The sequence below is a fragment of the Chelonus insularis genome, unplaced genomic scaffold, assembly GCF_013357705.1.
Source record: "Chelonus insularis isolate UGA/USDA-ARS -01 unplaced genomic scaffold, ASM1335770v1 contig_235_pilon, whole genome shotgun sequence".
NCBI lineage: Eukaryota > Metazoa > Arthropoda > Insecta > Hymenoptera > Braconidae > Chelonus > Chelonus insularis.
The window spans coordinates 17,551-89,639 of NW_023276440.1; the positions used below are offsets into that span (position 1 = coordinate 17,551).

The window sequence follows — 72,089 nt, forward strand, 5'->3', positions numbered from 1 at the left end:
AAAAATTACTATGTATCAATAAAGTTTTTCCTAATTATTTAGAAAAATTTCATTACTTGTCACTTGCACATATCGTATAAGTGTGCAAGTTGGAATTTAAATTTTTTGGTCAAATTTAACTGGATTCAAAAATATTTATTAAAACGATCAATACATGTACAGGGAATAAAATGATTAAAAGAAATTGGCATGCAATTTATCGGCCAAGTATTTCTATATCAGTGAAGGAAAATTATTAGACTTTTGTAAAAAGTTTTTCCTAATTTTACATTTAATCTAAGCTCATTTCCGATTCTAATTTTGTTGTTTCGCCCGCTTCAACAAAGTTGAGGGTAAAAATGAATTTTATAAAATTTATTTCGAACTTTAAAAATATATCAATGTCATCCAAACAATGTTATAAAAATTTATGATGACATTGATAACCCAAATAAGGTTCTTTAGATCAGCATCAGGCATCATCAATGAAGTTGATGATTCCCAAAATGGAATTAAATTATAGACGACAATTGGAACATCAGCGAAATTAAAGTTGAAACTGCACTTTAAATTCAGTCTCGAGAGTATTTATTTCTCTACCAGGGTAGAAGTAAACTGGATGTTTTCTAAAATGAATTTAAACTTCAAAGAGATTTAAAACGAGTTAATTTCGAATTTTCTTTTCAACTAAATATTTATGGGATAAATAGAGTAAAATTATCGATCAAACGATGATTAAAGTACTGCATAAAAAACATGATGGGATTATAATTATTTTAAAAGTAGGATTGCTATTTGAAACAAACTCAGGTGCTACTCTCCTTTTAAAAAATATTCAGCTGCCAAGATCCCTTCAAGACTCTTAAAATAACGGAATGAACGATCGACGAAAACACGAATGAAGAAGCTACGAACTACCGGGTGTCGGTAGAAGACAACTTACTGCAAGTCGTCCCTTCATGTCTATATTCTCTTATCTCTGTCTTTCTAACGTATGCCAAGAGAGATCCTTTACACCTGCTTTACAAGTCTAACCACCTTACACGCGTGTGCTCTCCCGCGTTCTTCTTTTACTAAACGCTCAAGGTTCGTAACGTTGCCGATTGCAAACCTTCTCCGGACCTCGTTGAATATGCATCGTATTTTGTTATGCCATCAAAGGAAGTTTGTTCAGGAAATTATATTTCGGTTTTAAATTTACAATTTTTTTTTTTAAAATATCCCATTTCCATTAAAAATTGTTGTCTCTTTAAATTTTCATAATGAATTTGATTAAACTATAAAAAAAGCTGCATCATATATCATATTAATTTATTATATTACAGTATTTTATGACTTACTGTCTTGACTTGTGATCATATTTTATTATTATTTCTATATTAAACATTAATTCATGCTGAGTAAATTAGAGATAATTTGATGCATTATTATGTATTTATTTTCTATTTACTTTTTTATGCTTTTTTTTTTTCTATAATAAAAAATTTAACTATAAACTTTTTAAGGAGAAATTAATTTATGAGAATAAATTTTAATAATATAATGTTTTGTTTTAATAAAGAGAAAAAAAAATTAATTAAATTAATACACAAACAGAAGAGTTTTTTTGTAGTACAATTTTTTTTTATTAAAAAAGCAAAAAGTTATTTTATAGTTGTGTAAGTTGATAATAAAATTTTATTACAACTTGTGAAAACAAACTAAAATTTGTTTTGAATTTTAAATGAGGTCTGAAAATAAAAATTGGTTGTTACTTTTCATTTTTTAAGATCTTCTTTTATTTATAGTAATTTTACGTTCTAAAAACACTTTAAGATTTTAATATTCATTGATAAAAATATATATTATTATTATTAATATTATTATATTTATGTATTCTGAATGTCAAGAATATAAAGTTAAGTAGCGATAATCAATGCTAATAATAATGACGTTAACTTGTCCAAAAATAAACGTATTCTCATTTATAGGATTTCTGTAATTGAATATTTACTTTGAAGAATCGTCAATTTTATCTGAGACTAAAAAAATTAGGATAAAGATCACCCGGCACGTTCACAGCATCGAGTAAATTACACCTGCACAGCTGCCTCAACGTTGGCAGGTGAATTCTATAATCACCTGATCCCCTTGCATCCATCTCTTTTATATTTCTGACAAAACGAGAAAAGTGTCTTTTAGAGGCAGGTGATATGAATCTTGCATGTGACCAATGAGATTCTAAAAAGAAAATTTGTCTACTAAATTCACTTTAGTACATTAAATCATCTATGGAACATTTCTCTTTGATAAAAACCTCACTTCACCATTTAACAGTTCATTATTACCAAAAAAAATATTCCGATGAAAAGACATGTCTCAGCACAAAAAAAATTTTACATACTGATTCTTCGAATTTGCGTGCTAATGATAATAGTTTCTTTGTGTTTTTAATTAAAAAAAAAATCCCCCATCGTTTTTAAAATCAACTTTGCAATGAATCCAAATTATAGGTCGGTTTATAACGTGTACTTACATTATTTTATTTATTTATTTTTTCATTTAATTAATTTATTTTATTTTTAGAATCAAATAAATTATTACAAACTTTTGGCTTTTTTAAATATTTAATCCATGAGGTGATAAATATTTTTAGAAATAGTTTTTTTTTATAATTAAACACTAAAAAAATAATTAATTGAGTTCCATTGTTGGATTTACAATTCTGTATTAATTTCTTATTTTAAAAAAAATAATCCTTTTCGAACTATTAATAGTAAATGTAACTAAATATGTCTCGCAGTATACTACTCTCTAAAAATAAAACAGTGATAAAATAAAATGGACTGCAAAATTAACAAATATTCACTAATTTTGTAGTCCTTTTTATTATTCTCACTGTTTTGTTTCTAGAGAGTGGCTATTGAATGCTTGAAAAAGCACCATTTTTTTGTCATAATGAAGTCAAAAAATTTGTTATGCTCTTTAACCAATCATTCATTGAAAAATGGTTTTTTTTCCTCATCAATTTATGACATAACAAAAAATAAACGTCTTTATCAGCTAGCTTCTTACATTTTATATACTTCATAATAAAAAAATTCATTATTGTCTCTTTATTGTAAAATAGCAACTTTGATAAATTATTATCAATAACACTGTAAATTTCAGTGTTTTATTTTAAAACATTAAAAGTGTTCTAATATGACGTCACCCATTTTATTAACATTGTCTCGATTTTAAAACGCTTAAAAACGTTTTAAAAACTACACTATGTTAATCAAATGGGTGATGTCATATTAAAACACTTTTAATGTTTTAAAATAAAAAACACTAAAATTTACAGTGAAAAGCTTCTATTTTTTAAAAGTTATTTAAACCAATTGTTTTTAGTCTTTCTTTGATAATAAATTATAATAATAAAACATTTTTTGTAAATAAAATAAATAAAAATATGAGCTTTGTTAAACGATTGGAAAATTTACACCTAAAACAACTACTTTCTATGCTAGACTAAACTATAGACCACGATTACCATAGCACTTACAGTAATTGTAACTCTAAATATCTTTTCAAACACTATAAACACCATAGCTGGTAAATTCTGTCTTTTTCAAATACGACACAATAAAATTTCCTGCAGAACTTTCATAAAAACCCGATTCGATAAACATTGTCTGTTATACAGCTGCACTTTCGTATCTGAATTTAATATTCTCATTACCAATTATTGCTTGGATTATTCACACGACATTCTAACATTATCATAGATTCAATAATTTTTTGCATAATACTTCGTCTATTGAACAAAAAAAATTTTTTTTTTCGTTTATGGACGTCTGACTCTAATTCATTAGTGACTTAATATTGTTAATTTTAGACTTAACGCAATAAAAGAGTCATTATTTTTATCTTCCACATTTTAAATGTAAATATTTTAATCTAAATACATTGTATGTACATATTTAAATATTTAAAAAAATAATATGTATTCAATTAATGCATCAATATTTTTTTTTATCAAAATTTTCTCTTTTTAAATTTATTTATAATTATTATAAACAATAAAATCAATTAATGTTTCTATTCCCCCCCCCCTGATAATTAATGGTTAACACTGTCTCGTTTTTAAAACACTTTCAAGTATTAGCACTAAAATTGTGTAAAAATGGAGGAAATTATCAAAAATTATAATAAATTTTAAAAACAATAAAATTATAATCATGATAATGTTAATTTAAAAAAGGGAATCGAATTATTATAAGATAAATGTTCGTTTATTAATGATTTTGATGTTTCGTTGAGCACAAAAGAGAAATGTGTATACTTGTATTATCCAGTTCGTGATGAAGGAGAAATAAAAAAATCAATACTTCAATAGTAATCTATCAGTTTCTAAGTATTTTTTTTTTATCTAAATGAACAAAAGTATTCACGATGGCACATAAATTATCTTCTATTCTAAAACATCTGAAATACACCATAGAAATCTTATTAGCATCCATGATTTCTAGAGTGTGATAATCGATTGGGAGTTTAGAGATCGTTAATAAGTTGTGCAATATGAATAATAACTTTGCTAAAACACTACGAATTTTAATTTTTAGAAGTAAGTCATTTTAATAATTAAAAATGTGTGATTATTGCATTGCACATTGGATTAAAATTATAGTCACTTTTAAACGAATAAAAAATTATTATAATATCGATGAAATATAGTAAGCGAAATTGGTTCACTTTTAATTCAATGATGAACAAGAATTATTTAAATTTAAATTTAAATAAAAGGTGCATCCAAAGGAAATTACTTTGGTTTTTTTTATATTACATAAATAACACATGAAAAATAAAAAAAGAAAACACCTTTGCCTCCAATCAAAAAATTAAGGGAAAGAATAGTTTTGGAATACATAGGAAAAATTTCTAATTTATAAATAGTTAATTTAAATTCTGACGGAAATGCACTGCACAAAAGTCTACATCTGCCTCTAAAAATCTGAGGAGTCATGACCAATTTGAAAATTATAAATTATTAAAATACTTTGGAGGGTTCAGAAGATCTTTTATTTTGTCTATTTAAAAACTACATGGACTTGCGTGCAGCCTTCATTTTTCAACAGGTGCAAGTATGAACTGGTGTAGAATATTGACACCAAACTTTCAAGATGTGGCAACTTTTACGTAATGTTAAAAATTCTTTTGTTTTTTTTTGTCATTAATGATGACTTCTATTTATTTTCTTATAAATATTTTATATCTTTCTCTTCAGACAAGTGAGAAGAATAAATATAAATGATATTTTATTCCAAGATTCTTCATGTGGTTGTCAAATAGATAATCCATTTTTTATCTTCAAAAACATGAAGAAAGGAAATGAGTAAGAATTACCTAGCAGTTCCAAGCTAACCTGAGTGCATTACATGAACACTCTTAAACTGAATTAGTGAAACCTCTTTTTGTCATTATTTGTTGAATTTAAAGCATACTATTTTAAATGCTTTAGATAAAAATGTTGATTAAATGAATTATCTCGAGACAAATAGAATTATTTCAATTTTAATTAAATAAGTAATTAAATTAAAAACAACTAGATAATGTAACTAATTTCATGTAAATACTAGAATATTATTTACTACAAAGACTAAAAATTTTGACATAGATATTGAAGGTTTGGATGAAATTAAAATGTTGACAACAAGAAGCATTGATATTTACAAACACCAAATGTAAATGCTAAGTGTCCTACATCAACACCTGTCATGTGGTTTCTTTAAACGTGTTACATATTGTACAAACTTTAAAAACACATTTATGCTTTTTTCAAAATATTACCCTGAAGAGATTCGAACCCACGACCATCAGTTTATGAACATTCAAATGGTGCCTCAGCCATTTTTGATATCCGTGTAATTAGAAAATTATTAAGATGATATTTTTATAATAATCTATGCATGTTTTAATACAGATAAAAAATTTTTGCATGACAGAAACTTTAAGAATAAAGTGAGGATTATAAATTTTCAGTATCATCTTTAATAAAACATTTTAAAAATATTTGCAAATGCACTTCATGAAGTTCTGTCAGTAAAAAATGAAAAAAGGAATTAAATACCTGCTTACTTAATTTTAACATCAACAGTTTTCATTTTAAATATATTTCGTTTACAGAATATTCTGTCTAGGGATATTTTCTCATGGGAATATTTCTTTAGAGGATTAAAATGCAGGTAATACCCATGCTTGTATTTTTCAGTACATATTTAAATTAATTAATAAAATAAATAATTAAAAATTTTTTCCACTTCATAATTACAGTAATAATTGTTTAACAACTATTGTAATTGTTTTAGTGCAATTAATTAATTTAAATGCATTATTGATCTTCTTAAGAGTAAATAGATTCCCCTAAGAAGCGTATTCAGCAAAATAGCCAATACCTTATTTCCAAGATACATTTCATCAGTAATTTCGTATTATTTACAGTATTTAAAGGCAATCCTAATAACGTGAACTGCAACAATTATTTTTCAAGGCGTGAAGGGAATTTGTAGAAAGCAGGAAGCATGACTCGTAATAGATTGAATCTCGTAATCGGTGATCACTCTACACGGAGTAGGGAATCACGAAATCCCTGTAACTCAAAGATGTGTATCCAGTTAGGTACTAAATCCTTACGGCGAAGGGTAAGTGGAAAGAGATTGAAAGCAATATATATGTCGACTACCCTTACATGACTGTCCAAAGCAAGTTCCTCGTATTGCCGTGCGGGACAAATGTGCGGATACTGGAAGTGGAAGTAATGTGTCTTACCCTACCCTATGTGCTGTAATTTTTTATTTATTGCGGATACTTGAAATATATATACATATGAAACTGTGATACAATAAAATGATATTTCAAAATTAAATTAAAAGGCGTATCATCTTCTTTATGAATATATTACAATATTTTTTAGGTTTTTTAAATAAGAAACTACATTGCGAATTCTAAATTGATGGCAGTAAATACTTATAGAAAGTATCTTTGTTTGATATTATTTTTAACGTTGAATACATCAAAAAAATTATAAAAAATTCGCACATCTTGAGAGATGGTAAAAATAAGTACATATAAGGTGTTCATTATATAATTCTTACTCTTTTCTTGAAAATTTACATGACTTCGATGCTAATGATGCCAGGGGGTTGATCAAGGGCTCAAATGAAAGATCTGGACGAGAGGAAAGGAGCCGATATAGTGAAAATCATAATTGGAGCATCATTTATGCTAAAATTAAAGCAAGTTCCCGTTTTACCCCATTTTAAGGGTGAAATAATGGATTTTTCATATTTTGGACTGGATTCCGCATTTCTTAAAAATTATCGTTTGATAATTTTTTCACGAGTTATGGAGATGCAAAGTCGAAAGTAGATGATTTTTTTACCCTTACTTTGACTTTGAACCTCTCTAACTCTTATACAAAACATCTAATGATGATTTTTAAGAGGTATTTAGAAACTTTAGAATCTAAGCTAAAGATATATATCCATGAAAAACGTTTAAAAAATTTATTTCACCCTTAAAATGGCCAAAATAGTCAGCAAACTCCCAAAAAAATGTGATTTTTTTTAATATTTTAGCGATTTTAAGGGTGAAAGAAATTTTTAATACATTTTTTATGGATATGCATGTTTAGCTTAGATTCTGAGGTTTCTAAAACGTCCAGAAAAACAGTTATTGGACCGTCTGTTCATGAGTTATTGGGGTTCAAAGTCAAGGGGATGATGATTTTTCATGTGTATCCAGTTTTATCCCGTTTTAAGAGTGTTAAAGTCAATTTTTCTGGGCCGTGCCCCGATTCCGCATTTTTACGCATCAAGACGAAGAGAATGAGCCCTCAATCATTAAAATCGGAGTACTTTTATTTTTTGGCCGAAAAAAATGGAAAGGGGTACCACTTGCCATTTTTTGGGGTCGAAAAATCAAAGTTGTCCGATTTTCAATTTCGACCACTCATTCTCCTCCTCTCAATGCCTAGAAATGCGGAATCCAGTCCAAAATATGAAAAATTCATTATTTTACTCTTTGGATATGAAACAGTAAAATAGTAAATATTCAGTGATTCTACAATGATAATAACGCTACTTTTGCAACAGTTATATCCTTTTTAACTGCAAGACAGTCATTACTTACTTATTCTTCAGTAATTTTTACTATTCTATGCTTTCCAGTTTAATGGTAACGTTTTCCTTCAAGTAGCCACTTACAGGATCATTTTTACTCAATCTTTTTTTGTGTACACAATGATTAAACTCCTAATGAGTCGATTGTCATTAATTTATCATTAATAATTATTCTAAAAAAAAATTCCATTTCCATATTCATTATCATTTAAACCATTATTGTATTTATAATTATAAATAGTAAATATTTACTAATTCATTGTTAGAAAATCCAAAGCTTCTTACACAGCAAAAATTGAATTTCATTTGACTGATGTTTCTTTTTCCAGAAACCTAAGGCTCATAATGTTTGAAAAAAAAATATTTTGAAGAACATAAATGATATTAGAAAATAAAAGATATTTTTCCAGTCCCATAATGGAATCACTGATCAATTATTCATGTGTAGAGTACTTGAATTCCATGTTTTACTGAATATTAAGTTATTATCATATCTGTGGTAATCATTCACCCTAAGTTGAGCAAATTTATTGTGAAAACAAATGAAAGTGCAATTAAGGCAACTACTTATTAAAAACATGTGATTGGATACTTAAAGAAAAGAAAAGATTAAAGAAATAGACGCCATGGGTGGCACGGTTAGCAGCCCATCCATTTTTCTGACTGCTCGTTGTTTCTCGCCAGGGGTCCATGCTTCTTCAAGAACTCAAACTGTCTAAAGGTTTCTTTCTCTCTTCCTCTTAATCACGCTATTCTTATTTGAGTACTCATCATTACGTTCTTTATTCGAAAAGTAGCAACTAATTTTGTTTGATATATTGAAGCATAAATTGAAGTCATTTAGATACGTTTACTTTAAAAAGTTCATTTAATGATAAAAAAAAAAAAACTATCTCCATACGAACAATCCATTTCTAATCGACTAGAAATTAACTTTTTAAATGTAATTGAAAATTACACGATTCACCAATTATTCTAAATACATTTCAATTTTATTTAAATTGCTTTTCAATCAATTGGATGATTACATTCAGCAAACATTGCATGTTGAAGCATAAAATTTTTTAACAATAGCTTTTTAATAAACAATTGGTCCTTTTTTTTGGTATTCTTAATATACAATAGTAAAATCAGAATATATATATATATATATATATATATATATATATGAATACACATACATATATACACTTAAAGTTGGTACACAGCGTCTATTCATTTCTCATTATGAGCTGAGACTTTTCGTCTTCTGCATATTTGTTCCATTTAGATGGAATTTCTCTTGCCGTCGAAAATAATCGAATAAGATTGATGAGGACTGCGTGACTGGCATATTTGCGATCTAGGATTGGAAAAAATTATAAGACGAAATGTATGCCAGAATTGAAACGAAGAAGTCCTTTTTTAGAGCTTCATTTTCAACACAGAAAAAAAAATTAACAAGGAAAAATTACCACGCCTGTTACTGTTAAATAACTGCAAGTGAGACAATTACGAAATATTGTAAATAAACTGATTGAGGAATTTTTATAGTAAATCAGTCATTTTAAACTAAAACCTTCTAACGGATGTAAGATTGTCTAACAAATATTTCATCATCAAAAGAAAAAAAATATTTATAATTACCATCACTGTATTTGAGGTCAAGTGAAAATTAATTGTCCAAGCTTATAGTAAAACAGGCAAGCTCATGGACTTTATGATTTAGCATGAGAATTTTTTAATGCACTACAACAAAGCTGGATAAGTGACACGCATCTCTGTCATTTTTCAAAGTTTACTGGGACAATTTTATGTACAGTGTAGTTCACTTAGTGTACAAAGCATTCTACAGTGGAAAGTAGCCAGTTTAATTTACTTTTTCACAGTTCACTTGGATTTCATTTGCTTCTTGACAAATAGACATATGTTTGATTTAATAACATAGAATATAAATGATTATTTATTACTATTATTACCAATATTGAGAAGTAAAAGTATCTTTATTGATTGGAATTTTAAAATGGACTAACAAAAAGACAGTATGGCTTTGGGAAAACTGATTTAAATCATCTCTAGCATGATAGTGATGTATAAAATGGGCATGTGATCTGTCAATTGCTAGCTTTTAATATTTAGTAATTGATAAAAAAATAACAATGAAAGTACTTCAGGAATTTAACATGTCTTTAATCATTGATAAATACAACCTTTAACACCTTGGACTCATTCATCTCCTTAAAGAACTTTTTTTTTTTTTTTTAAAAATGCTATCAAATCATACTGATGTGTAGGACATGTATAAAAGCTATGGAAATATTAATATAATAATAAATTCCACAATATAATGAAAAAAATAAAATAAATATATATATCGATACAAGTGCATACATGTGCATCAGTAGGCGTTGATAACTTGTGTAATATTTTTATTTTTTTAACGATTCTTAAGACTAACCGCTAGTTAAATTCTCATAAATGTCATTATATAAATCACCAGGAATGCCTTCAAACTCTGCACTCTATCTGGGAGTGTTTATGACGATCTTCTCTGCGTCAACGCCCTTATAAGAACAGAGTTTTTGAATTCTTTTGTTCTTCACACTTCTTTTTTTAATTTACTTTGTTAGTAAGTTCATGTACTTCTGAGGATCCTTACTTGTTAACACTCTGCTGTTTTATGATTGTATTCCATCCAACATCTTCCCAGATAGAAAATGTCTGACAATTTTGTGCTAAACTACCAAGAAATTGTGATTATCATGATTTTCTGTCTGGATATAGTTCAATTTTATTCATTTAATAAACTAAACATTTATATTTCTAACATCAAACTTGGTTTGATTGTAAAGAATATCTTTATAGTAAAATATTGATGGAACTTTGATGTTAGGAAAAATGATGATGATATTTAGTAGTGATCAAAGAAATCTTTTTCAATTTTTCATTTGATGTACTCAGAAGATAGTCCTCACTTTATGAAATCCACTACGAGACTGACTGTAAATTATAAACTTATCCTAACAAAGTATATCATTGAAAAATAACAACTCTGACTTGCTGATGTTGAAAGGATTTCAATACATCATTCGTCCTTTGCTTTACTCATGTTTTATTGCTCTGTGAATATATTTAAGAGTTCAAAATTTCCCAGCTCGGTTTTATTACCCATCTGGTTTGAATAAAGTAATACCTTTCATAGCAGCATCTTTCAATCTACATCAGATTTCCAATAGATATATTTTTGTTGACAAATAGAATAGAAACATTAGATATAAGCTATTTTTTGGATTCTCTAATCAAAAACACAAGTAGTCAACATCCTAGAAGCTCCAGAAAGTATGATTTTAAATATTGGGAGAGAAATTGAATTTATTCGACTATCTTGAAATGCTACATGAAGATAAGAATTGAGTAAAAATTACTCTGCAGTTCAAATCAACTGTTGTGCACTACACAGACAGAATAAAATTAGTCCTTCCACTTCATAAAAAGTCCTAGCTAAAAACTAAACATTCAAGTTTGCAGTATTGATGAAACTCTTCTTCAATCAATGAAATAAGAACTGAGAACACATAGCAAACTCCTTCCACATATCAATAGAAAATCAATAATGAATTATCATCATTGATGAAATGTTGTTAATAATAATTTAATCCCATTCAAGAATTGATGATATAGATACTTAGGGTCACATGTATACCACGGTTTATTTTCTTTGCAATTCTCTTGAGCAAAGTGTACGAAATTGTGTTATTTATACTGTTGTAAAAAAAAGAAGAAAAAAATCTAACGTTCAATAGGTCAAACCACTTCAACTAAAATTGACAATACAGAGATCAACAAAAAGCGATTTGCTGCATGAATGATTCAGTCTACGATCTCGAGTGCTTCCTGTTTGTACTCTAGATTTCCAGCACCTATAGTTTCTTTGAATTCATTTTTATCCCTGATCCTGTTAAGTGAATACGATTCCAAAATCGGTCTTTAATGTAACTGTGTAATCTTTCTATTGTGATTATTTTTGGGACATTTTTTTGAATAACCTTTTGTGCATCTGGGTTTTTTTGTCTTTTTATATAAAAAAAATCATTATATCTACATACATATACTCTGCAACGTATGAATCAATTTATTTATCCATTATTTATAGAATACTCTAACTTTTGAGTGTATATTTATGCTAAAATTTTGCACAAATCATGCCAGTGATGACTTGTGCATAATGATAAACATCAATTTCACTCTAGTGGCATTTAAAGTACTATTATTACAATTTCTCATTGATTACAGTTGATATTACTGATAACATGATCATTTTTATGTATCTAAGTTACATCAAAAACTGTAATCACTGAAGTTAATGATCTAATTTATAATTTACACAATATATCCAATCATTATAACTTCTGAATCATTCTTATGATACTCAAAATGAATGAATGTTTCTCAAAATCTTATGTTGCAGATCAATGTGTTTGAAATGTTTAAAAATAAAGGACGTAATGTGTGAAATGACTATGACTTCTAAATCCAACTATCATTTGTTGATTTATTCTTTTAGGGGAAATACCCGAAAATGTAATTTTCTTTTTCTTGATCTTCTTTCACAAATGTTCTACTGACCCTACATGCTTGACCCCTGATATTTTGAAAAATCTATTGCAATAATAATTGCTAAAAAATATTATCAGCTGTTTTTTTGATATTACATTATTGCTGGAAAATAAATTTTTCATTTGGTATATAGAAAAGGAATGAAAAATTTTAAATATACATTCGATTTAAACAGTATGAATACACAGATATCGGTCATACTGAACTGAAAAATCACCCTCGACTTGCAACAGCTGGCCGCGACTTAACTTCACATAGGAATTTAATTCACCATGAAATGAAATCGACTTGTGATACAATAGCAATAGAGTTACGGGGATTTTTGTGGACAGATTTGTAGAGATCTCTTCACGCACTGCGAAATGCTCCTGCTATACTATCCTATTTTAACTGAAAATATATTTGATCTTAAGAGACAAAAAAATTCGTTATTTCATTCATCATGATGTAACATTTTAACTGAAAATGACCTATTTTATTAGTAGTAATCCAGTAATACAACGAGAGTTAAAATTAATGGATATTATTTCATAGTGATTCTTACTAAATCTTTTTTGAAAAGATATCAGCTTGGATGAGCCAGGTTCTTGGTTTACCAAAGCTGATATAGTCCTTTTTACAAAAACATTTCCAGTGTACACCTGCGACTTAAAATTATACCTAAACTTGGTCAGCTATTTGGAACAGCCGTGAGTCAGTTGTTCGTATAAACGTTATTATTATTGAGTATTTAAAAACAATATTCAATGACTAACAAAATTATATCAATGGTCATTTTGATTGTAAATATATTGATGTCATTGATATATTATTTCTCTAATATCTATTTATTTTTTTACTGGTCATACATAACTTGAGAATAATAATAATAAATATTACAAATGGAGTTTGTAAACGAAATAAATTTGAAACACAAGTTATATTAAATACTATTTCTTGTTATTCAAAATGTAAAACTATTCCAGTTGCTACATATGAATCGCCAAAGTTGTAAGATTATTTTAAATAATTCATCAAAATTTACAGTTTGGTGTTTTGTTATTTTATAATAATAAAATTATATTATCAAATGTTTATTTATTATAAATAAATCTCAGGTGAATACAAGTAGACCCAAAAGTAGCCCAACATTAATCAACTAAAGGTAATATGGCCATTTTGGTCCAAGTCTGGGACAGAGAAACCTATTCTTGATAGATCAACATGATAAACACTTTTTAACACACTTTGAAATGTGAGAACGTTAAGATTTACAGTGCAAGAATGTTTACTAATGGAACCGGTAAAAATTCTGAAGGATTATTCTAAGGTAATGTCGCGCATGTTGATTATCTATCTATCATATAATTAAAGTGTATATAAAGTGAAATAAATAATTATTAATAACCGCAACTTTTATAAAAACAAGTAAATTTGATGTTGACATTTATTTGATATATTACAAAGTTAAACAACTGAACAATTATACTATTTCTAACTACTATATAAACATAGATACATTTTTTTTGCAAGTTTTAGCCAACTTAGATGGGTCATATACTCAATCAATGACAGGTTTATAGTTTTTTTTTAAATTTTTTATTTTTATTTATTCTAAACTAAACATTCATAGCAGAAGAATATGCCTGCTATGATCACAAATCTACTAAAAACAGATTAAAAATTTCACTAAAATGAGATACTGGTCGGGAATGAAAGAATTATATTACTGGAATATGATATTAAAATTGCCTATATTCTATGCCTCTGAAACCGTAAAAATTTAAAAACTTCATATCAAGCTTAATCTAGGATTATCAATAAATAAACAGAGTATATATGTATATTTCATCATTTAATTTATTTTAAATTAAAACTTTTTTACAATTATATTTTACATTCATTTTTACATGTTCACAGTATAGGAATAGGACGCTTATCAAAACATTCTAGCGTCAATATACTTTTACTTCTTCCATTTGGCTATAAATTTTCCACTTCCAGTATTTCATTGTTAAAAACCATTTTATACATTCTACGATATATGCTTTTAATAATACTCTGTTATAGATACCCTTGTTTAAATGTAGACTTACACACAGATCGCACGTATTTGTAGAATCGCAAGAAACATTGGAAAAAAAGCATTTTCCCATACGCCGCTGATATACTATTTCATTACTATCTAAGTTTTCTTTTAGTAAAATATCAAATTTTGACTCATACCAGGTGCCAACGATAACATGAACATGACGAGAACTCCAATTTAATTTGAGTTTATAACAAACAGTCTTCTTTTAATCATCTCTTTGGTGATAAATCTAAATTATCAAAACATCAAACATCAAACATCACCATTGCATTGATCAACAAATGGTTTAGTTAAATTTCAATTAATTTATGATGCTTTAATAGGAGCATTTTTTGCTAATAGATTGTTCGTTCATGAATTGTACTCTAGATGAGACTCGTCAATGTTATCAAGGCCACCTGGTAGGAATAAAAATTTTACAATCGAGTAAATTTATAAAAGTATTAATTGTTCAGCTTTCGAATGAATGAATTTCGCATTTAAAATAAAATAAAAACAAATGATATCTATAAGTAAAAATCACATTATGGTCTTATTTCTCTCTCTCTTTCCCATTTACTTCTCTATCTCGTTTTTTCATATTAATTTATTATTTATCGGAAATCAAGAGTAAACTTTGCAGATTATCTTCTATTTATCCATTTTAATACTTTGACTACCTAGATAAATTTATCTGATTATTCGCTAAAATTATACACAATCATTGACTTCAACGAGTATTTGTCATACGATACTTCTACCCTTCATTTAAAATATGCAACAAATATATGTACATACATCCATACATATTTGTTGCATAATAATTTGTCAATATATCGTTCAAAATTGTATACATGACATAATTCTCGAAGGATACGAAATTTATATGTGTCACATCTAACACTATAGTATACTCATATAAGTTCAACCACTTGATGTAACGTATAAATATTTTGTATTCCATTTTTTTACATATGACAGACTGATTTCATTGTATAAGTTCACTAGGACTTCCAGAAATCACTGATCCCGAAATGTGATAGTATCTCAAACGACTAAAATAGAATTTCTTGAATAAGCAATTCGAGAGTCATCATCGAATGAAAAATTTTCAAATCGTTGACCTACGATTGCCGAAAAATTCAATTTTATTTATACGTTATATTTTTTTATTTTCTAATCAATAATTAATTGATCATACATAGTACGACTGTTCATTTTATTCCTAATATTTTATTATGAATATTTGTTTCCTTTTTTAATGTTGGTATCAAAAAGCTGCTTAATTATTCATTTTGATGATACAAAATTTTCTAGAGTATTAATGAATAAAGATTAACAGTCGTACTATTGATAAAATCTTAAATTGCACGATAATGATCGATAAGAAGGGCTTTTTTTCTATCGTTTATCCCTCACATAAATATTTGTACATATACCAAAACTGGTTTCTTTTTAGTTTGTTGGACATATGACCCTAAATTATGTCACTTCATGAGAGGAAGGTAGCGTAAGAAATGTGAGCCGCATTGTAATAAATTCACTCAAATACATTGATATACATAAATGTCATTAAATCTTCGACTTTTTCAGTTCTACTTTTATAAGTTAGTGAAATAAGTTGAGCGAGAAACGAATGCTAACGAAACGTATTGAATCGTAAACCATTTTCAATTCTATTATTTACAATAAACATACCGACTTAATGAAGATATTAGTTGACTGAATTTGTACTTGGAACCGTTGCCATGAAATATTTATCACGTAACGATATTCTTTACATATTTACAAGAAATTCCGAAATTCTTTACAAGTTGTCACCCTGATAATCATGTACATACATAAAATATACCAGACAATACTGCATAAAAATTAAAAAAAAAAAAACAAAAAAAAAGAAACGTAAATTGGAGCTTTTGAGTAATAAACAAAAAAAAATTAGGGGAATTAAAGAAATTATTAATGGGGAAATATTACTATTCTATATACTTATAATGTTTTTGGATGGAATATATGCACATATAAACCACAAAATTAGCGCCAAAGAATAAAAACTTATTCCAGTATGGTGGATTACGTCCTGAGCTTCCGGTGTTGTTGTTAATTACTAAGTCTTATTCATGTGTATTCAGATCGCCAACCAGTCTAGAACAAAAGACCATATCACATATGTTACAAGGATTCAATTATAAACAACACAAATAGGATCAACAAAATTTATCATCTTAATATATTAGTAGAATGAACCACATTTTTTGAAGATGGTATTAGTAAAGAAGCAACTTTAAAAAAAAAAATGATTCCAAGATGATTGACATTACATTTTCTTTCATATTTTTTGAGTTCTATAGTTTGAAGGTGGTTTAAAATCAACTAATGCCATGGGACTATCAAGGTATCCACCTCAATGACTAATTAACTAAGAGGAATCTCAGGTGAAATATTTCACAATGCATTCAAACAATTACTCAGAAGGGAGAACTGGAATTTTTTGAATAACTGATGTGCAAGTTAAAATAAAGGGATTTTGTCAGTTCAGTTGAATAAATAAGTTACAGAGTTTTAATGTTAGTGATGAACATATTTATAATTAGTTTATTTTAACTAAATATTTTTGATTGTCGTTTTTTTTATTATTGTATCATTGTAATTGTTTGAATTTTTTTAAAAGTGTTTCGAATTAGTCTACTTTGATCTCTCTTATATAGTGTCCCAGGCATACCTACTAAAAATTATCGCACAGGATCAGTACATATCACCAGAGAAATTAATTAGTTGCAGATTCCATTGGCATGAAAAAGTGAAGAGTCTAAATAATAAAAACAATACCTCTAATAGATATCACTTTTGACAAAAACAATAACTGGCAGTGATTCAACTAATCAAATATTTGTTTTTTTTTTGCAAATAATTTGTACTGACTACTACTAATTGGCCAAATAGGCATAATAAAAATAGAATCTTGCCAACAAATAAAGCAAGACTTTGTGAAGCGTGACAATTTTTTATACCCAGTTCTTGCTTATGAACAATTATAATTACAATTATAACATAATTCAGAGTTAGGAAGTAAGTCAATTGTAGACGCAATCTAAAAGGCTGCATCGGGAGTAGTCTTGTCAGTAGAGAAAAAAAAATTGATTGATGGATGGTTAGTACGTGTAAGGAAGACTGTAAAGACCTCAAAAAAATATATAGTGAAATAAAATAGTAGTAAATATTTATTATGTTTATTCCTTATTTGGATAAAATACTATTTAAACATTATTACATAAAATTACTTTGAAATATTAATAATTTATTATTTTATGATTATTATTTAATCATTTTTAATCTTTATTTCTACTTTATCAAAACAGTCGTGATATATTTAATATTTTTTTGGTCACATTTTTAAATTAATTGAATTTAATTAAGCTGTAATCAGTTCTAGACAAAAGATATCATGATAATCTATTGGTAGATTATTGAACAATTATTTCTTAACAAATCAAAGGTAAAAAATAAATAAATAATCATTAAATTAAAGTAGAAAATTACTATTATGTCATTAAATCGATAATTTAACCTGATAATATAATTGTCAATCACTTATAATAATATTAACTTACAAAAAAATTGTCTTTGAAATTTCTTGAATGTAAAAATATTTAAGAAAAAGTAATTTTTATAAAAAACATGACTCCAAATTCTACTGTCAAATATTCTTAAACTGACAGAATGTTTGTAAAAATATTCAGTAAAATCCCTCTAATGACATACCATTGCGTTCGTCGTGGCAGCTAACTGTAGACCCTGAAGACTTGTCATGTGATGAGAATGTGAGTGAGGGTGAGAATGAGGATGAATTGGAGGAGGTGCTGGTGGTGCAAATCCTTGATGAAGACCTCCAGCCATACCGACACCAGAGTGATACATGTAGTGTTGAACAGCCGGATGCATAGTGTGATGGTGTTGTGACGTTGCTGCTTTAATTAATTAAACATTCTTATTAGTTTGATATTTCAAATATGACATATTTATTATGAAAATAAAATTCAAAACTTTACCCATTGGAGAGCCAAATCCTGAATGAAATGGTTTATTATCGAGATCAAGGTGTCCACTTGCTTTGATCATATCCCCCATGACACCACTTAGACCTAGACAACCTCCAGCTTTTTTCTTTTTACTTTTCGATGAAAGTTTTCTATTACGTGTTTGAATACCTTCTTTCTTCATCGTCAAAGGTCGATTAACCTGTAACATACATGAAAATAAAGTTTAATTATGAGTTATTAAGCTGTTATTTCAATACAAAATTATAAACATATATTTAAAGCTAACTTTTTATTCTAATTTATTGTTCAAAGGAATTAAAATGTTTATTTAAAAGAATTAAATGTTTGGTTTTTATTTTTAAGATCTTCTACCTCAAACAGAAGAATAGAACTCTTATAGAATCCTTTTGTGGTCCATGTGTCTGTTCATTAAAACTATTACTCTGATCATCAAAACCTACACTGAAAAATCAACTTCAGCAGAATTGCTAAATGACTGCATAGAGGACAAGAACGGTGTTATAACTTCTGTTATGTTGCTTTGAATGTTGGGTAATAAAGATCTATTACTCAAGAGCATTATGTATTAGAAATAGTCTAGTCTTAAAATATTAATAAGGATTCTTTTTTTTTGTTTTTAAGTACTTAATTAAAATCTAATTTTTCAGTCCAACTGAAACTATTTCTTCAGTGTAAAGGAACTGATGAAGTTGATAGTAGTGCTGCCTATCCAAAATGATGGTCTGCCCAAGGAATATATGGCCCAAGGTTATTAAGTACCCCCAATGTTTGAAGTCATAATTATTGGTGTGCATGAAATGAACTTGTTCTTGTAAGGTTCTTATAGAATATTTCTACCCAAGTAACACATTAAAAATATCCTTCTGACTACTTTAAAATCACTTTATCTTAAATGTCTCCAAAAAAAAGTATCTTTAATCTGTCAAAAGAAAAATTGTTTTTTAATTGTCTTGCTTGGGTAGTTAAGTCAGAACTTTAGAAATTTAGCATGAAAGAAAAGCCTCAGTAAAATATTAATGAATTCATGTTTATGAGAATATTTTTAATGATATCAGCCCACTTCAGATTTTTTTTTTGTTTTATCAATACTTGTTTTCATAAAAAATGAATCTTAAGTATTACTTTACATCAGTTATCATCGTACTTGATGAAAGGTTATTGATTATACTTTTTTATTTTAATTTTGGACTAATAAATTATAAGGATTACTGAAATCACCATTTATCAGTGCAACTCAGCAAGAGATCACAGTTCATAAATCGTCTAACTTAGCTTTTCTTATAATTTAACAAGCATAAAAGAGTTTGAGTATTACAAGATTTTTTCTGGTTTATCAGACTTTTTTTTCAATTGAGGAAGTACATAATTTCTTCAATTAAGTAAAGTCTGTCTTCAAACATCTTGCGTGTCATTGACTTATTGATTATTTAAATGATTTATTCATACACGTAAATTTAAAAGCACAGAAAAACATTATGTAATGTATCTGATTAGCATAGATAATATGTCAAGACTATTGAAACATAATCTCGATTTTATATTAGAGATAAAAACTCAAATTGTTCTACAATAAATTAAAAAAAAATCAATTATTGAAAATTAGTTACTAAATTTATTAAATTATTATTAACGAGAGAAAAAATATATAAAATAACTGGCAAAATAAATATATAAGCATGCATCTGCACATCATCATACATTCCATTAGAAATAAAAGAAAGACAGTAGTAAGGTGGGAGCAAGTCCAATGACAGGACTTTGTAGTCGCCGCGACGTGACGCAACTGCTAAGTTAAAGAAAAGATTCCCGGTATTATAAAGAGAAGGACCGACGAAGACAAGTGGATGCGTATGTGCTTGTCTTTATTCTATCTTTTTTTACTCTTTTTTGTTTCTCTCTTTTCTACTTGCTTTTTACTATTGTAACCTTTATAATATTTCTCTTTCTTTTCTTTTACACTTCTTATGCACTTTTTGTACATTTATTTTGCTGCTCTTCTTACTCTTTTCACTATCCCTTATCGTTGCACTCTTCTTCCAGACGGTCAATGGCTTTTTTTCAGAATTATGCCGTTGCCCGAATTTGCCATATTAACGGTGCAATATATTTGATCTCAAAGCTTCAAACTCTTTGTTTTTTCTCGCTTTTAAATTTAAAATAGAAAATATTTATGCTGGTATATTGTTTTTTTTTTTATAGTGCAGATGACTATATATATATTTGATATTGTCAACTGCTGTTGAATCCTTTCACGAAAATTTTTCAATTGGATTTTAACCAATTTGAATACAATGAGCAGCTTTAATGGTAAAATGAATAAACTCAAGACTGCGTGTATACAACCGTGAAAAGTGTAAATAAAAGAAACAAAAAAATTGAAACTAAAAAAAAAATGATGTCAAAAAAATAGAACAATATTAAAGATCTATCATGCATATATTATTTATGATTCAAATATTTGTGACAAATGACAAGTTGAGAAAAAAATTTACTCTAAAATTAAATAACTAGTTATTTGACAAAATTCGAATTTTTTACCAACATTTTTTTTTTGTCATACCAAATAATTTGTTAGTCCAAAAGTAAATTTCTTTTTTTCTTTCGAATGAAATTCCAAAAAAATAAGCAAAAAAGAAACATGTTTTTTTTTTATTGTATATATTCGCACATGCGCATAATCAATTCCTTTCTTCTCTAAACGATAAAAAAATTTTGCTTTCAGCTTGGGAAGTAATTCTACACGTAGAATGAAATATCTAACATTTCTTCTATAATGTGTAATATACTATTTATATCGTTTGTAATAATATCTGATATTCACATCTGATTGATGGATAATAAATGTAGAAAATAATACTTATGAAGATTTAGTTTGAAAGAAAAGGTATTTAAAATACAATTAAGGACTTAATAAATTGAATTATAATGAGTGTAATAATAACTTTAACATTAATCGTATCTACAAATGACTTTAAACAAATACTATTGATTTGTAATTTGAAAAATATTATGTTTAAAAACTTGACATTCCTCTGTTGTATAATTTTTTGCATCAATATAATTTTTAGCACCGTTTTTATGTGAAATTTTAGCACATGGATAACATTTTTCCTGATCTCATGCTAGTGTTGAACAAGATTCATAAACATAAATTGCTTTAAGGCTATAGAATGCCTGGTAGGAATAAAAATTGGCAATGTGGCCAACTTTAATCGAATGTTGGCTAAGACTGGACCAGCCTTTGTTACCATCAAGGATATTTTCTGCGTCTCTGGAACATTGTTCTGATTATAGCGTAATTAACTGGATCCAAATTGGATGGAAACTAAATTTAGAATAAAAGGGGTTCAAATGATTTCATCAGAAGATGCTCCAATATTTTCTTGAGTAATCAGTGATATATTTAAATCGATTATTATGATTTGAATGATTTTTTGTCAATTTAATTGTCCTATTATATTTAACAAATAATTAACCCGTCATTTTCTTTAATCATTGAACTATTATTTTGCCTTAATTTATAATCTCTTATATTCATTAATAACATTGAGTTTATATATTTGTAGAAAATCTAAAAGTCACATTAGTAGCAAAACTGTTATCCGACGTGCACTACAATATGATCATAGACACTTGATGCACAATAATGAGTGAAAGTTTTGAATAGAGAATATTAAGATTAGACAATTTGTATTCTAGTCATATTGCCCATAAAATTAAGATAATTAATAACAGTAAATACTTTGTACAAATTTAATATTAAAATAATGATAGATATAATTGCCTCTATTAAGCCATCAATAAATCAATCTTTGATATAGATCAAGAGAATTTTAGCCAACACTATGATTTTTGGACAATAATTAAATTTTTCTTCAACACAATAATGATATTAATATGTTTATACAAAGGTGCAAGACCTTTTGGATGTTAATTAAAAAATTTAGTAGAAGTATTGTGAAGCAAAGTACAATTTAAGTTTTTTATGATATAAATTCACTTTACAATTTTTACAATCCGGGCTTTTCATTATTCAATTGCCGTGCAGAATAGTAGGGTCAATGCACCAGAGGATGAACAGTCATCAGGAAATGACTGATCAAGAAACTAGCCATATCGTTCCTTCACTAATGTATTCGATTTTCTTTCAAAATTTTATTGCTAGTATTCTGAAGATAGAGAATTTAAATTACCTTCTCCATATTCTATCTATCTCTCTAGGAATAAAAGTGATAATCACTGAAAATCATAATAGAATAATGAATATTTTGCAATGATGTTAACTGCTTCATCATCAAAGAGTATATTTTTTCATAAAATACTTCTGTCTTATGAATAAACCAGTTAATAATTATTATTGATTATTAATTTGAATCATTATTAATAATTATTAATTAATTAAGTACTTTTAATTGTTGATCCATCAGCACATTAGCTTTTTTTTTGCCACAGATTAAGAAATGTTTTTCAAAATTTCAGTCATTATTTCCAGGTAATATCTGTTAGAAGAAGTAACAAAAGCTTTCCTATCACTGCATTGTATATAATTGATTTAGAAATATTCAGATTAATTGAAATCAGATGAAGATAAAGTCTACCGGAATTTAGTTGCCTCAACACTAAACTTGATGTCTGACTAGAATGTATGAAGGAAGAATAAGTCTTGAATAAAAATCCAAAGTGACAGTACATTTTAATAATGACGAATAAGTTTAGCAAGTTGTGGAAGTTGTTTCATCAACATGAAACGATATATCAAAACCCCATAAAAATGTTGATCTACAATTCAAACCTTTGGCAATGTATTTTATATATTATTTATCATTTACATACCATTATCATGACTTAACATGACAGGGAAATTAAAGTTGAGATTCAAGTAGATTCTAAGAATTTTTATAAATTAAACTCCTTAAGCAAAATACATGTATTTAAGAATATATATATATAGATACTCTAGTATGTTGGAACAAAGATTGGTTCATTCCCGGTCCGGCATTAGGCCAATGTATTCAACCTCGATTCAACGTTGGGCCAGGAATGAGCCAATCTTTGTTCTTACAAGGATATATATATATTGAAAACTGGTAACATCCCATGAACATAAGTCGACAAGCACGAGGTCTTTAAATATAAACAGAAGTAGCATGGGAGATTAATGATAACTGTTGGCTGGTGTTCACATGATGATCTCTAGAGTACTGAATGTCCTAAAATTATGTTTGTTATCGGATGATCAAAGTTGTATGTGCGGATATGTAAATGATAAATGTCAAATAAGACAGAATGTAATATTACCGAGTTATATGAGTACGGTTGCTATTTTTATTCAAAATAACCCCAACATATTTTACCATTGTTTTTTTTTTTGCATATTTTCTAGTTACCAAGGATGTTATTAATTACTCTATCAATGTTAATAGAAATCCTGGTACCTAAGAATTCTAATGGTGCACATGATGGTGATTAAGAGAAAGGAAACTTTTAAATAATTCCTCCACAATGGAATCTAAAATGATTTAATTATAATTTATACATATATGTATAACAAGAGGAATTCGTCTATTTCAGAAATTTCAATTCGATAATAAACTGACCAGTTTAAAAAAAAATAGCCTTTCTTCTGCTTTAACAAGTGGTATAGTCTTCTCTTAATATGTATTTTCTTCTTTTTTTTTTTTTTTTTTTATTTCAAACTTGAAACCATCGTGCTTCGGACAATTTATTCTTCGTCGGCGCGTCGCCGTGTCGCGAGTATTTAGTAATGGAGACCCTCTCTCGCTTAATTAATGATTACTGGGAAACATGTCTGGGTTGGCCTTTACACACGATCTTCATACTTTTGGGTTTTTTTTTCGTTATTTTATTACCTGGTATTTAATTGTCTCATAAAGAATTTTTGCTTAAATTTAACAAATACAGCAGAAAATTGACAATTCAAATCTATTTACAGCTTATGATATAGTTTTGTGACCAGTGATGATCAGATAGTAAACATTATTGCACACTGTAAGGTAAATCTGCACTTTAAACCCTAGATTCTCAAGCTGGATCCAAGTTATACTTATGAGAAGTATTTAATGTTTATCACTTGTATACAAAAAATGATCATTTGTAAAAAAAATGAAGCTTTTTATTCAAGATGAACGAAATAGGCAGGGAGAAATAATGTTCAAGACTGTAATTTGGCAATTGAGAGATTATTGTGTAGCACAGTACTGAGTCATGTTTTCTTTTATCCGTGTAAGGAACAAGAAGAAGTTGACGTAGTGAAACTTGCTAAATTTTTAATCCTATTAAGTGTAGAAAATATTGAAGAGCTTTTGAATTAATATCAAATTTTTATATTTAAAATATTTAGTAAGAATCCCATTTTTAATTTGACAATGGGTTATTTTCTAACTATAGATCTGTAAATGACTGTAAAAAGTCACAAATTAAACTAAAAAAATGTCACTTTTCCTTTACAAAGATTACAATAATTCGTTTACCATTCAGGATAGATAAAATTAAACTCACTATTATCAGAAATCTTACACTATGATTCCAAAATTTTCAGAGTGTGCTAAAAAAACTCATATAAAATGTGTACAATATTAAATGTTCATAAACAAATTATAGAATTTAATAACACGCCTTAAAGTGAGTAAAAAGTGACTACAAAATACAATAATTTGTAGATAAAATTCTAATATTAAACACACTTCATGTGTATTATTTTAATTCACATGAATTTACAGTGCATGCTTCTTTGCAAATTATTTTCTGCTGTGTAACCAAATTGTGAAATTTAATTTACTTCAGAGGATATAAAAAGTGTCTTTAAATGACTCTAGATCGTTTGTGTAAATTTATTAATAAGTACACTGGTGTTATTGTAACGGATATTAAAAATATGGGCAATACAGTGATGTCATATCTTTTCAAATAAAGAAAAATTATTTTGTATAACTAAATGTTTGGATTGACTGTTAAAAATAATGAAAGATTTCTGAATAAAATTTATTCAGAGATTGAATAAAAAATTATTTTGTGGACGAAAATAAATAAGATATTTTCTTCTTAATATTCATAAGATTACTGTATCATTGTGTTTACAATTTTATAATCTTCTGAAAAAAAGTAATCACTGTGTCGAACAACTTCCGGTTATATTGAGTAGGGAAGAAAACGCGCCCCTTTTGGCATACCAAGCAAGCGTAATAGATCGGTACCGCCCAGCCGTAGTTAACCATGTGTTACCAAGATACAAAGTTGACGTGATTCTCATTCTCATAACACAAAAAGCTCAGTCATTACACAAATAAAACACGCACCTACGAAATGAAATGTTATACATACACCAATATATACTCAAAATAAAGAACAACGGTAGGTAAAAATGTCTCTTCTTTATAAAGTATCAGATTTCTATTGTCAACAGGAAATCCAGCTACTTATATCATTGCTTTCATTTCAAAAATGAAGACCTCATCCAACTTGTTGCATTTAGTGTGTGCTCCAAAATCAATCATCATGTCCTATTTCTATTTCATATCATTCCTTTCCTTGCTTCATATTCAAAATAATCATATCCTCTCTATCATCAACTTCTAATTTATAACTAAAAAATAATATGCAATCGAATATTCATATCCAACAAAGTGTATTTAAAATAACTTGGAGCAGAACCTGATCATAAGACCTATCATCTTATCCACACCTTTCTTCAACCATGTACCATCAATACATCAACTTTAGCTGCAAGCTTCATTGCTTCACTTGCACCAAACTATCAGTGTATACAGCTAAAAACAATTTTACTCTTTGTCTTCACCGGAAAACAATTGTAGTACTAGTCTTACTTTGTACCTAACTCATCATGACACTTTACACATCACTGTAACAATTCACTTCTACAAAAGTTTCAATTATTTAAATGAATTTAAAAAAAAACCTGAGTATTTTTTTTGTTAATGAATCTGATATTATTATTATTATTATAATCCATTCACTGATTTCTTCAAGATATTGCACTCATTTTGATGGAACTTGAAGTAAGTATTTTTCATCTAATGATAATCAAAACCTATAAAACACTGAGGTTTACCATTCTCATGTTGTATTGCTATTATATTAAACATAAATCATCAATAAATTTCCAGAGTAATCTTTCTTGAGATTTAAATAACGAATGGTAACCATTCTACCTTTTTTCTCTAAATATAGTTCTTGTGAATTAAAAAAAAAAAGATTTGATAGTTACGTTTAATTAAAGCTTCTAACAATATAGAGTGACTCAATTGATTGAAATTGAGCTTATTAGTCGTTCAACACAAATAAAGCTTTCATAGCTATCAGTTATAATTAGCGATTATTTTAGCATTGATACAGAGATATTACCAGCGAGTAGATGAATGTACTGAAGGAAAAGCTAAATATGATCATGACGGGTAATCTCACTCTTGTTTATTGGCCTAACACCTAAAAGCTATCTTCAATATGTACAGAAGACACATAGTATTTTATATTATCGTGATTTTCACTCGAGATATGTACAATTAAAAAATAAAAAGAGTATAATAACTGTTGGAATAAAATATCTTGATAAAAAAAAAATTGGGTCTAAGTAATAAAAATTTTTATATTTTATCACTTTAATTAACATAAATAAAAATGGTGAGATTATTTAAGGACTGTTTTGAATGATAGATTTGTCAAAATAATATAAAAAGGTTACGAAAATAATTAAAGTAAAACGTCTGAATGTAAGTTGGTTGATATATCAGTATTTTTTATAGCTCTCGATGAGGTTGCGTGGACCTCACTTCCGGCACTTCCTGTGTCACACGCCGTTAAGCACGATTCACCCTGCTTTCGCTATATCGTCAGCAGATTTCTTACGTCCGGGACTCATATTGCCGACGCGTTAATTGTTGATAATACAACAAAGAAACTCTCAAGAGTAGTAGTCTTCTCTTTTTTCGATCAACTCTTGGTGTTTTATAGTGTCTTTCTTTGTACTTTACTGAAGCAATCAGTGTCGAACAAAGCGATTTTATCTTCAACTATATACATAGATTTTTTGTTTGTTTTAGGTTAGTAACCAGCTATTAATTGTCAAGTAGGGTGAAGTACTCACGTTGTGAAGTTTGTAGTAGAGACCGCACGCATTGCACACTGGTTCACCGGCCTGATTCCTTCGCCAAAGAGTTGTCGTTGCAGTTTTACAGTTTGCACAACTCGTACCAGCTCTTCTTGCAGCACTTTGTAACGACTGAAATCAAAAGTTACATCTTTTAGTTTTTATGTTTCAACTTTAGGTTGATGAAATTTTGAAAAAACTTCATGTCAACATATCCTTCTGAAAGTAATAATTTAAATTGATTTTCAAGTACGTTTATTCATCTTGGATAATGTGGTTATTTTTTAATTTTTATTTAACATTATAATAAAATTATTGTGTTCTGTAAATGTCATAATGTTTAATGTGTGTTAAATAGTGTAAGAGAAGTGCATTGAATGTTAAACTTTGTAAAATATTTTGTAGTCATTTTTTTCTTAACTTAAACATTAAAAATATAGGACTGGTGTTGTATACAATATTTACATGAACAAATTTCAGAGGGCTATCCTGCAATTTAAAGTTAGCTTGGGACATCTTCAAATAATAAAAAAATTACCCAACACTTGGATAAAATTCATTCTGTCAAGACTAAGTATACTCTTTACACTGTTCACAGGATAAAAATTGCTCTCTTTGGAGTATATTTTACTCCATCTAATATGTAATTTTTTCGCTATTCGAAGACGTACCAGGCTTACTCCGAATTACAGGGTAATTTGTACTTTAAAATACTCACGATGTATAAGATGGGAATTAAATGATTTAAATAATCAGTCGTATATTTTTGTTTTTCACAAAGAAAGTTAAATTATAATAATAATTATTCGGCAGAAAAGAGAAATTTTTATTGCACAATTGTTAACATTACTATGCAATGTTTAGCAGGAAATTATAATTAAACTTTTTTAAAATAACTAAACATTTAAAGATGTTTTACAACAATCTTTTTCTTTTTTATTAAAACAAAGACATGTCTGAAATTATCTTGGATAAAACATGAAGTTATTAACTGCATTATTTGTTTCTAATAAATATCACCAATCTTTTTTTTTAAACTCCATTATAACAATTTTATTATATTTTTTAACTCATGTACTCGAAAATAATTTTTCTTGGTACTCATTTTTATATCTTGAACTTTTTAAACCGAAATATTTATGTTTTCGTCATTTCTCTTGGGTTATGAGTTTTACAAAAATTTTTTTTATATATAATTATTATATATAATCATGTAAAATATACAATAATAATAATTAATAATTAAAAATATATAAAAAAAAATTATAAATGAATTGTTGATTAACAATCATTTCTGTTTAGTAAAATTATTGGGTAGTTATTGAATAATTCTATACACTTTAATACCATCAAAACATTAAAAATCTATCTCATTTTAATTTCCAGATGGAAAAAAAAAATAAATAATAATAATAACAGTCAGGAAAAGGAGACCTGATACAATCAGTTGAGCTTAAATAAAAAAGATAAATCGATGTATCAGAAATCCGGTGCCTTGCAGTCTCTAACTTAATCTTTCTATAGACTGTAGGTAAAAAAGATTAATAAGATGAAGGGCATACCGTTTCTACGACCATGTTTCAATGTTCGTGAATCGAAAAATCATTCTGACACCTGTACTTTCAATCTTGAGTGGCAAACACTTAGCTAAAAAGGTTTATTATCCCTCTTGAAGCAACTATAGCTTATTTACCTTTTTCCTACACACAGACACACGCAGATATACATAAGCTATTCGAAAATCAGAAAAAAAGACGAGGAGAGCAACGAATCGGGCGCGTGCATACCTGACTACTTTTTCTTCTGACAGTGATGAGACGAAGAAGCAACCACGCAAATCCCTTGAACCATTTAACCCCCAAGATGACATGCTACATTTTGTTACGACCTAAAACACATTCCAATGATCGAACAACTACGATATTACAATAACCAAAAGAGAAGAAAGGAATGAACAGAGACATTGTTAACTATCTAAAGAGAATAGAAAGTATTTTTACATAATGACTTTAAAAAATATCTACTCAATTTTTTTAAAATACTCCAAACTTCTTTTTTTTTTTTTTTTTAAACAAATAATATTTATTTATCATAAAAATGGAGTCAAATTTTTTAACTTTCCTTTCATCATTGTCAAGTACAAAAAAAAAAAAAGGGAATATGAAGACTATAGACTGCTACCAGAGTACAAACATTATTTTGTATAATCATGCTCTATCACTAGAATCTTATCAGAGCTTGGGAACGGCACATAGTAAAGTGCCTGTAAGTAAAAAGGGTCTAGAGCAGACTAAAGGTCGAAGGCTACGTGAGTATTAAAAAAAAAAAAAGAGAATAAAGAGAGGGGTAAAATGTCCGAATCAATACATATAAGGCACACTATTTCTCGTCAATATCCAGTCGAGTTATCTACTGTCTAATCTCCAACACCCTCCAAAAATCATTAGTCCCTGAACTCCCTAAATTTCATAACAAATGGTTATTACATATTGACTAAAAATATTTAAACCTCTAAAGATGTTTACATTATTAAAATATTCCATTGATTAATCATTCAATGAATTCTCTTGATATTTATAAAACATTTAACCAAGTGAAATAATTTAGTGAACTACTTTTTAAAATGACAATCATTTGGATTCAAAGGATAGATAATATTACTACAATTCATGGACAAGTGAAAATTTACTATGTAAATTAATCGATCTTCACTATCACGATCATGTGGATGCAAACAGCACGAGAATCATAATCGCTTCTGTATACGTCGCCTAATACGTACATATAAAGTAATAAAACCGGTTAGACACGAGGGTGGCGACCTCCCATACATACCAGAATATAATATATGACAACTATGACACGCATCATCTTAGCAGTATCTGTAATTTGTTTCTTTTCAATTATAGTGATCTTTTTCTTATTATACATGTATTAATGTATTAAATTTGTCTTATTTATTTGCATTAAGAAATAAAATTAAATAATCCTAACTATAATACTCATAACGAATTACTTGATAAATACATTAACAATATACAATATAGAATACCTGTATTTAATTTTGTTTTAATATTATAACATTTAGAAAAAAAAAAGAAGAAAAAAAAAACAACTCACTCCTAACCGGAACTCTATTATAATTAATTCATTATGTCATTGATCGTGACTGAAATAGCTTTGATAATTAGTCATATATGCTAACAATGATAGAATATAATTTAACAAATATAGAATTGTAATGGTTTTGAAAAAAATAAATTTAAAATTGTGAGATATTAAGTAGTGAACTTATACAGAGATTCATGTACCCTATACAAAAGTATATTGAAGAATTTTTTCACCTCAGCTTCATATTATGGTAAGTTAAATGAGTCCTTACCAATAGAACTGTACGTAGTGATAGGTATCTCTACATATATCCTTGACCAAATCGTGACTAGAAGCTCTCAGTTAAAATGTATTCAAGTAGTAGGTAGATAAATGTATTATTGCGAATATGTTGAACAACATTGTTTTTATTTAAATAAAAATAAAAAACCAACTTAATACGAAAATAACTGTTTATCTGTGCATTTAATTATTTAATTCAAATTAATTCATTAATTATTTTTAATTTAAAAAAAAAAGAAAAAAAAGAAAATATGAGTAAAATGTTAAACAAATTGTATCCAGTTATAAATAAATATATTTCGAAAGTCTCTTGGATAAAATATCAAGCTGTCTATCAATACTTCAAACAATCAAGGTGAAGATGAGGAATAATTGTGCCAGCATGTACATTAACTTATATTTCTCATCAAGTATATAAGCATATGTATTTCGACATGATACATAAGATGTTAATAAAAAAGATTAACACTGTCAGTTTGTCTTTATATATATTTATATACAGTACATATATATATGTGTATGTGTTAGAAGTCTTAGTATATTACGTGATTGTATGCGAGTGTGCACGAGTGTGACAAGCAGTGGTACCACATTCCTAACACTAGCTCTTGGCCGCCTGCTAGGTGCACAGCAGCTAAGAGTCCTTCTCTCAGCTTTACTCTGTAAGGTATTTGATGTAGTGCAGGATAAAAACTTCGAACGAGCACATTCAAAAGTCTTTCAATATTCTTAAATTTAAACCTTACTGTTAATTCAAGACTCCTTTAGATATTTATACATGTTGACTTGTAGAAATATTTTTTAATTTAAATCTTGGAAAAAGCTCCTCTATAATTACTTATGTATACATCATTAGAAAAAATTTAAACATCCAATACTCATCAACATAAGCTACTGGACTATAAAAGTAACTGATGTACATAATAAATAATCTAATATTCATTGCAACTAAGTTGAATTATTCATTGAATTTATATTTATATGACAAAGCTGTTGAAAATTTGTCAATACTTTTGCCTTCTTTTTTGTTCTTTTTTTTTCTAATAATAAAATAAAAGAAACAAAATATCAGTGATATTGAATGTGTCAAATAATAAATTATCTGTAAAAAGATTAATATAAATTTATGAAAAAACTCTATCTCGGTGTTATGTATGAAGTAATATATATTATAATATATAAAGAAAGCTAAAGATATGCATCAAACCATTTCAACGTTTCGATGTCTCCCATTGTTTTTAGTATATTTATCTGGAGTTTTATAATGCTCTCATGTATTATTTAGATAAAAACATACCATCGTATACATGAGTTATAACATGAAATTAAAAATATTAAATAATCAAGAATAATATTTAACAAATAAAAGGTAATCATTTTTTTGGAGAACTTATTAATGTTATATCCTTTTGAAATGAAGTCATTTGAGACATTAAAATTTGATCTTAGAATAAGTCTAGCTATTATAAAGTTGAATGATTGCTAAAGGAAACTTAACTTTTTTGCTGATACATGTTTTAATATTAATTATAATTAATTATCCATCATTATATGTGGATTTTTATAATTTTATTTCAGTATATTGTTGTTACTTGTTGGTATGAATGTTATTAAAAATAAAAGTTTAGTGTTTGAAAGTGTGTAACTTTCTTTCAAGTATGAATATTTCTCCGACGGATCTCTGTTTAACAAATAAGAATAATCGTGCTCTAGTGAACTTTTAGATACGACCACACCCAAGAAACCTCGTTTTGAAGTCTAGTCTTTTTACGCACACCCACTCTTGATTAGGTAGTTATTTATTATATAAATTCAATAAACTTAATAATGATATTATGATTATTGTATGTATATGAATATGATTATGTTTATTTTATATTTTTAAATTTACCGCAGCCATTTTGGATGAAAATATCGTAATTTCTTGCTAATAAAATAAATATAATCACTGCCAGATAATTAAACTATTAAATATTAAAATAATAATTTCATGTCTCTATAAAATTTATTTTTAATAAATAAAATTAATTTTTATAGCTGGACTATTTTGATTGAGTCTTTAGGTTGTTGTTTTTTTTTGTAATTTGAAAAGTAAAATTATTTGTTATTTGGGTAATTAATTGTTGTGTAAAAAAATATAAATGCTATATAGCAAATTTTTGATAAAATGCTTTAGGGAATTCTCAACTCTTCCAGTCACATTACTTTGCAGAAACTTAAACACGAAAATTAAATTTAATTTGACATTTCAAATGTCATGCGCACGGAGTCTTGATTGAGTATTGGTAGACCGTTGCGACTGCGCAAATATATTGACTATTTTCATCTTCAATAGTTGCTATGAAAACCAAAGTGTATCCGCCTCCTATAATTCATGTGAAATATAAAAAAAATTTTTTTAGAAAAAATATCCTACTTTTCTATTTTATTATTTAATAAATAAATAAACTATATCATGACATTATTCTAATCGATTCAACACGAATATAAAATTCATACAATACAAATTTTCTCAGTAACTATTTTATTTCAATTTATTTTGATTTTTTTATAAATTAAAACCTTTCAGTATATTGATATGCAATGATTATATTTATAACTAATTATTTCCTTATACTTCAATTAATTTGAAAATGTTATAATGAAATTATTCAACCAAAAATGAAATAAAGATTTTTCCTGAACTAAAGCATAAAGTTAAAAAACACTCTTATTATTGGACATTTTAAATCCATAAAAACGCCCCGATTACTACCCTTCTGATCAAATGGGTAGGATTGGTCTTCCTGATTGTCAGGGAGGGTGTTGTTTTTCGGGCTTTCGTGTGGGATAACGAAAGATCGCAGCCAATGATAGTGAGGCGCAGCTGCCCCTAAATGCCAACCGTTATTTCCTAGCCTTCTGCGCCTGTATTCACCCGTCTACTCTTCTTATTCCTTCAATTATTTCTTCCCAAGGGAAAGCTAACCCCTGAAATCTCGTAAATGTCCTTACCAAAATAAAGTTACTCGTATCTTATATGCAATAAAAAATCATAATGTTTATTGTCAGGGGGTTTGCATGCATATGAGCTGAAGAATCTCTCACTCATAAATAAAGCCTAAATAGTTATCTCCTACCGATTGACTCGTTTAACTTTTATATTATCTTCTAGCTATCAATAATCTGACTGATGGTTATCAAAGTAGTTGTTTTAATTTATAATTACGTTTGATAACAATTCATTTATTGAATCACTGCATCTAGAGAAATTTTTTTTTTATAATTCAAAACACATCAAAACCAATAAGTTACTTTTAAATAGCTTTTAACTATTATAATAAATGTAACAACTCTTTTAGCTGTTGTTTTAATTGATGTAACTATTCAATAGTTTCATCAACTCAAATTACTAATTGTCCTAGCTATTATTTTACTGTTAGTTTATAAGGTAAAATCCTAAACTTTACTGTGTTTGTAAAAAAATGTAAAAGAGATTTTAAAACAGTTTACAAGAACTAATTATTTCATCCCAAGACACAATAATTTCCAACGTATATTTTATTTCGTCTTTAATTCACTGCAATTTAAATGATACGATAGATTTGATACCACTTTTGATAAAGTCTGGGATTATTATCACAACTACTACTAATCCACGATTTTCAAAGTGTATTGAAATAACTAAGATACCTGAAAGATGTTGAATGTAAAATTTCCATAAACAAATTATAGAGTTTAACAGACTTGTAAAAAGTGTCTTCGGAATACTATAGTTGGTGTATAGTAATTTAACAAAGAACGCATGTTATGTGAGTCGAAAAATGGTTACATTGTAAAGATCACATTAAAATTTCATCATGGAGCTGAATAATTATTTTATTATTTACAGTTTACTTCAAAAAGCTGCATAATTTTAACTTTTTTATTTACTTTATGTATAAATGCATGAAGAGTGTTGCCCATTCTCAATCCGATCACAATAGAAGTATAAAAAATCTTTAAATTACATACTATTTTACTAGTTAAGTTTTTATTATAATGATTATTATTCTATTCAATAGCAACTTTAGAAAAAATTCGAACATAAAAAAAAACCTTTATTTACTTACTAAAAAATTCTGCAAATAACTATAAATTTCTGTCTCAAAACCAATTTTCATTATTTACTTTATCAACTTATTAAACTACTTTTCTATTAATCTGACTCCAAAACGATAAAATATCATAACAAGAAAAATATTATTCTAAAACAAGATAAAAAAAAACAAGTATTGTGATTAATTCGAAAGATGAACATTTGATAAACAGATGAATGATTATTGTTATCGTAATAAGGACACAAACATAATGTAAAGAAAATATATCTATGCGGCAAAATATTTTTTTTAAACCCATGATAGTTTGTTTTACACGAAGCTTTTTTCTTTTTGATATACATAATAGTAAAATCTACAGAACATATTTATGAAAAAATCCTGCTGCATGCAGCACAAGGAAATTTAGAAGCTCCATTTTAAAATTTTATTGTTTATATATTGTAACTTTTACAATTGAAGGTTTTCTTTGATAGACTTGGTTACCATGCAAAGCATCAAAATAATTTTTCTACAAATGAAAAATTAATTTTTGATAAAAAAATCATGTTAAAGATGAAATATCTCTTAAATGACTTCAAAAATTTTCTTTTTATCTCATTAAATTCATTAATTTGTTTAATAAAAATTGAATGTTAAAAATCAGTGATTATTTTTTTAAAATCTCATCACTTTTTTATAGAAAGAAGATACTGACAAATTTTCTGAATAGAATAAAATGTAAAATAAGAAAATATCACGTGATTAATCAGACTTGATATGTTGGTTTAAAGAAAACATCTTTCTAGTATCGAATATTCAATCATATCAGATGCCGATTGAAATAGATCTACTAGGATGATTTATAAGCATAAAATCTTTGAATTTATAATATTTTTAAGAGACACAATATGTGATCAAAAGTTTTAGATGTTGGAACGATTGAATGGGTTCGAAGTATTACGCACGACCAAACCGTTTTATTTGACAAATTTATGCGTTCCGTTTTGCATCGCCCACAGTCGGAAGCAATTTACAAGTTAATAGGTTATCACAATTCGTTCTGTGGGATCTCACTTGTCTTATTCCCTTCTCTCACATTCTCGCGAAGAGAAGTCAGAATTTATTTCGGTCAAGCTTCTTCCTCATACACGCCCATCTAATTGGCTTGCGCGCCACTACTTCTCACCTCTGTTTAAGATCAATCTAAACTATTCTAAAATATTTAAATAAATTTTCTATTAAATAACATCTATTAAATTATTGTAATCGAGAGAAAACTTGATAATTTTAAATTATCATGATTATGATAAATACTGTGCTTTTAATACTCGTGTTCTGCATGTATCATATGATTTAATATATTGAAGAAGGAAAAAAAAAAATTAAAAAAATTCGAGCAAGAAGAGAATAAGGGCGGATATATTAGAGGGTAGGCGGTTACCGGTTTCGCTTCTCCACGAAAAATCGATTATCAATTTTGAATAACTACGAGAGTAAGTATGCTGGAAAGTTGTTCCTGTTATTTCAAAGAAAGACAGATATATAGTGTGAGAATAAGAAAAAGAAAGTGAGAAGATTTCTTGACGTTGGAATGCCGACGGAACCTTGAGTTCAACAATCCTTTACAATCGATCGATCGCACAGTTCAAGGAAAAAGATGTTGCATATAATAATTATTAAAAACATAAATATAACGAAATGAAAAACGTGTAATGATTAAATGTATAATCAAGTATGTATCTTGTAAATAGGAGAATGTGTAAATGTATACACTTCTATTGAAGAACAATCACAAAGCTAACATTGTATTCTCTAGGATTATATATGAAGGGCAATGAAATGTGAGAAGTTAGCTTGGTTAAGACTTTTTATTTACCATGAGGTTTTCAAAAACAACATCTCTATTTTTGCCAGGTAATTGGTGGAGATAATAACCAAGATTTTGAGTTGAATTTAGCAAAGAAGTGCACTAGAGATGACAAGTCAATCTAAAAATCAACAGACAGCCCTTTTGAGATTATTATTACATAATCTGTAGAAAGACAAAGGTATAAATGGTGCTATGTATAGTTTTAAAACTAGAATTTTTAAGAATTCATTTAATTCTTGACGTAAGTCATTTTATTTCATCTTTTTTCCAACTTTACTTTCAAAAGTTTCTGCATTTTTGATCACTGTTTAAAGGAATCCACCTTGGACCATGAGATTGTCTTGTCCTGGTTTCCTCTAAAAGTTTATAACATAGTAAATAATTCAAAATAATGTTGCTAATGCTATCCAAGAGATATATAGCACTTTTTACTTGGAAGTTTCAAGTAAAAATCAGTTTATGATTTGTAATGGAGAAACAATGAAGAATCCATTCAACGTTGATGTAAAAAATTCTACATTAAATGCTAATTTTTCTAAAATGGATGAATGAATACTTTTTCAACTACACTGGAAGAACACTTTCAGTCTGACCAAAAATTCCATCTTAATTTAATCCATATTTTGAAGAGAGAAATATTTATCCCTACCAGCAGAAAACGTTTTTGTGTAACGCTAAAACACCAATTTTGCCGTAGGACTTGAACTTGTTCTCTCATAAATATGTGAAGTTACAGAAGTGTGTAATACTAAAACACTAAAAGAGAGATTATGTTATCTACATGTGAGATTTGAAGATTACAAATATCTTTCTTTTTTAGACTCAACACAGTGTGCTAATTTTTGATAATTTCTTATGAAAAAAAGAATCATGTACTTGGTGTTTTAGAAGTAGGCAACTCTGAAGAAGAGTATTATTGTGAAGAAAACAATCTCATCATACCCTTAAGATTAATTATCTAACTTATAACAACCTGCTATAAGTAGCAATACTTAACTTGCCCATAAGGTTAAAATAGATGTGGCAGATATCCAGATAGCTTCAGATAGCATAAGGATCTTCTAAAACTTTGTGGACAAAATTTTATAACTTGCTTATAAAATTTTAATATTCAAGACACTTTAGGTATATTGATTGCTTCCACTGTAAATCGTAGTGTTTTAATTTAAAACACTTGAAGTCACCCATTTGATTAACATTGACGTAATTTTTAATGCACTTGGAAGTGTTTGAAAGTTACTAAAATATTAATCAAATGGATAACATTATTTTAAAACACTTTAAGTGTTTTAAATAAAAACACTACGATTTGTAGTGTCTATTATAAATGAATTTACAGTATTACATGTAAAATAAAAATTCAATTGTTTTGAATATAAATAAAAAATATCATTAATTTTAATAAATTAAAAGTATCGTACTTTTAAAGATATTTAAAGAAAAAAATTAAATGTAATTTTATGATAAAAATATTTCATTTACATTCCTACTTTAGTGATAACATATACCTATATATATATATATTCCCTCACACCCGCACGCGTGAGAGCATATACTATGTCATGGTCAAAACCTTTCTTTATTTTGCCTTTACATTAAATCAGATTGTGTATCATCAGAATAATATAATATTACTGTGAATTATCATTGTTCTTTTTATAACAAAACTTATAACACAAAGTATTAAATAAAAAAGAAATAATTAAAATCTGGATAAATTAGTATACTTAATATAAATGGACAATTTTAATTCATCACTCATGATACTATAATAATACGAATGCGGGTCATAGAATGTGTTAGCTGAAACTTAAAGGACTCGTAGACAACGTAGAAGTATTGAGAAAAGCAAGCCTGTAACGGTATTCGAAGAATTGTAGTTGAAAGGAACGTTACTCTGTTGGAGTATCGATAAGAATCACAGTGATGTAGGAAGGAGAAAATGATAGATTGAGTGAAAAAATATATAGACCAATTTATGAAACAAAAAAAAAAATCAATCATAACCTATACATTATTAAATAAATAATACTCCATAAGAATTTATGGAAACATTCTTTTATTTCTTCTTCACTCTTTCAGTATGTTATACTGATAAAAATAGAACCAACGAACTTGTCTATTACTGACGAAAAAAAAAAAATATATAATGACTGGATAATAGTAATTTTAATGTTATAAGGTAGTAGGATGTACGAAGTAAAAAAAGATAAACGAACGAGAAATTTTTCCAGCTGTTCAACACTATCTTTGCATCAAATCAACAACGAACAGTATACCTATGTACACCCAATAAACTACCGAGGGCTACGTTTCAACCCTCGATATCTTTATGATCAAAGGGTGGTATTACCCGTTAGTTTGTCATTCTAGTAAATATTTAAAAAAAAAAAAAAAAGATGTATTTATAAAGCAAAAGGAGAGTACAGAGCATGTGGCCACTATAATGCTCGATGGTCATTGCGTGCAACGAGACGTGCTATAGAAAAGTGAGAATATAATCTTACCAATTTTCCTTTTTCTAAATAAGAATCACGCAAAAGTTTTATGTACTATATAAACACCATTACATATAAGATTTTACTTTTTAATCACTAGAGCAAAAAAACACGCGATTGTTTCTTAGACATAAATTAAATGAAAGCGCAATAAATTAAAGTGTACTTGTTTGACTCGTTTGTATATAATGAACTTTAAATTTTTTTTTAACAAAGTTAAATATAAAATACATATTAAAGAGAGAAAGAAAAAAACAGACTTGGAAGAACTTTAGTTCCAAATTCATCAATAATTTGTGCTTAAATACTTTTGATATTTTAAATACTCCAGGTACTGGAGAACAATTGTTTATTAAAGAATACTTGAATTAAAAAACTTTTCTTTTCTCCTAAAAAACGGAATCAGTGAAAACAACTCCAGTTTAGTGATTATTCACTGATTCGTTTAAAAGAGTTTAAAAGAAAATCATTAATCATACCATATTTGCATCAATGATATCAAATGAATTGAATTTTCACGAATATCTTTAGATGTAAATTAATACGACAGATTAATTTTATCTAACATATACTTAGTTTGTCTATTGAATTGATTTTTCATAATACTATACTTTCTCAGTTATAAATATTCATTCAAAAAATTACTCACATTGAAAAGTTGAGCTCTTGAAAATTATTTTCTATTTAGCAATTTTTTTTTTAATAAAATACTTTTACTTCTTAATGTAAATTCTAAAATGATTATTTTTATTCTAATCCAACAATAAACAAAAATTCTCCATATTTCTTTTATTTTATATTAAAGCCCATCACTTAGAATATAAGTGATGAATTGTTTCCAAATTTAAATATATTTTGTTGTTAAATAATAAATCGAACGATGAATATTGCTTCAATAATATAAATTATAGTATTTAATATTTTTATTTATATAAAGACTGATGATTTTTTCTACTTAAAAATAATCTTGAATTTAAATGGAGTTAATTACTGTTAGATAATTTCAGACACGTGTAATTGTTACTCAAAACCGATTCATACTTGATTAAATGTGGTAACGTACTCTGTGGCACATTGATTCGTTATGTCAAGAGCATAAACAAGAAAAAATAATTTTGGTGAAGCGTGATATGAGTACACACGTGAATTCCCGACCCTCAACAAAGTGACGAATTGATGGGCGTGTCTAAGTCTCATCCTCCTGTCACAATATTTGAGCTTTGAATTGACGATTTTTTTATTTGAAGAAATGCTATAATCTCTTTCATATTCAACACTAATAGTTTTTATCATAATTAATATTTCGTGACAATTAATAATTAAAATTAATGAAATGGACAGAAATGACATTCACAAAATGAAAATAAGGAAATTATTGAATTATTAAAATGAATAAACTAAATAAAAAGGTGTTGACCTATAATATTAAATTTCAAATAACATAAAAAATTATAATTGAAAATAAGAAATAAATTAATATGACTAATGAGTTTTTCTCTATCAATCATCGTACTTGACTTATTACCAAGATGATTATTTATGACCAAGTATTCATAAAACTTTCATTACAAATGTAATAATATTAAATATATCCTACAGGTATGTATATGTTATAATTTAATAATTAAAACACTTACCAATCTCCTCTTAGGTTTAATTAATGGACGATTCTGTCCATTCATTTTATAATAAAGTCCACAAGCGTTGCAAAGATAGTGCCCCGTACCATCTCGTCTCCAAAGTGGTGTCGAAGTTGCTCCACAATTGACACACTCTCGTCCCTCTATAGAAATTGTTAAACTTTTATTTAGTATTTATTTTTTACATCTCAAATAATTATTTTAAGCTAAAACAATAACATTTCATCAGACCACTAACAATTGTGAACAATTAAACATTGGCTAGTGACATATATTTCATTATCGATCAAGACTTTTGATTATTTAAGTGATAAAAAATAGAACGAAACATTGTAAAACAACTCAGAAAAAAGTAGATATACATTATTATAAATTCATTGGAGAATAAAAAAATATTGCCTCTTCAACCAGCTACATCAATAATGATATATATATTCACTAGATAATTCTAGAGGAAATAATTTTGAAAAATAAATATTTTTATATCTATTATTTCACAATTACTTCACTCAACCATTTATATAAGAGAGTGAAAAAGAAGAAATAAGTGAGTTTGTTAGTTTATAGGTTTTTTTATAAGATCAGAAGTAGTACTTACACTGAAAGAAAGAGAAAAATATCTGAATGTACTATCATGAATTAATTTACCATTCATCATTTTATAATTAAGTCGTAATTATCAAAGGACTCTGGGATGTTAAACAAGAAATTACATGATAGTAAATCCAACTATTTCGATTTCCAAGTTGAAAACTACTACTATACAATACAGGAATCCTTAATTCTGTAAGACATTAACACGTATATCAAGCACTTCTGATCTGATCCTTAACACTTTTCGGCTTGGGTTTCTTTCAGTGTAAATAATATTTTTTAAAGGAAGCAACAAAAGTATATGGTTAATCAAAATTTACTAAACATTTTCTTCTTTTTGTTATTTGGAAAACAACAGTAAATTTAACTCACATGCATTGCCGACATACCAATAAGCGAGTACCAGAGCAAAAGCAGAAATTTATTAGAGGAATGTATCAATGTACTATTTTTTTTTTTGTTGTTAATGGTGAATAACAGGAGCCACTATAAATCGTGTTTTTTTGGGATATGGTTTGTTCATTAAATGGATTGAAAATATGAATAGAAGGAAAATGATCCATGGATTAATTATCTCTTTCATTATTTTTATTTTAAAATATGTTTTGTCAAACCATAAGCAGCGTCTCTTCTTTCCAATGTGTCCATCCTTACAACAGCTATCAATGTAGCATTGTATAAAAGTATTTTAATCAAAACTAAAAATTTTTAAACTTTTAAATTCCTTTGAATAGAAATTATTTTCATTTGGATTTAAAATAAAAGAAGCTTACTTATATGACAAAAATAATAAAGAAAAAAAAAACGATTTTAGTGGACTTGGTTGAATTTATTTATTCAAGTTAGAATAAAATGGTTACGTTGGACTAGAAAAAATAGGAATAACATTTTAATAAAGGAATGAATTGATATTATTTTTTGAAAAAGGATAAAATTAACCTCACCATTGTTAGTTTCAAACTACAATAAACGGAGAATAAAATTTATGTTAATATGATGTGTAATCTTTTAAGTCAAAGTACTTGGATGTTTGCAATAAAAATACTTAGCTATGAGATGTTTACACATGATAGTAAGTTCAACTATTTTGATTTTTATCAGTGAAATTATCGAAAATTAATTAAACAAAATGTCGTAAAACTTTTACTAACTAAATGCATGAATTTAATTTTTTAATTTTTAGATTATTTTTGTGCTTTAATTTTAAAAAATCAATAAGGAAAATTTTTTGCAAAATTTGTTAGATAATTAATTATGAAATTCATATTTTTGTTTACACGAATTGGAAAAATAAATAAACTAATGAGAAACATTGAATTATTATGCAATCAGACGTTTTTTTTATTTTTATTTTTCTTGGAATTTTCTTTTTGTTTAGAAGTAAAGTTCTCACACATTGAATAAATTAAGAAAAATAGACCTATTTTCGTTTCTTTCTTCATTACTACCTAGTTTTTACGGTGTCTTCATTTTCATTTTGTTACGGCAGACCGAATACGTGGGGCATGTGTTGAAAGAGAATTTAATTAACGTGCTATCGCAACTGTTAATCCATTGTTGGCAGAATTAGGGATATTTTATTTTATCTTAAATTGACCTACTCATGTAATTACAATACTGCAGTAATCACATGTTTTCACTTTACAAGGTATAGTTTATTATTATAAGTAACTAATTTTATATTTAAGGTTTTGCATAATTATTTTTTAATAAAATATCCAATAAATAAATGAAAAAACATTTAAACCACAATAATTGGAATATGTGGATGATTGCTGGTGAAACAAATTTCAGCCACACCACATCGCAAAAATGTGCTTTCGTGTTGTGTTCTATTGCTTTGCGTATTATATTTTAACATTAAAAATCCTATTTTATGAAATATTTTTCACGTAATATAATAGTGCGCGCGTTTTTGTATGTGCCACTCAAAATAGGTCATATATGTGAGACAAAATACAAAAAAAAAAAAAGTGTTATCGTCCAATACCGGCTATTTCTTCAAAAACAAATATTAAAACTCATAATAAAAAAATTAAAAAAAAAAAAAAATCAAAACAAATGATATAAAAGTGAATAATATAAATATAAATAATTAATAAAATATTCTATGAACTGATTACAATGTTTGACTAGATTTTATAATGATATAATAAATACAATATATCTGTGATATATCAAACAGATTATACACTATAACTTACAGATAAGTTATAATGTATGTTTTTTGTTTAATCAGCTCATGTGAGTTAAATGAAAAGATACGAGGTAAACAAATTGAAAAATGAATGAATAATATTGATAAATAATTGGTGAAAATATATAACAAAAAGGCAATGAAAGATGTTTAGTAAATCATAAACCAAGCATAAGTGAAAAGAAAGAAATAAAAGATGTATGTAATATAAAAAATAAATAAGAGTTAAACCATAAAAGAAGAAAGAAATGCCGCTTACCGGCGGACGTTCTGGATTTGTTCCTCGGCTTTTGCTGCTGCTGTTGTTGGGAACTGGGTGAATTGGGGGTGTTGCCGTGTGAAGAGCCAAGAAGTTTGGCTTCAGGACTGACACCGGGTACGCCTGTGGTTGCGTGATGGGAAGCGGAGAAGAGCGACGAACTATTGTGAGGATTGTGGGCGTGATGTGTAGGATACTGGAGATGTTGATACATATTGTACGCGTTAGCTGTTGGATCATATTGGGAACTGGAAGTTGAATGATGATGGTGATGATGGGAAGTTGAATGATAGGAGTCTCGGCATGAAGGCGAAGTTGCACTGCCAGGATTTTGGTAATCCTGTTGCTGTTGTTGAGTAGTGTTCGCTTGTTGGTTTGCCGACGGTTGACTGTTAACTGCATTGCTGCCAGTTGTTGCTCCTGATTGATTATTACCTTCACGTTGTTTCACTTGACTCGAACTTCCATTACCACCATTGTGTTGATGTGGTGGTGAAGGAGCTCCATGATGATGACTTAACATTACCGAAGGCTTAACGTCACAAGAACCCCCTGAAGTTGCTCCTAAAGTATCTTGGTGATGCATAAATGCACCCATAACAGCTGCGTGGGCTACTGCTGCTTGGTATTCACTGCTACCACCACTTAAACCCAGTCCATTGCTTCCATTATTATTATTCGTACTATTACTGTTATTATTGCTAGCTGAAGAATTGTTATTCGTACTAGAACTTGTACTTGTCGTTATACTATCTGGAGTAGCATCTTTTGGTGGTGTAGGTGGAAAAGAAAAAAGGTGATGGCTACCTGTCGTACTACCATTTCCTACGTGACTGGATAAGCTTACAGTACTTGGCGGTAAAGAAGATCCCAGTGGACTTTGGGGTTTATCCTCAGCACTACCACCAGTTGATGCTGTTGTTGAGAATGCCCAAGGTTTGGATCCATCCGCACTAGTTCCAGATAGCCAGGGATGAAGCCCATGGAAATGTGGACGACAAACTTGGCTCACTGGTCCACTTGGTACTCCACTACCTGACATTCTGCCTAAAAAATAAATAACAGTTATTCATTTCATCATTTAATTAACAATAAAAAAAAAATATCTGCTTATCTCTTTAGAAAAATCAAATATAACTCTCTCTTTCTCTTCCTTTCAATATCATCTACCCAACATGTGTCTTTTTTACTCCAATAAGTCATTTATAAGAGAAAGACAGACTAGAAAAAAGCTCTAGCTAACTATGCAAAAATGGATAAGCTTTGATTATTTATCAAAATTGGTTTAAAAAATTGCTTAGCATAAGCCAGAGTCCATTAAATAAAATTAATAATTAAATATAAACATAATATGGCAATATATTGGATGTAATGTTGAATATAATTGTATTAAAGCCTCATTATTTTTAATATCATTACCCTGAGGATTGTACTTTGTAGAATAACAATTAAAAAATGACTAATGATTATCAATTATAAGGTATAATTAATAGAAAATCGGTTGTTAATTTTAATGAGTATACCAAACAAACTAGAATTAACGAAAGAAATTTTAAACATAAACCTTTTGCGCAATGAAGGTGGCAAATGCAACCTGGCAAGAAACGCTCAATATATCGATCTTGCACGCTCGCGCCTCCGTGCCAGGTAAGCCCAGGTAAAGCGAGCCGCGTGCCGAGTCGACACCAAACGAGAAGGAATTTTTTCCATTCGAATGCCTCTCTCAGGAAAAAGAAAGTAAGTGGGTGGACGATGAGAGTAAAAAAAAACTCACACGGTAAAAAGAAAACATTGGAACTTAAATTTGCAATCACGCGATGGCATAGACTTAGCGTCGCGACGCCTTGCTGCGCATAGCCATCACGATAATCGCTTCAACGATTCACTTCACATATTTTTCAAGTGTCAAGATAATTCATTTGTTAGCACGATAAGCTTTTTTTTTTTTTACAAAAAATAGGCCACATGTTAAAAGAAATTGGCTCATAATCAGTCACATCACGAGTAAGGTATCACGCCTCACCATGACATACCATTATTGCCATATATAGGGAAAATTTATTACGTTAAAGATTACTTTGAACTTGTGGTACTAATGAACTATCTCCAGAAAAAAGTTTAAAAAAGTTCAAGAATGCTGGATTTTTTGAAAATTTCTTCGACAACGATGTTTTCATCCTACAGATCGTGTAAAAGTCATTATTACCGTTAAATTACCAAATAAAAATCAATAAATAAAAACTTGATGAATAAAATGACATCAAGCTGAATTGAATCAAACCGAATATTATTTACTGGAATCACATTAAAAATTAGAAGATTAATAAATTAATATTTTATTTATAAATTTATTTTTTTTTATTAGAAAATTAAATATTAAAAATAATTATTGTAGATAAAAAAGTTGATCAAAAATAAATTTCTTTTTTCAGAAATTCTTTTCTTCATTTCTTCTTTGTTTTTTTTTTAAATAAATTACAATCAATAAATATTTATCCTCGTAAATAATTCATTTTCAATTAGTTTTATAAATTTATATTCAGATGTATTTGCATGAATAAGAATGTCAATTAGTTTTTTCAATAAACAAATTCGCATGTAATGATATGCTTTTTTTCTGTCAGTAATACAAAGTAGTATCAATTCCAGACTGCCCGACGCTGCTGAAACCCATGGTAGAAATTCATTTAAATTTTTTTGAAAAAAATTTCTAATTTCTGTACACTGCAAAACTTATATTTGTTAAATCAATACTCATAAAAACGGATATAATTTTAGGCTTCTAGACACAGTCTACTGCATTTTGCAGACATTCTTAACACTTTTGAAGACATAAAAAATTTTAATATGCCTTTATGGAAAATTAACCGTAATTATCTTTGATATTAACCCTCAATATATCTTGAGAACAATAATATGATAATTTCTAGTGCATAAATTGAAACTTTTTTAAGATATATAAATTATGAAGTTGAGAGTATAATACACACTATGGCTAATGACAAAACGTAAATACATAATTTTAAATATTTAAAAATCCATTCCTCTCATTCTTTATGCGAAATAAATCTGGATGCATCGCGCGTCATGCATCGCAAAGAACGATGTTTGCTGTTGCCGCCACCTTTCTCCATCAAAGAATCGATCACGTACTTGAGACGTGCGATTTCCGTACCGCGCTGCTGTGAACCAAAGATATTTAAAAGAATGAAAAGTATTTTCTATCCAGAATAAATACTAATCGATATTAATGAAATATTTAAATAGATATGCTAGTCAATATATCATTGGAAGAATTTATCTACATAATTATTACAAACACGGACATTTATCAAATAAAACAACTACATATTTACAATGTTATCTATTGAGAAGTTAACTGCAAAGATTTGAAGTTAAATTTCCTACATTTCATCAACTGATGAAAACATTTTATTTATTATGGCTTGAAGAACTTTATAATAATACTTCGTTTTATAGTGTTTGATATAAGCACACGTGTTTCAATGCATACAATTGATTTATATCACCTATAATTAGTAATTAATAAATAGTAACAACACAGGTGTAATGATAATAAATTCAAGTAAAATAATTAGTTTCTAACTATCAGTGTTTTTACAATGAGAAAAATATTGCATTGTAGATAAAAAAAAAGAATTTTGAAATAAAATAAAACATTTTAGTTCAGACATGAAATTATCAGAAGCTTTTATGGATTAGGGTGGCATTAATGTCTTTATTATATATGTTTCTTAAATCAATATCCCTTTTTTTTCCGGTCATCATATGAAGCTAAAATTTGCTTTACCATATTTAAACATTGGCGTGTTTTTTTTTTCTGTATCTGAAAGAGTGTTGGTTTGTATTCTGGCACAAATGAATTTTTGTTCTTCTACATGGAATAAAATATATCTTTCGACGGGGTAGAATGTCACTTTCGAACATCTACTCAAGAAGCAAGTTTCAACTTCCAGTAGAAGCGTGGCAAAAAAGAAACTTTGTCATGATAGCGAAATATAAAATACACTTGAATATTTAATGCTCTGTTCAATCTTTGTCTTTGAATTTTTAATCTTATCCACAGAGAGAATAGCATTGGTGAATTTTACAATAGTATTATTTGTAGCATGTCGTTTCAAATCGAAAGATTATAAAAAAGTTTTTTCAAGTATTGAGATTAAAACTTTTTCTTGTAAACAAAGTTGTTATACTATACAATAAATAAATGACAAATATTTTAATCTTGTCATATGAATGAATTTTTTTTTATATATTTTATTTTTTTTATTTAAAATATAATACAAACTCTTTCTCTGATTGATACTATATTCTTAATACTAACTATCAAACTACACTTGATTATTTCTATAAAAGTGATAAGATTTAATGATATTTTAATCGATATTTTAGTTTCCATTTTTACTTGTTAAATCATTCACAAAAATTTATAGATTTAAATTGAAGTTGAAGATAGGAAATGTCGTAATTAAACTTCAAAATGACTTCCTACTTGATCACTTCTAGCAGAGAAGTCAAGTAATGTTGGTAAAGGAATTCTGAAAGTTTAAATCTATATTCTCCTGAATAATATCAGTGTCAGTATTAATTTTAATTACTTATTGAATAATAGTATATTTGTATTGCATTATATTAAATTAATATTCTTAATCAATAACGAAAAAAAAAAAAGTTGAATCAAGTCAAGGTAAAATCCATGAAAGTATGATAGTACTTCATGCATTGTATTCACTTTTGCCACTAAATTTAACCATTAGTAATTTAAAAATCAGAAAACTATTTAAAATAAAGAAGTTTTTTGAATAAAATATCTATGAAAACTCACATTTTATTGTAGTTATCTAATTAGATCTTAAGATTACAATGCGAAGTCGAAAGCAATTTCCGTTCTGTGAGTAGTATTCATACACTCCTAACACAACAATTGAATGTTTCAGTATGAACTTTATCATTTTCTTATGCATAATAATATAACATATTGCGTCTCACTTCATTGCGTTTCAAGATTAATCATAATGAAAGAAGTTTCACGCTAGTTTATAAATTAATTCCAGTCCTTTTATCAAATTCAAACAACTATTATTTTGTATAGTTATATTCAAACATTAATTATTTTCAGTAGTATTAGAATATTTGTTTATATTAAACATAAAAAAAAAAAAAAATGAGTCCTTTGAAAACATGATGTTTGGTTGGAAGATATTCAAACTCTTCACTTAATCCAAACCAGAAATGTAATATAATTTTTTTAGGAAAGTTCTTTTGGAAATTTTTAACGGTATTATAACCGAACGTGTGTCCATTAAAGGACACAAAGGATTCATTGAAATCTTTGAAAACATTTGCAAGTCACAGTTAATAGATTTCTTTTGACAATAGATCGTGTGTCCACCTTCCAAGAGTCTCAAGTAAATAAAATTCTCATTGCTTTAAAATCAAAGTATTCCTTGATTTATATTTAGTAACTTTTTCCAACAAGTATATCTATCATTGAAGCAAAAAATTATCAGGATTGAACTAAGGACCACATCAGAAATGCTTTGGATTCCAAAGGACTCTTATCAAGAATGTAACGCCTTAAGTATACAAGATTCTGATCAGCTATTATTTACACTTGGAAAAAAAGTTGCAATCGTAGTTGTTTTTTTTTTTTTAAATTAGAATGAGCAGTTAATTAATTTTGTTCAATTCCCAGAAAGATATTTGCAATTTGATACTAAATAAAAAAATGCTGATTTTAATAAAACATTTGGGTTGCAAAATGAAAATTTAAATTTTTTTAAAACAATACATCATTATCATTAAAATCTATAAATACACATGTAGTATTACATTTTAAGCCAATTGATCTAATTCTAGATCATACGGCGATAGTATTCTAATCTAAGCTGTTAATTAATAGCATCTTCAAAGCTTAAATTTGATACTTCTATTTATGCATGTCAGGTTTGGCAAAGTATCTTCTCAGTAAGTCTACTAATGTTGCAAGCTTTTTTGTAATTTAAAAAAAAAAATCATCGCAAGTTAATTTTCAGCTACATTAAAAATTATTTAAATAAAAAAAAAAAACAATATGACGCAGACATTTTTTTGCTTGTGAAAACTTCTTTCAAACTTAGAGCATTTTGTTTTATGGAAAGAAAAAGTCTAATTGAAGTAAAGCAACAAAATTTTCAAATTCATATGCACCAAGACTAGACCTCAAAGGAAATTGATTCAACCAACTTGGAAATGATCAGAGTTTCGATTATAAAATAAACTCTGACATGACAAAACGGACGCGTCGTATTAAATTTGATCGTCGGACATCCAAAAACGGATGATCACAAAAAAAAATTAGTCTTTCAACTGATTAGAAATACTAATAATTAAAAATTCACTATTCTTCAAGACTACATGCATTTTTAATGACATATTTGTCAGACTATCCGAGGGTTAGGATTTATTTTGATGCAACTAAATGCATTTCATGAATAAATAAACACTTCATACAGTTAAACTGCAACAATAATCCAACTATTAAAAAGAAAGAAAACAAAATTAACATCAAATGTATAAAGTCGAATTGTGTTAACAAAAGATGGAAACATGACCCCCTCGGAAGTATTATCTTAGCTCCGCCTTCGGTTGCCGTGTACATTTGCACAAGATGGCGTCGACAGAACCGCGAATCAGTGCATATTCTCTCACATACTTTATATTATACATATACACTTATTGCTATTTCACATACCATTATAACTTATTCTTTCGTTAAAAATAATGCAGCTCAATTCAACTTTACGACAAATGAAATTTATGTAGTAATAATAATTCATCGATTGATTTAAAAACCTCTTCAGTTGACATTAATTTATAAAGTGTCGATGTATTACCATGATCAATCAAATGTAACATCGAAATCTGATGAATAAAATCAACAAAAAAAAATATCATCATCATTCCTCTTCAAATATAGGTGGAAACTGAAACCTTTTAAAACTATAAACATTTATTTATACATATTAACCAGAAGGTTTCGTGATGGTGGAAAATATTTATTAATAATCAATAAGTCTTATTAAACATTAAAAACTGTAAAAAAAATCCCAGTGATTTTTTTAGGTACTTTATGAGCTTGATATTAGAATGACAGTTCAGACTTCAACTTGAATAGTTTGGAATGTTTTTGTTCTAGCTTTATGATGGTAATGGTTAAATTATTTTCGTTAGACATTAAAAATTATTGGCAAATTATAATTTTAAATAAGAAATTTAGATTGAGTAGTTTAAACTAAACATACGTAGCAGATAAATGCGTGACAAATATAAAATTTTAGCAAAATACGCTCGAATTTCATCTTGCGAGGGCGTCTGTTCATTATGCCTGTCTGGTTTGGGTTGATACAAGTGTAAGTTAGTCAGATTTTTACTTGGAAATACAACCTTTATTCCTTTTATGAAATTGACAGTTTGGATACCATCAATAATCTACAGCTAAGCAGCGCCACAGAATACGTGTTTATTGATCATTAATAAATATTTTATTTTACCACCGCAAACCAATATCGATTTAGTATATATATATATATATATATATATATATATATATATAAAAGGCGATAAATTAAATATGACATAGTTTATTTTTTATAACTCAATATTCTAATAACCTTATGAAGTATTTGTTGATCGTTAAAAACAATTTAGTCTGTTAATGAATTAATTTCTTACTAATTAAAAACCTCTTCTATTTCAAACGAAAAAAAAACTTGAAGTCATTCACGTCTGCATCATCGGTGTTAATTATATTTACTTTCTATTTTCTGTGATCTCTTCATTAATATAAACATTGAGAAAAATAAAGTAAAAATCCATGTATTACTTGTTAGAAAAAATAATTAAAGCAAAAATTACTTGTCTGCATAATAAATAAATGTAAGTAGGTAATGTTGATAATAAATTAAATATTTGATTGCTCTACAACTTAATCATGAATACGATAAAGTAGCCTACTTCTTTAAAATTATTCTCCATAAAATTAAAACTATTAAGCTAGAATAAAAATTATTTTGATATCAAAAAATTGGCACAAAAGATGAAGAGTAATTTAAGTAGATATTTCGGATTGTTGTAAGGGTGTTTTTATTGGAATCAACACTAATGTAAAAATGAATATGATGTGTCAGAAATTGAAGGCAAAATAGTTGATTGCTTTACATACTGTATTTATATTCACACTAGAAGAATGACTAATTTTTCTCTGTATAAAATAAGATAGATTTTATTTAGAATAATAGATACTATTTTCAGTATTTTTTAACCAGTAGTATTAAATATTCGATACACATCTTTTAACGTATAGTAGATACACATAACTGTTGAGGTATATGATGCACGCATGTCGGCAAAAATCAGGGATATCGCGTTCCAAGGGCCATGCGGCTAGATCAAGTTTCGAGTTGCGTAGATAGAATTTTTTTTTTCTTCCCTTTTTCATTCTTTTTCTTATGGTGTCTTCTCGGTTTCAGTATGTTTATTTCTTTAAATGCAATCACGCTGTATGATGGTCAGCGCCGCATTTCTACGAATCGCCAGGCTGTCCGGAATTGAATCACGCTCCCTCGGTAATATTTTACTGAGCAGAAAGTTGAGTGGGGAAGCATAAGAAGAGTAAATAAGGAGTCGGATGCGAAATCGTGATAGCATTGACGCTGTACTCGTTACAGCGAAGCGTGTTAAATACTTGGCACATGCCAACAAAAATCTGAGAAAATCGAGAAGGGTGATCGACCTGATAATCTCTCAATCTACTTCAAGAAAGACCAATGGTATGAAACATCAGTCTAGGCACAACTAAGATATACGCCTATGCGATTCATTAGTGAATATATACTAAAAAGTTGCTACTTGATGCGTTAAGTATTATTTAAACTTCATAAAATTATCACATTTATAATGAGCTTAGTAATGTTAATTTGTATTAAAGTATATAATACATAGAAAATGGTAATGAAGAAAAATCATGAAGAAGTTGAATTTATTTTAAAAGCAAAAGTTATTTATGTATGATAATTTGCGAAAGATTTTTAATTTAAATTTTTTTGAGTAAATAGAGAGTAAAATTTTAGGTGTATAACAATTTGAATAAATTTAACCTGAAATATTGCTTTAGCAATCGGATACCAATTGTAATGGCTTAAAATTCTTTGCAAATAAAATGAGTGCCTGATTCTAAATTTATTTAATTGAATAACTTCTTTTTTTTTTTTATCTTTTTTTTAGAAGGGTTTAGGTATTTGAGAATTTTATCAAGTAATAAATAAAGTATTATAAATACTCACTGTGAGCATAATGGGCAGCTGCTGCTGGATGATGAGGAGTTGGTCCTGCATGAGGATAATAACTTCTATAATCAGGATTGCCAACTACTCCAGGAACTCCACTACTTCCTGTTCCGGACTCTAAAGTTGTTCTTGGCGGTTCATACCAGCGCGCCGCACTTGATTCACTACTCATGTCCATTATGTCCAGAATTTTTATAACTTTTAATTGCGAGCGTTTAAGCGCTCGTTCAATTTATAGATAAAAAAATTATCCACGACTAGAAAAGTAGTAAAATGTGTACTATGTATTTACAGAAAGCACACTATTTGTTTTTAAAAAATTAAAAACAAAAATTAAAGAAAAAAATGCATTTAATACACGCTATAATTTTTGAGGACCATGTCCTCGAAACAATATCACTACAAATTTCATAAGTCCTTATTTATTTAGCAGGCGTTGAATCAAGAATTTGAATTGCCCTGAAAAGAAAGAAAAAAAATATTTATTAATATTAATTATAATTAAAATTATTAAATTTTTAATAATAATAATAATAATAATTTTTTGATAATTACAATATTTTAAGAATGTCAAAATTAACAGTATTCCCAAAGTTAAATGAATATCTGAAATCGATGTCTTAATCAAAAGTAAAATAGAATCAGAAACATGATAACACGTAGTCAATCTACCTGTCTATAATTGGGCAAATGATTTCCTTATAAAGGGGAACAAGCAATCTTTCTACAACAGCGTTGATATCAAAAAATATTTAATCAAAAGTCCTTGTTCACATCTACCAAAGTCATCGAAAACAGCTAATATCAGATAAAACAGTTCAAATAAAAACAGCCAGATACTCTTTTAAAATCATTTTTTGTACTTCAATCATTAAAATTAAATATTTCGTCATTATTTAATTTGCCATTTTAATTATAATTCAATAAGACATTTTTAAATAAAATTGAAAATTAAATGATATAATAATTATTCTTATTCATTGCAGAAAGAATGTTATACTGTATATTGTAAATTTATCTATGCGTCGGACTAACAACATTTTATCAAAAACATCTCGAAATTACTCTGTTATTAAAATAATTTTTACTTAAAAAATCCATTTCTTGTTTAAACAATAAATTTAATATAATTAAAACACTTTAGAACATTGAAGGATAAGGTATCTAAATTGTATAATCTGATAAACTTTTTTTGTCAAATAAAAAATAAAAGTGAATTTTAAAATCAAAATATCAAACTCATAAATTAAAATAATTTGAGTTTTCTGAACTCATAAACTTATAATTAATTTTTAATTTTAGAAATAGAAATCGTATTTCGTGGAAAATAGAAAATCTATAATAAAACAAACGTTAATGATACTTTTCTCTTTTTCGAAAGTAAACATACAATGGATAAATGAATCAGTGATAAAATTTTGGAAATAATTTTTACTAATTATAATTAAATCAATGTATCCTACACTACTATATAGTTAATATTATCACTGAAATATTTTTTGATAACGTCATTAAACTGAATTCATCAATCATACCAATAAGTATAAGAGATACGGAAAGAAAACCATAAAAGATAACATGTTGACAATCACTTAATTCAAGGCCCGCACATATCTACTCACTGGTATGTATTTATGCAGTATTGTATTCGACAAGTTCTTATTACACAGATTAATCTACATTAATTTATGTCACAATATACTAGATAATTATAAAAAAATTATATTGGACACTAGTTTCTGTTCTACGACAACAATAATTATATTTCAGTAATTTTGATATTTGGGATAAAGTCATCATCAGTCGTTAACGTGATTCATATAATTAAATTCGATTGGTTGGTTATAGTATTAAGTGAATTATCTACTCTAATCAGTTTAATAGAATAAACATCAATGTATAATAATGCAATGCTCATTAATGATGTTATTTTTATAATAATCTATTAGTCTCAAATGTATGAACAAATTCAAAAATAACTATGCACAAGTATGTATTTATAATCATATACATTTATTGATTATTAAAAATACTTTTGATTAAGTAAATTTATTGTAATAAAAAATATTATATTATTATCTTGAAATATCGATTCATTATCTTCACGATAATACTCTATTGACCTTTCTCCTGATGCAATCTCATTGGATTTAGATAATCGATTGTATTTGACTTGAAATAAAAACTTTCGGCAAGATGTTTTATCCAAATAACATGTAATAAAAATCACTTGAAATTTTAAACTAAATTAGATTATTATAAATTATCAGAATACAGTATTAATAACAATCAAAAAATTAAATATAAAATAACATATACTTGAGAAGTGATTATTCAATTTTTTTAACATTAAATTCTTCAAAAAAAAAAAAAACAACCGCCTGCCTTTGCTTTCTGTGTGTATAATTACACAAGCACCGTCATAAATGCCAAACGGTTCATTCTTAGGATGACTTAACATTGTTAAATTTTTTTAAAAGTCATCAATTTCATATATACTACCACTTAGTTTCTTCATTTTAAATTTGGTTATAGACTCTATGGAATTTTTAAGTAACTTCAAATTAGGTTTTAATCTAGTTCTCTATAAAAATGATTATCAATACAATTTGTATATAATAATGAATTATAAACTTGGCATAGTTTTGATAATTTGAATAACCGATAATATAAAGTGATTTAATATTAATAATAAATTATTTTATTCACTTTAAATATTTTATTATATGTATTGAACCACGAGATACTTTTAAATCTTATATTTTCTAATTTCTTCTCAAGTTTTCCTATCATATTTTTTCCTATCAACCTTCATAATTCTTACTATAACGGTTGGTCAATAATTTTTCTTTGAAAAACCAATCACATAAAAAATAATAGTTCTTTTTAATAAACAAAACCATATTACAGTGTTAATTAATAAAGATACATTTATGAATATTTAAATTATCATTAGAAACGTGTTTAATAAATACTAGGCTAATCATGGAAATATTTATGATACCAAAAAGAAAGACAAAAATATTTGTTTAAATCAAAATTACTCTCTTTGTTTTTGCATTAATTGATAATCACATGATTATAACTAATTATAATGTATAAAGTAAATTAAAATATCAAGATATATTTTTTGTTCAAAATATTAACAACATGTCCGATATAAACTTGCTTAAATAGTTAATCTTATATTTAAACGACGTTTTTTTCATCCTACAAAATCCTCCGACGGCAAAACAATAAATATAATATATTCATTGGCAATTTAAATAAACTCAACTACGTGCATTGTTTCAATGCGAAAAAAAATAAATCCAAGCTAATGATTTTAACATATAATAAATCTGTAATTTGATATCAAAAAATATGAAATTCTTGCATTCATTTAACAACGTTCACTTGAGTGTCCTGAAACTTTAATCTAATTATGTGGACCGTCGCACGCGCCCTGCTGGGCTAAAAATCACCTGACAAATGTAACTTGATGAAGTGGATGTCGTAAATAGGTCAAAAGACTGCCAAGACCTTTCTTTAACGGATATTTGACTCAAAAGCCTCAGAGAGTAATAGCTTAAGTGCATAACATACAAGGCTGTATGAAAGAAATACACCTATATAAATGCAGTATAGTACTACTTCAAGTATTACATTCAAAAATAAACAGAAAAATCAAATAATTTGATATTACATTTAAAAGAAATCTTACTTCATTAAAATAGCAACATTTTATTAAGAATAAAATATTTTAATTCAACCTTGAATAATACTTATTTGACAACAAAATAAATATTTATGTGTGGACGTTATTTTTTTAGTTTAATAAAGATTTCCACCATATAATATCTTATGTATGCAGGAAATAAATCCAAGTTAATTACAAGCGTAAAATTATTTTCTTGACGTCTCGATGCTACTCGAGCAACTAATAGACACTTCCTCTGTTATGTCTGAAGACTGAGATATATTTGCTGGTATTCAACATATATGAAGTATACACAATCTACACTCATGAATGCATCTTGGTTCACTCGAGAAGTTATTTTAAATGCGTCGTTGCACTCATAAGCAGAGGCAATTCGCGGCTAATAAATGAAAACACAAACTAGTACGACATTATACTTGCAAATTACCAATTAAATTGTATAGTTTGAACGATACGTACACGGCTATTCATAATAGAAAGGGTTCATCATATTCTCCATTAGTGACACTTTATGCAAAACTTGCGTTCGTTCAATTTTATTCTTTTTATTATTGTTACTTTTTCAATTTAACTTTAGAAATATTATTGATCTACACCCTTCTACAGATTTATTAGGCTTATTAAATATTAAAAAAAAATATATATAATAAATAATTATTCATAGATTAATAAATTTTTAGTTTATTTATTCTTAAAATGGTATAAAAGCATTAAATTTCTAAGAAATATTCCTAGAAACACATTCATGTAATTAAGTATTAATTAATTATAGTCATACCATAGAGTGAATACAATGCACTCTTACCCTCACTATAGTTTATTTACTGCATACCATTATAAATGCATATATAATATTTTTTATGACAAAGTTTCAACAGTGTTGAATTAAAAAATTAATTTGAATAAGTACTTTTTATGCTTGAATGTATAACAGTGTTTTTTTTTACCCAATTAACTATTCCACGAACTTTTTTTCTCTTTAAATATTCATATTTTATAACTTTTGTTTTCTATTTACAAACTAATCTAATTTATGTTATCTAACTTGCTTACAAATAACAACGGCTTTCCTAAAATTTGAAAATCAAAAAAAAAAAAAGTAACTCATATATTAGACAGTTGAAATCTTGACATAAAAAAAAAAAGATGAACATTTCTGATGTTTACACTTTTATATCAAAGCTGGCAAAAATTTTTGTTTTTACGAACAGTATTCATGGAAGTATTTTCCTTTTTTTTTTTTTCTAGTAAACTTGTAAGAACTAATATGATAGCATGGTAACATGATATATTAACTTATTATATCCAACAATAATATACACACAGAGTGCATTTAACCTCTAAAGAAAATGTCGATACAATCCCTACTTCAAAATTAAATAAATCAAAAATAATCACAAATATAATATAACGTAATTTTAAAATAAATAATTCACATTTACCTTTTAATTGATATTTATCCCAGCGTAAAACTAGTAATATATGTAGCTAATTATTAATCAATACAAATAATCACTAAATTATCACGAATACACTGCACTGTACACTAACACAGCACATTGTGATAATATTTATTTGAATATTTAACCAGCTTTGGAACCTTTTATTAACAGTTTAAAAACTTCACGTTTAATGTTATTTGATCCTTAGCATATACCAACTAACTCAGTTAATTTTTAAAATTCACTAACGCCCAATATGCACTTACTAATGTATTATTAAACGTGTATATATAAAATATTTATCACGAAAAATAATAAATGTTTTTAAAAAACAATGATAAGTGCATAATGTCAGATATTAATTGTATTCTGGATACAACACGCGCACACACCACTCCTTGACACAACTATCGTGGCACCCGGCGCGTAACTAAAGCGCATGAAAACACTACAGCTTGTTTCTCCCACGTTCTTCCACACTCGACTATCATCGGATACACTCGAGATTGTTCGGATTATTGTAGTAACGCCTACAATACGTGAGTCCCACCTTCATGCGGGCGTTTACTTCACTCATCCCACTATATCAACATTTCTTTTCTTCATTGTTGCTTCCGCTTACGCGCAAATCTTTGTTTAATTTTTTTAATGTTTTCTTTTCCCAGAACAAAAATAAAATGTACAGCACATGAATAAATAACATCACGATGAAAAATCAGTATACTCACACACACACAAGAATTATCTACTAAAAGGATTGCAAGATTTTTTTTTTTATATATATTTAATATAAAACTTCATTTGCACGGAAAATTGACAGAAATTTTATTAAATTATTTATTGAAAATTTTTAATAATTATTTTGATATGTAATTGATTGTTCGGTTGTAGTTTTAAACGTCTTGGATTACAGAAGAATCAGCTTTAATACTTTTTGTGTTCATGTGTTATATTTAAGAATAATTAAAGTTAAATTTTTGAGAGATTTTATTTTTGAGATATGTTTAGATATGAATGTATGTAATCACGAGTATAATTACGTAGTTAATTAATTAGTATTGAGCAATATTTTTTCCTATGTTTATCTATATCTCGTGACCCATGAGTTAGAGGATCAAATTATCAGTCTCTCAGACTCTTTGAATCTTCAAAACCATTAAACATATTTGGATACGGTTTTTACTGCTGATCTACGTGGGGTTTATATGTGTTTAAGATGTTTATATGTATTATTCCTCATCATGAGAGCATATTCAGACTGTGTCCAGACAAATCCCAGCTAGATCATGAGAATATGTACACAACAGGAGACTAAGGGAAATGAAATAGTTAGATTTACTATCATGTGTTAATTTTCCATTTAATATCTCAATACAATACGAAAAAAAGGATTCAACTATAAAATGTCAAATAAAAAATTAATACACCATAATAAATCCAACTATTTCGATTTTTTTCAGCGTAGTTGGCTTTTATTTCCCTTCGTGCTGGCATTATGATACTTTATCGTAGCTTTAAGATGTAGATACTGATGATGTTTAACTCTAAAAATACATCAGTGAATATTTCCTCATTGGAGTGATGCTTTGCAGTGATTTTCACTGATTCATTTTCAGAGTGAATAAAACTGAAAGTTTCATAACTCATTAAACATACTAATGAAACTCCAATAATTTATATCAATTAGCAATGATGATTGTTAAAATTAGCTATCATTGAATTAGATTTGAATGAATGTTAATTTATTATTATAAATAAAGTAAAAGTTTTAAAAGTAAATTTACACATGTTATTTTAATTTCTGTCAATACATAAATTTCTGATGCTTGTTTACATGAATATATATGATAAATATTTTAAGAAGTAGAGATAGAGTGACAGTGGGAATCTATAGCGGGGAATAAGTGGATTGAGCAGAAGGGGACGCAGAAAATCAACGATAGCAGAGTCGGTAGCTCGAGTACAGAACTGGCGGAGACAACCGAACAATCTGTAGAAGCTTGTCCAGGACGAGACAAGTCCGTAGATCAACCAATCAGATAGGCACCCCCTCTTATCCATTGTCACAAAATGGCGGCTCTAAATCAGTTTGACTCCGCCTATCGTTCTCCCCACTTTTGCTATTTCTTGCGTTATTTCATGAAAAACTCCGCCTATCTATTCATTTTTGCCACTCTTGTTTTCTACTTTCATACGTTGTTCTCTTTTTCACCACCCTTCCTTTTTTCTCGCACATTTAAAATTGTAAGGGTTATTCGTGTTAGCGTTCCAATAGACATCTCACAAATTCACAGATTTATCTCTATTCACGTACGTTTTTCTGAATGAAGACCTTGCTTCTATAGGAGCAAATGAATATATTTTTAATGTACCTTTTGTAAATATACATTGTCTGTATAACTTAATTATTTGTGGTTACTAAAGCTTATAATGAAAATTCCATTATGCTTATTATTTTATTCACTACTTTGTCCTTCATAAATTGCTTTTTTTCCTTCTTTGTTTAATATTAAATTGTTTTTAATAATTATCTTGACTATTTAAAAGAATGTAAATATATAGTGAACTTTATTATCTGAAAGAAGATTTAATCATTAAATTTTTAACTTTGAAGCTAAAATATAATAATGAATCCAACTATTTCGATGTCTTTTAATGATCCGATTTTAGAATTTCTGAAGTTTCAAAATATGATATTTGAAGTTTTTAAATGAGAGAGTGATTTTTAATCTTCAAAGTAGTATTTTCCAAGTTAAATATTGATTTCAATGGTAACTAAATCTTTCCATGAGAAAGTTTAATGCTGAAAATATAAATATCTTAATAAATAATTGACCATAAAAAAGGGATTAAATAAAGAAACATCCTATTGTATAATACGTTTTTGAACAGGGTAGGATTTTGACTACGAATCAACCCTCCCTAGTTGAGTTAGCATGCAGTGGAAATAAAAAATCAATATTTTTTTCGACAGTGATTTCAAGAGAATGATCAAACTGAAAACAAATAACAATTTAACAGAAGTTATTACACTAATTGCAAAAGTAAAGGATTTTATTAACTAAAAAAAAGTTGACTAAAAATATTTCTTTTGAAGGCAACTTTTTTTTCTTTCTTTCTAAAAAAAGAATTAGTGAAAATTACTGCAAAACGGTGCATGTTCAGTGATGCATGGTTAAAAAAGCAATGTACATTCGAAGAATAATATTTTAATGTAGATATATTTGTTTTAAAATAAATATTTGTTTTATTTTAAAAATTTCATCTATCTTGAAAGTATTTGAGAAATAATTGCACTATTTTTGACACAACAACATTGGAAATTTTTGTAATCGTTAAGCAAATGAATTACCTTCGAAAGAGTCAAATTCTTAGGAAAAAGAAAAGCTGGCCTATTTTTGACTCATCACTGGATCAGTCTAGTCATCCTCGACCCAATGTTGGACAAGGAATGGGTCAGTTTTGTTTCCCACTAGAAATATGATGTTAGAAAACTTGAAGCTGTCGTGATGCAGTAGACTTTCTACAAAAAAAAAAAAATTGTCTTTTCCATTTAATATTACGTCCAAGTCCATTAAACTCAACAGCTCGATTCTCTAATTCATCATTATAATGACCTTCTCTCCCCCTCCCCCACGAACTTTCCATTTTTCCATTAGGTCAGTGTAAAGCTGTTTATTGTAATGAAGTTTTTGCGTTCATTATAAATGCAGAGTTCATTATAATAGAGAAATACTAATGATGTGCACAAATAGACAAAATTATTAGAAATTTAAAATAATTTTTTTTTATTTTATATAAAGTACATGACAGTTTTTTTTTAACAGTGGACATAAATTCTTTAAAAAGTTAGAATGAATACAAAATTGATTATAACGGCCTTGATAACTTTCCTTATCTCTTTATTACCATGATATAAATCATTAAATAGGGTAAGTTTTAATTTTTTTTTTTCTTTTAAATCACACTTTTAATTCTTAAACTGGTTTACAGAGTAGAATTTCTAATAAATTTTCGAATAAAACTTGTCCAGAACATTATCTCGTAATTTAATACACAAAGAAAAATTCTTAGAAGAATTTAAAACCCTGATCTGAATGACGTAACGCGGAAGTAAAAACACTGTAATGTCCATATATGGAATTAGAATTGGAGCAAATTTTACTAGACTTTATCTCATAAAGTTTATAGAGCTTTCCCTATTTTTACTTTACAGCTAATAAAAATAAACCAATTTTTCCATGTAGTGTCGTGATATTCTCATAAAATATAAAGTCTTTCAAAAATAAAATTACATGAAGCTTCTTTTTTATGGGAAATATTTATTTTGTTTATCCTAAATAGATTAACTTGATGTTAAATTTTCTCCTCGTTTCAAGAGACGAAAAATTGTACTCCAAAATACTGTAAGGATTGTGAAAACTCCAAGAGACTGTTGGAGATTGTTAGAGACCCTAAGAGACTGATTATTTCACCCTAAATTACGAATTTGAATAAATATTTTACATAAATAATTTCAACGGATACTTCTGACATTTAATTGAATAAAGGAGTTTGAAATCTCAACGTAAAAGAATTATTAACATATGTTATCAAAAATAATGATGATACAATAAACTGTAAATAATAATTTTAAAAGTGATGATGATTTAAGATGAAGTATCATGAATTTTGTGTAGAACAACTCCCTGCTAATATCTTTTATCCATGAGACTTTTCTTCCCAACAAAGATGTAAATAGTCTTGATGCTCTTTTATAGCTAATGGATGCTCCATCTGAAAGTATATAATGTATTTTCTGACATCTTATTAATACATCTCACCCTATCACAGGACTTACTTTTTTTGACAGGATTATTTTAAAGAAAGTAAGATTATTGAATTTGCTTGACGCCTGAAGACATAATGAGTCTTCAAGTTCCAATAGGTTACATCTACCTGAAGAACCTTTCCTTAGATTTTAGGCGACACGGACGGTCTGTCTGGACTTATTGTCGTCCATAGGCGCCAGTTCGAATACCCTCTAACTGTGCCATGTCTCCTTGTATCCAAACGCATTCGCTGTGACGCCAAAGTTTTCACATAAAAAAAAAAATAAAAAAAAAAAGATTGATGAGTCACGCACCAATGCGACTTGGTTGACAAAGCTTTCACATGAATTGTGGGATTGAAATTTTTAATTTGAAAATAAAGGAGTAAAAATCAACTGAAATATTGTGTTTCTTTTTTCTTAAAAAAAAAAAAAATACAAACGTGTTGCCAATCATTTTTTTTGTGTGAAAGTAAAAGAGTCAGTAATAATTAGTCTGTTAATTATAAAAATAATAAAGAAATCTTTAGATGTAATAAAAGGTATTTTTTAAAGACTTGGAATTAAATGATGAGACGGAAAGACATTGGAGTATATGATTATTTTTAAAATAGGATAAGACACGTTCGAGTTGGAGTAGTTTCCAGATTTGTGGTTGACTCAAAAAATGATAGTATTAGAGAGAAAAGTATCCAGGTCTCAAGAAAACATGAAAAAATTTCAGTTAAAAAATGTCGCAATGTCTTACGTATTTAAGGTCACCATTTTTAACAAAGCCGTGAGTCGAAGAGTAACAAAAGGGACATACAAGGAGGAAAGATGAAAGCACCCCCCGCTAGGATTTCTGAGACAGGTTCAAGGAGGGGTAACAAACGTGACAGAGCGTGCGCGCAAGGATCAAGGATTCTTCTTGTACAAGCGCCATAGTTTTACAGTTTTCGTTTCTTGCCAGCTCTGATTTATGGTCGTTGAAACACCGTAAAATGCAGTAAAAATGTAAAAAGTTTTCGGTAAGATATAGCGTTAAAACATAAAGCGGCAGAATGAGAGTTTTTTGTCCTTAACTTTTCTTTGATTCGATGCCAACTATATATATAAGAATAACCATCTATATGTACATAGGAATGTATCCTGTATATGTATATATATCCTGATTGTATATATATACATGGAATACACATTATCAAACGTGTTTTTCAGCTTTTTACAATAATTATTTAATAAAATACAGTAACATATAAAAAAAAAGGATCCTATTCACGTTAAAATATTTCTTAAACTTTTAATTTTAATATAAATATATATATTTATATTATAATATGAACTTCATTCTCTTAGGATAAATGAATGAAGAAATTAAAAAATTAGTGATCATCATCATTAAGTCAACCACTAATTTTCCCAGCAATTAACTTTGCTCTGAAAAATAGAAAATAATGATTGATTTTCAGAGATTTATATTGACTTAGTTGACGAAAGTAGAGCAATGTCTTTTTTTTTGTTCGAATATTTTTGAAACATGTAATATATACGAATGATAAAGAGCTTATGGATAGATGTTTTTCTATGGTTTTCGTGTGAATGCTTTCGAAGCTATCCTATAGCATTTTCATGATCGACTTTGGGTCCCTGATCTACAGACATATCGATTTCACCGGTCATAAATTATAATTTCGACTCGACAGCCTTATAACCTTTCGTCCTTCGTGGTTTTTACGATCCTATATGGTAGTTGAAGCCGAAAGTTTCACAAAGACAAATGTCAAAGTTTCTCCTAATATTTTCTTCGCTTCCCTATCCATTTATTTTTCCTATTCATTTATTACTCAGTGAGGCTAATATCAGTTGAAAAATTTCACGACTTATTTTCATTTACATTTTCGAGTTATTGATTCCTTAATATCAGTAACTATTTCCTTTTATTTATTTTTTTTTTGTCATTACAATAAAAAGTATGTCAATTTTTAGATTTTTCATGTTACAATAATAAAAAAATAAATGTTTATAGTATAATTAGGCCAGTAGATGGACATCGTCTAGTGCAGATAATGGAAAAATTATCAATATTATAAAAAACTCGAAAATAGAATACTCCAAAATATTTTTTACTCTTTAAAACAAAAGTCAGTTTATCAAAAAAAAAACTTGATAGGTAAATCCCATGTAGAAAAAAAAAATATTTTATTTTATAATATATTATTTTTTTTAAATTTATTTCCGTTACACTGAAAGGTTTTCATAGAGGCGCAGGAGACGCCTGTGCATTAAAAAATAATATATTAAAAAAAAAATAAATAAATAAGATATTTTAAATGAAAAAATATTTATCAAAATATAATTATTCAGCTAGATTTTGAATAATTAGATATAAAAAAAATATATAATTAATTAATTGACTATCTAAATATATTTAATAATATTTCTATATATTTAATTATACAATATTTAGTCGAATAATTATATTTTAATATATTTTTAAAATAAAAAATATTTTTTTATTCGATATGGGAATTTTTTCAATAATTTTTTTTCTTTAATTTTAAATAACTTTTGATTTTTTGTTTATAAAAATCTTGTCGTCTTAGCTATCCATTTATTGGTGTGTTTATTCTATACACCAATGCACTTGTTAACTTTTAAATCACTTTTTGGAGTTTTCATTGTTTTAGTGACATTGATACTGTGTTATTAAATATATCTGATAAATTGTGTTACTATAATAACATAATATATTGAACAATAAATTAAAAAAAAACGACAAATATTATGCAACGAAGATCAACAATTTATTTTATTGTAAAAAAGCTCATCCATCGAGCTGCAAAAGTGTTTTAAAAATCGATTATGGATTATTGAAATAAGTTCACTTTTACACACATTTCCCAAGATGATTGTGCAAGATTCTCAAGTGATTATATAAAAGGAAAATATCAGAACGACAACTGACAATTCCTAAGCTCCAACAAACAAATAAAGAAAAGACTGTTAAGGATTATATAGTCTTAAGAACTCGTATTGAAAGACGAGACACGCCTTCCTCGTTACTATTGAGTATACAGAGATAATAGAAAAAAAGATTTAGTCAAGAAAAAAATTTAGCGGACAAATAGCTAATGAAACTTATGAAACTTCAATTCGTAAATTTTATACGTGAATAATAAATAAAAAAAAGCCTGCTAAAAATTCCTTTAAGAAGGCCTTTAAGAGGAACTCTTGCAACAATGAATGAATATTAATACCAACTTTACCATAATATGAATAAATAATAAAATAAATTTAAAGATTAATTTAAATTTAAATTTTAAAATGTATTATCGATTGTGATAGCAATCATATGATATATTTTTAAAAATATCAACTCAAATTAAATGATAATAAAATTTGAAGATGAAATATTACCGTAGTAATTAGGCTTACATTGACAATTACAAGGTACACACTGAAATATAACGGTAATTTAAAAGTAATTTTCATTTAGTAATTGTTAGTAATATTTGTACAGAACATTTGTCTTCGTGTAGATAAAATTGCAATTGAAGCATTAAACTCTTGAATGGTTTATCAAAGAAAATCATGAAAATTATTTTATTGATTAAATATCAAAATTATTTTTGGTGTCAAATTTAGAAAATTTTAAATGCATATGTTGTGCATAAAATGGAGATGTTGATAAAGCAGATTATGCAACCTTTCATTGTCAATGTACTATGGTATCTGACAAGTACCTTAAAGAAAAAGAATTCACGAGCTTACAGATGCTTTACTGTCAAGTAATTTTTTAGAGCACTTCTTTTGGCTTATTCTCTTTCACAACGACCTTTACAAGTTTCTTATTGTCATGTCACGGAATTTTTGAGTTAAAAAGTGAATAATATCTAGTGAATATACTTCAATAGATGTAATATACTAGTTATTATTGAAAAAAATTGCCGAATTAGACAATTTCAAAAAGTTATTTTTATCAATATTACTTATAAAAAGGGCTAATTATTTATAATATGGTTTTTTTTTAAATAATAATAAATATTTAATATAATTAGATATATATATTTGGTCTGTAACATTATTTTTGTGAAATAAAAAAAAAATATAAATAAAAAATTGAGTGTCAATAGTTATAAATAATAATAATTATAAAAATACCGTTTAAATTGTGGAAGAATATTTCCAAGGGGCAAAGATAAAAATTGTTGCTAAAAAATAGACTCTGTTGACATGTTTATAATAATCAGATTTTGTTGATATGAGAGACTGGGGCAATATGGGAACACTAAGAAATTATTTACCTCCAATATTCTTCATAAATATTTTTCGTAATCTTTAATTAATAAAATAAAATTGTATTAAAAATTTTTTTTACTTATATGAGACACTCCTTCATTTATTGGAGTATTCCATGACTTTTTGGAGTGCTCCATTTTACCCCGAGTACCTCATATTATTCCATTTTTTTTTAAATAAATAAATATAGTGGAAAAGGTAGCAAACTCGATTTATTAGTTAATTACAGTCTTGGGCAATATTTCGAGGGTAATTTCCATCATCTCCAGGCTCTATTTTGATTAAATCAGAGTATAACATGATAATTTATCTAATAATTCTATCTAACAAATAACATTTTTGCTTCCTAACTTATTCAAATGTCAATAATAATTAATACTTAAATATTTGTCATACATTTTTACTTGTCTTTTATACTTAAAAATTATTAACAAACATTCTTATCTTATCTAATATTTTAATCAACATTAGTCTTTTTAAAAAAATCAATCTTCATTTCATCAAAAACCAATGAAAATTATTTTTACTATTAATTATTGATTTTTGAATATTAATAAAATTAGAAAAAGTGATTCTACAATGGAAGGATTACCTTGATGCTATCTTTTTGATGTAAATCTAATAAAGAAAATATATTATATCAAAACAATGAACAATTGATTAAATACCAATGTTACATCTCTTTTATTATGGAATATCTTTGTTAATGAACACCCAAGAATTGATAATTATAGTATCTGTGCATAGTTCATAAACATAAACACGGTGTATGTATACATTAACTACAAGAAGGTAAGGGTTATTAGAGCATTCAGTAATGTAGAATACAGTAGGTACTAGAGCAAGGTAGTTAAGGCTGATTTGTCGCTTTATTAGATCTTATATTTGGTCGATTTCGGTAGATCGTCCGGTGTTCTCAATGTCCCTATACTTCATGAATATCGACCATATAGGGGAGTTAGACAAGCAATATGAAGTTACTCCTGGTCGTGCAATTTGCATAAATTAGACGATTCTACTGACAGAGCATGTTATAATCGCTGATAACTTGATATCCAACCACTTATAGGATCATATGACAATCTTCATTTTCTTGTTAATTAGATTCACCAAGCCTCTTATATCTTCTAATGCCCTCAGAGAAATTGAAATAGTTCTATCTGCTATGTAACATTTCACAGCTGAGTTTCTTTTTTTAAATATCAATAACTTGAACAATGAGATGTTGAATGGGAAATTAACATGTGATAGGAGATCCAACTGTTTTGGTTTCTGTATGGAGAAGAAGCTATCAACAGTTTGATTAACTGCAAAAACTAGACTTGATATACCGGATAGTATATAGCATGGGTAATAACACCCAAGGACCACCCGCTGTGGCAAATTGGCCAAATCAAATGTTCAAATATCCCTCCAACCATCTGTGGATAATATTGCGACATTACATTCAAACACTAGTGTCAAGTGCTTATATATCATCTGCTTGAAATGTTCATAATACACATTTAGTTGTCGTATCGTTTTTTCCCGGAAATATTTTGATGTTCAATAGAAACTATAATTCGTTTCTTGAATAATATTTATATAAAAATAAAATTATTAAAAATCAATACATGTTTTAATTTTTTATATTGATTTATTAATCATGCTTAGATTTAAAATATTTTAATTCTTTTTATAGAGTATTTTATTTAAATTCTAAGAAATATTTATTAATATTTATAAATTATTATTTTAATCCGTTAATTCAAAGAAAATAATGGAGTAAAAATTTCCACATGAGAAAAAACATATTTTTTATTTTAAAAATATAACAATTCGATTAAATCTTGTATCATTATATTTAATATGTTTCAATATATTTTAAAATGTTTAAAATAAAATATATTGTAACAAAATATATTCTTTTCCATATGGGCTACCCTATGATCCAGGATAACTCGGATACACTGCCCAGACAGGATAATATTTACTTAGTGAAAAATTAATCCTGCAAGACGCCAAAATTTTCCGTCCTTTTCCGGAGAAACTCTTTTCATGCAGAGTTAATTACACTCAACCCTCCACTGCCAGCCTTAGTGTGTGATTTAAACACACTATTTAGAAGCTTTTCAATTCAATGTCATCTATTGAATAAACATTGTAAATATAATTTTTCAAACATACTAACAAACATGCAATAAATTTTTACAATGTTAATAAATGAGTAACCTCATATTCATGTACTTTTAGTGTGTTAAAATCACATGCTCCAAAAAATGAAGTCTAACAGTGTCCTTGTCGTGAAGGGATTATTTTTTAATGATTGAAAATTTTTTCATGTTTACATATGTTTACATATAGACACGTGTGCTTCAATAAATACAATTAATTTTTATTAATTGTTTTAAATAAAATTAAAAACATTATTATATCATTTTGAGAATCAATGTTTATGTGAATGTATCAGATGTTTTTAATATTATAAAAATAAATATAGATAATAAAGTGATCTAATCGTTGTCTGATTAAAAAAGTATTTTCGTCAATCTTCTACATGAAATGTAACACTTAAATAATTGAAAACATAAATTGAAGAGTACAGTGCAAATTACGTACTTCCGATTGATGAAATATTCATGATTTAGTTGTTAATTCAAAGTTATAAGAGGAGTTAAGAAATAAATTGGATTGGTTTATTTCAAGAATGATATGGTGCATTAAAATGTGAAAAAAATAAATAGTCCGGAGAAAACGTAACATCAGTAAATCAAACATGAATATAAAAAAGGTCCTATTGAATTCAAAACAGAGAAGATTCTGTGGATTTATACAGAGAATCCAACGAATATTATATACCGCGAAGCTTGCGACTATTTACCAATAATTTACCTCGTAGGGTTCGTTTTGCACGACATGAGAGAGGGACGAAGTAGAAGGGCGATGAGGAAGGACATCGGGGGTGCTAGCGCGCATACGACTGACACTATCAAGCCCATAAATACTCCAAGCCTCTGACGTCATTTTGCCCAGGGCCCGATATTATACTTTATCTCGAAACTAATTCCCGCACACAGATTTATTACAAGAAAGGGTAAAAAAAAATTCGTAGCTACGTTTCTTGCTTCTACTGTATAGTTGCCAACTACTTTCTTACATTTTGGTTTATGCTCACAAACTGAAGTAAGAATTATTTAATTCTTTCAACTCTGCTCTCGTAGTTTTTTATTATTATCATGAAACTTTTATCTCACATTGTCAAAGAAAAGTCTCGCAAAATATTTTATGAGATTTTATATATAAACATTATATCTAATCTTGCATATAAAATTTTTAATAATCATTTATGTTTCTAATCAGAGGTGGAATAAAGATGTATAAGGTGCTGTCTAAAAATTAATCAGTGAAAATAAGTGTAAATTCACTGAGGTATAGTCATCACAACATCACTGCTTTAATTAGTGCTTTCATTATCACTCTAAATATATTAAATATTATTAGTATAAATAAATAATATTAATATAAATAAATATTAAATATTATTTACTATAGTGAATATTCGTTAATTCATTGTTAAAAGATAGTTCTAGAGAAAAAAGGATTTATAAATAATAAGTGTTATATCAATTATTAATAAATTTTATTTAAATTAAAAATGATTTTTTTCAGTGTAGCTATAAGGTAGTTTTAAGGTATGACCTAGGTAAATTTACTCTTTAAAAATAAAACAGTAAAAATTATTAATAATCATTGCGAAATAATGATAATAATTCAAGTATTTAAAACAGTGCAGAATCAGTAAATATTCACCATTTTATTTTTAAAGAACAGAAAAATGAGCTTCTCTTCATCTCCTGCTCCATCATTCGTGTAAGGTTTACATTTTATATTATTCTGTATTTTTTATTTTCATGAAACATTTTCAAATCCCATTTTAAAAATTAAATTTCTCTAACAATTTATTGATTATGAAAATATAGGACTACTTTAGAAAGATTAATATTGGAGTATAAATTATTTTAAAACTATTATTAATCAACATTAATTAAAAGAATAAAAATTAGAATTGA

At 27.4% G+C, this 72,089-nt stretch overlaps 1 protein-coding gene across 3 annotated transcripts; it reads right to left on the reverse strand.

Moving 5' to 3' along the window:
* Nucleotides 1-14,533: 14,533 nt before the first annotated feature.
* Nucleotides 14,534-59,359, reverse strand: LOC118064506 (endothelial transcription factor GATA-2-like). Of its 3 annotated transcripts, none has more exons than XM_035079155.1 (8): nt 58,950-59,359; nt 53,805-54,266; nt 44,461-45,507; nt 41,408-41,553; nt 27,949-28,083; nt 18,816-19,005; nt 18,529-18,731; nt 14,534-16,911 (listed from the first exon to the last, which is right to left on the reverse strand). In XM_035079155.1, exons 2-8 carry the CDS (start codon nt 53,983-53,985, stop codon nt 16,885-16,887), a joined length of 1,929 nt encoding a protein of 642 aa, XP_034935046.1. In that variant the 5' UTR covers nt 53,986-54,266; nt 58,950-59,359; the 3' UTR covers nt 14,534-16,884. The 3 variants fall into 3 exon arrangements, with proteins under 3 accessions (XP_034935046.1, XP_034935044.1, XP_034935045.1); XM_035079153.1 differs by having other exon boundaries at nt 18,529-18,734; XM_035079154.1 differs by lacking the exon at nt 58,950-59,359 and adding an exon at nt 54,363-54,499 and having other exon boundaries at nt 18,529-18,734.
* Nucleotides 59,360-72,089: the final 12,730 nt, after the last annotated feature.

Coding starts and splice junctions, on each gene's coding strand:
- LOC118064506 (XM_035079153.1), bottom strand. CDS start 53,985: ATGGACATGAGTAGTGAATCAAGTGCGGCGCGCTGGTATGAACCGCCA. Junction 28,084..41,407: donor TTAAACCTAAGAGGAGATTG/GTAAGTGTTTTA, acceptor TTTTGATTTCAG/TCGTTACAAAGTGCTGCAAG. Junction 16,912..18,528: donor CTGCCACGACGAACGCAATG/GTATGTCATTAG, acceptor CTTTTGTTCTAG/ACTGGTTGGCGATCTGAATA.